The following is a 72,089-nucleotide window of genomic DNA, read 5'->3' on the forward strand; positions in this document are numbered from 1 at the left end:
TTTAGTGCTTCTTTTCAGCTATAGATGTATGCTACAGTGAGAGATGAAACAATCCCTTTTAACACACTCTAGAACCAAAGCTACAGCATGACTCTGCCTGTTCTCAGCAGCTCAAAGAAGAGTTCATTCAGAGATCAAACTAAAACCAAGAGACTTATACTTGCAGTTTGCAATTTCCTCTATAAAGAGGTCAGAAAATGCCTCTAATTGGAGTTCTAAGTTCTGCGTGCTCAAACTGCAGACTAATCCTGTATCTCAAGTCAATTTAATTAAGGGCATTAAATCTCTGAAAGAAAGATATTTATACCAACAGTCTTATCATAGCCCAGCGCTTTGTGCCAGTGCATGTGAAGAAATGAACATTTTATGTGTGTGCTGTAAACAACTGAGGAAGTCAGACCACTCCTATTTTGTCTGTACCACCAAGACAGTCACAGGTAAGTTTTAAGTCAAGTCTTTGTGCCACACAGGGCACAGTCACCACAGACCACAGCTTCTTGCACAGTGCTCATTTCCCCAGTGAGCACTCCAGCAGAAGCCCTGCATCCCACCACAGATAAAATTATGTACAGGGCTTGTAGAAAGCTTCCAGCAGAACTAAAACAAGTGCAGAGCAGAAGTAAAACAATGGGATTTCTGAGAGAGCTTCCTATACTCTGATCTACCTCAGTATATTAAATCTACTCCTCACTGTTTAAATGGAGCCATTTGGGATATCAAAGGAAAAGCACATTTTCAACATGTACAGTAACTGGAACCTTAAAGTTGCAAATATTACATTGGTCATGTCCATTGAAAGATCTCTCCCATGCAGTACAACATCCCAAATGCCCAAGGCAATGGCAATTAGAGTTAACTCCAGGCCAACCTCACAACACCTTGGGACTGGCAACAATTCTTCACAACTTTCTCCAGTTCACAAACATTTGGCTTTGTGTCCTATAAATTTAAATTTACTTCCCCTTGCCCACCTCAACAGTATCAGGTTTTGGATTATTTACTGATATTTTTTAAGCAATGGAGAAGCAAACATGTGCATTATACATATAGACTGCCTCTGGAACAGTACTTTGACCTGAAGAGAAAATCTACTTTTAGAATGAATTGGTTTACACAAAGCATCTCTTTTCCTCCCTTAACTTCCTTTCCCTTCAGGTCATACCTTCCAGTTCTCCTGAAATGAATATATACAAGATAAAGCAGTTGAATTCATTAACATTTAAGTTTGCTCTTCCAGATAGTTATGCCTTATATAGAATAGGCAACAAAGTCAGAGTATTTAAAATACATACTGCTGCAAGGCCAAGAGTCCTTTTTATTTTGAGAACAATGCAATATGCAAATACGGCAGAGCAAAGGACTCCATTTCAATAAAAACTCATCACCATGTGTCAAATCAAAGCTTTTCACCTCCTCATCCTCTCAGTATGAGCATTCCTCCTGTGAACCTGTGATCTAGCTAGAATAGCTTGCATTTTTTACAGTAATGGGTGAAAGTTATATAAATGCACTTGAAGGCTGAATAAAGACTTGTAAGACACAATTAAAGCTGCCAGTGTTTGTAATGACCAAAGTGTACAAAATTCATTGAACCATCAAAATGACCTTCCAGTTTGGTGATGCTATTCTTCACCTTCCCACACTGCATTCCACATTATCATCTGTTAAGTGCTTACTTTCCTGGAGTTTTTTGTAGGACATGAAGGAGTCAAGTCTTGACTAAAATTTCATACTGGGAGGTTATAATAGAATCATTTGTAACCTGAAATAGATACAAAATCCAAACACTACTCTGGAATGAACTCTGACACAGACTTCCCAAGTACATCCAAATAAATCATTTAACCTCTCTGCTCCATTTATGCCACCCACCAGGCATTTAACTTCTGTTTCAATGCTGCAATGTTACTGACATTTAAAGGCGAAAATCTGCATTACTGGAAATGTTGAAAGTTAAAAGTATTCCTCCATATTTCAATTCTCTGAAGAGCTACAGTCAGAACTGAAAAAAGGATTTTCTGGAAGCAGTCAAACAAGACCTCTTCTACAGGTAAGACTTCTACAAATAAATGAGGTTGCTGGGGGAAAATAAAGTCTAAGCAATGGAAGACACAAGACATTGGAAGGAACACATATAGTAAAGGCTGCTGTAAAACCAGCAGCTCACCATGCTGCACCTTTGGAAAATCACCATGGTGCTACCATGCTAAAAAAGGCCACTCTGGGACCACTTTTATCCACAATACACGTCTGTAGTTCATTTACTTGATGAATCTAAATTGCACCGTCTGTCTCCTGTGATTTCTGCCTCCTTCAACTTATCTTGATTAGTCTTCCCTGCACTTCTTATTCAGTGGTTCAGATTGGCAGCCCCTAACTCGAGGGGTTAGTAATTGTGTCGAGTCACTCGGCGCGTACCTGAGAGGAACAATTAGACAGAGTCCTTGGCACAAACCCAGACACTGAGTGAGGCGAATACAGTGACAAAGGTACAGAAAAAAAAAAAAAACAAAGCCTATTGCTTTCATGCCAGTGTAATTGATGGCACAAGCTCAGTCACTAGAACCTAACAGGCAATTTAATCATGGACAGTGAAAAACAGCAGAAAAAGATAATATATATCCAGCTACGCTTACAGCACACGGGTTTATTTGCCAAAGAAATTTAGTGTTCCATAGCAACTGTCTAAAATAAGCTTGCATGACTGAAAATACCAGCTTTTCCACTTGGAATTATGGCATGCCAATACTATTTTTAGTTTGATTTGATGAGGATCCCTGTATTTGTAGAAGGGAGTGCTTTGACCAACAACTCAGATACTTCTCTGCAAGAGGTGAAAGGACTGTTTTAAAATAACCATTTCACACATAAGTAGACAAAATAATTGAAATAAAAACTGATTAGATAAGACTACTAATTAACCAATTTGTCATCAGCCCATCTGTTACCAACTGATTTGGTCAATTCATTAAGAAGAACTGCCTCATTACTTTGAGCACAGATTATGAGAAGTATGAAGCTTTAACACTCTAAGGCAACAGAAAACCTTCCTTCCTACTGGAAAAGTTTCTAGTTGACTAGAAAATCAATTAGCAGCACAGGCAGTTCAGTAGATCATTTACTCCATCTTTTGGCAGAACAAAGGAGTGCAATGCAATTGGGTTCCCTGTTCCTCTCCCACTTCACCAGCGCTGGGAACTCAGAGTGCTGTGGGTATAAAAGACCCGATGGCATTGCTCCTCCCACAAGGGGAAAGCTCATCACTGGATATCTCGCATTCAGAAAGTAAAAGTAGATGCCAAATAGTGATTCCTTGCATAAAAGGCTGTTGCTTAAAAGGACCAAGTCTCAGCTAAGATCTTCATGCAATGGAACTGGTAGAGACCGAAAGGTTCCAAGCTCCAACCCAAGAGGTCTCTGTTCTCACTCAAATTGCCAAAAGTTATTGCTACTTAATTAATTTGAATAAAAAGCTCCATACCAAAAACAAGAAAGAACATCTTTAAAGCACCTTAAAAACGAATGTAAATGAAGAAATGTAAATTAATACTTGGAGAAGTATGGAAATATTATTGTAGCTGAAAAAAGCAGCCTCCTTCATTAGCCACTGATAATATTTCCTTCCTACCAGGTGCTTCATTAGCAGCCATTAAAACCCAAAACAACAGTCAAACCTACAGAATTACTACAATTAAACATATGGTGGTGGTGGGTTTTTTTAGCTGTAGAAAATAGATAGAAAGCTGACACAACAAGTAAACAATTAAGACAGCATTTTGAGTACATGCTTATGAACAGTTTTAAAACATGAAGACAATACTCAGTTCTACTAAAATCACAAAATATCTGCCCTGGAGAACCATGGAAGACAAAAAAGCCAGCTAAGGTAAGAATAACTTCTCTGTCACGAGAAATACTTCCATATAGCTATTAAAATGACATAGCTATTATTTTTGCTTCTGCAATATGGCATTGCTTCAGGTACACGAGCATTATGTGCAGTAATGTAATTCATGATTACAGGAAGCAGATAAATGGGCTCACATGGAGTTATTTCCCAGTACTCCACATTTGAAAAACACCTTCTTTTTTTATTTTTTTTCAGTTACTGTAAGACAAAAACATTAAGAGAGTCTTATTCACAAATCCATTTATAGAAATACGAAAATTGAATGCTCCAGTAAGAAGCTAAATTTTTGGAGTGTTCTCAGAATTCCTGATTCTCTCAAAGGAGCCTTAAATTTTCAACACACAAACCTGGGAGAGAAATACTCCGGAGACAAGTAGAAGCCACATCAATCAACTGAATTCCAATGGCAGCTTCATCTTTGACTGCACCTTACACTCCTGACAGGAGGTGAATTTGGGAAGCCCAAAATTTCACTAGGCTTTGCCTGTAATTTTAGGAAAAAATCAAAATTCTGTAGAGAAAATAATAATTGACTGAAAACTGTTTACACAAGCACACCTTAGGGGGAGAAGAAACACTTTATACTTCACAACTATAGATCACATCACATAAATAGGAAAAAAAAAATGCAGAGCCTCGCATGTATTGCCAGTAAAGAGCAAAGCATACTTGTACAAATGAAGGTCACAAATAATAGTTTCTATAAATCACTCAAATATGATTAAATTTTGAGTAAAACAAAAAATTTATCTTCACACTCAGAAATAAATGGTATAATTACAAGCAATCAAATAAGCTCTTCATTACTTCAAGAAGTCATGCATTAATTAACAAAATTAATTTCACCTTTTTTGTGTTGGAGGGTACAACCAGTAAAATCTTGTACAATAGGAGTAAAAGAGGACCTGGGAGGAAAACATGCAAAGAACAAGGGAATCCAATGGCTCAGTGGTAAGCAAACCAACTACTGATTGGGCAGCACTCAGGGAGAGAGGAAGGGAGAGATGGAGAAAGGAAAAGGGAACACAGGGAAAAAAGAACAGGAAAATACAAACTAACTGCATGGGGATCAGCTTAAAGCCATTAAAACACCTTAACTGTGCTGAAACACAGCAATTGTGACAAATGACCCAGAGATGCACAAAAAGGCAAGGTGATATCCTTAAATTCCCCAGTAAAGAAATGAAATGCCTCCAGGAAGGGAAAGATCAAAGCATGAAAGATAAACTCAATTTCAGTTCATCCACAGACACACTCACCACACACAGGAGTGTTGTTCAGTTTTCACTCTTAGGAGTAATGATTTTTATTAAAAAAGGCTCAGCTGGGTCTTAAGTATCCAGTGCCACTTGTTGATGTCATGTACTTCACAAAGCCTTTTTGCAGAATACTTGGGTTAAAAGGAAACCTAGTGAGAGGAGATTCTGCTTGGAATCAGACAACAGTTGACCTGTTGAGTGTGAGAAGTATTTCTGTCATGCCTTGATTTTGCATTTAGTTTTAAATTAGGAGCCCTGAAGGGTAGGTTTAATCAGAAACTCTGACAGGCAACATCTCCCAAAGCACTGCACCTTTATGACGCCAGTGAATTATCCCCACCCCTTTTAATTTGGGTTTAAGCATTAAAAATATATACTTGGATAATACCTATAACATGTTAAAATCCATAATCAGTAAATGGAAAAGGGAACAGATTTTTTCCATCACAGAATCACAGCTACATAATCTTCAGTATGTTCTGCATCTTTATGTCAGCTAATTTTACTGCCTCTCAAACATGAGGGCTTTGCTGTCACTTCCACAGATATATCTGTTCCAGATAAATTTAAATTAGGAGCAAATTAGGAAGAATTCCTGCCAATGGTTGTTTTTTTTTTTTTTACCATATGCAAACCATACATTGCTGACCTATCACACCTCTTCCTCCTTTTTCCTGCCTTTCAGTTTCCCACAGTCACAATCCCTTCCCATTCTGGCACATATTTAGCAAATATCTGTCTGTACAATCATCTGTCACTGTGTCACCAACTGCAGGGGAAATCTAAGCACCCTGCAGACTAAGCACATCCGACCAAGCACAGCAGGCATTCCAGGGCAGTGTGCAAAATTAGGTTAAGTAGCAAGTGGGTTGCAGGGCACAGGTCTCAGCCCAGCTCAAGCACATCAGATGCCTGAAAACCAGGATGAACCCAGCCCACGGACAGCTGAGCTGGTACCAGGACTGGACCAGCTACACTGGCTTTAGTTTGGCTCTTTTCACAAATCAAACACAGATGTTTAAATGCAAGTTGAAAAATTCCAGCTCTGAAAAGGGTTCAGGTTTTTAAACTTTCAAAACTTTTTTCCCTCCCCGGCCCCTTTCCATGCTTTACCTACTTCTTGATAATGTAATTTTGTCAGCTCTGTAATGCTGAAAGGACCTGATCACAGGTCAAGTTCTAGTTGCTTTATCTGCAAAGTTACCCGCATACTGCAAGTGTTTAATCACGTAGAGTCACACCACCTATTTACTGCCGTGGCTTTGCCCTCCAGGAATGAGTTAATAACAGTTTCTCTGCTCATATTCAGGTGCTTTTAAATAGATCTATCAGAATTTGAGCAGTTCTTGTGAAGAAAATCCAAAGACTTTCACATTTGTCTTCAACTTTTCACCATTAACAAGTTGAATCCAGTCAATTTAGGGCTCACTCAGAGGGAACACTGTTTTCCTGCCTGTTCATGAGCACCACAGCTTTCCAGGTTTGATTCTGCTCTTGCTTTTAAGAATGTAGCAGTAACATGAAGGAAATAAGAATGGGTAGATGAAACACTAAAGGGAACAAGACACAACAGCATTGTTAACACAGGCAAACTCTCTGGGAAAAAGTCATTTTACGTGGATTTATGAGATTTCCTCTAGTCCAACGTTAATCTCCATTGCTCCCTTTGCCAGCTCTCAGGAACCAATGTGAGTTCCAGACTCTCATATCACTTTCTTGCATTACTCATGAAGCCTGCCAGCTCAGAATTTCGTAGATCTGGATTGCCTTTTCATGTTTGAATGTTTTTCCCACTTGATACCCAGCTACAGCTCTATCAAGCTGAGTCTGTTGAACCATTTTCCATCCATTTTCAGGTTCCTGTGCAATAAAACAAGACGAAACAACAGCTACCACCCTCCTCCTCCTAACCCAAGGCAACAGTGTGGTTTTCTTGCAATTTTGCCCCCCACCATCCCTGTTTGCCTTCTCCCCATCTTTCTATAACTTCTGACTGTCAGTGTGGCTTCTCAAATAAAGAAAACAAACTCTCATTTAGCTCACAGATTCTCTGAAAACATTAAAAAGTTTGCAGTTGAATTTGAAGCTAAGGAATTTCTTTGTTTCCTCAATACCCATAGACAAAGAAGCCAAAGTATTAATTTAGTTCAACAGCTCTTTAGTAGTTGTGATACAGCAATAATCCTGGTTTATTAATTAAAAAAAAATAAAGAAAGAAAAAAATAAGAAATCTGTGAGAGATAGGCAGAATTATTAAATATTATGATATCTGCACTCTACTTTTGCTACATAAATCATCCAAGAGTCACACCTTTAGAAAGAATGAAGCCCAGGAAAAAACAGACACTTACAAGGAGAGATACTTTTCATGTTAGCTTCCCAAGTCATCAAATCAAAGTTCAGAAGAAATACTTTGGGTTGACAGTTTGAATTGAATGCTCAGCCACATACTCAAATCTTCTCTACATATATATAAATAGGAAGCACAGGGGAAGTGCAATTGTGCAAAACAAGCTTTTTTAAGCATACAGAAAGTGTCAGGATGATAAACCACATAAGCACAGAAATAAATCAAAGTTAATGGCCACTAGCTGGTATTTAACTTACTTTCATTTCTCTTTTCTTTTCATTTTTCCACCTAGCCTGCTCAGCTAATAAAATTCCCATTATAAGGGAGAAGCAAAGGCACAATTCAATGGTACATCAATTATTATGATTTTATTGTGACACACTGGCATTCAGCGGATCCCAGAAGGCTATAGGGATGCCTTGGTTGCAATTAATTTTTGATTGATCTAACTCAGTCTAATACTGCATGTAAAGTGTTCGTAGACATTTGAATAATTCTATTATATGTAGGAGATTACTGCACAGAGATCATTTGAAATTAATTGCCAAGTTATTTTAGTAAATGTAAAACACCATTCTAGTCCTATTGTGGTAACAGTTAGGAAATTGCTTTACAAAGTAAACTAATGAAATAAATGAAGTCTGACTAATATGTGGCATAACAGGGCTGAAAAAGTGAAATGGCACTGTAGATGCCATAGCTACCTCTCCAGGGCTGGGATTGGGTGAGTCAACCTTTCCATTACAGAACTGAATGAGAGAAGAATGACCTCATAAAAAGGGTTTTGTCTCACTGACTGCAGGTGAACTTAGGGGGGATACTTGTAGGAGCACTGATAGAAGATGATTACTCAATACCTAGAGTGTTTGCAAAACCTTAGCATAAAGAAACCTTCATTATCCCAAGGGGTTGCCACAGTTTGTTTTGTGTGTGTGTGTGTGTGTGTGATGGGTTTTTTACAGGGCTGTGTAACACTATCTGCTACACACAGAGAGTGAATTTCACATTTGGAGCTGCTGGCTATCTCCCAGTTAAATCACAGACACCTCCAGTTCACAGAGAAGCTTTGAAATCCACAAGTGAGACTTTCACACGATCCAGATAATGGAAGGATTGAGGAGTTGGCTTTTGGCAGGAAGGGTAAGGGCCTGAATCTCTGCAAGTCAGGACCTGGAGAAAGCAACTTCAAAGGTAAAGCAAACCAGGCACAAGAGAGGTTTTCCAGGCACGAGAGAAAGGTTCTCATTCTTGGAAGCTGCCTGCAGCTGCAGCATCTGACCGTCCCCTGGAGCACTGCATCCATACTTCTAATCATTCCTCCAAAGCAGAGAAATACAACACTGTGATAACTTCCAGAAGGGTCAATAGCTCAGAGCCACAGGTGCCAGTGCAGCCATTGTAAAACATTAACTCTTAACTCTGAGAATTGTTTCCAAGGATGTCACAACACTTCCTGCCCTCAAAAAATGTTAATTAGAAATTACAACTTGAAATTATCAGTAAAAATAAAGAAATTACAACATGAAGTGGACCAAAACCACTTAATATTTGCGTACCTTAAAATATTTTTGTCACTGACACACAAAGACCATCACCCCAAAGAAGAGATGGGTCAGTTAGAACCAGCCCAAGGAAGCATGGTGTGGGAATCCAAGTCAATTCAGATTAGCAATAGGGTGAGGAGGATTAACCACAGCTAAGTGCAGGGTGAGATACCCTAACATCTCACATGGACCGTGTTAGCTAAAAATGAAACCTTAAGAGCAAATGTAAATCATTCCAGGAGTTTAAGAAACCTCAGTAACATGCCTCCAGCACGCTGTCTGTAAAATCACTGGCAACACTGAAAATGTGGTAAGGAGGAGGAAAAAAGGGAAGATGTGGAGATGAGGTGGAAATTCTATCACAAAGAAACAGCTCCACCTTATGTTTGAGCAGCATGAGCATTTTGTTTAAACTTATCTTCCAAACACACATGTGATGGGAAATCCAGCAAACATGGCCCATAAAACAATGGTCTAAAAGGAAACTTTGCAGCATCTTTGCTCTGGAGTTATTTTTTCCACTCCAGTGTTTGCAGTATTACTGGTGGTAATAACTATGCTCTCCACAAAACAGATATTATGTCATGACCTCTTTACTTTTCCAGGCTGAATTCAATGTGAAGTGAATTTCCTAGTGTTAGGATCAGTTGCAGTATTTTTTCATCTTATTCACAGCTGCAGGGAAAGAAAAATCCAAATAACCCTACACAATCCTTCATAAACTGTTAAAAGTAATCAGGAAAATAGTTTCAGGTACTATATCTCAATTCAAGTGACAGAATCCATTTACTACTGGAAATTATATTTGCTTAACAAATGCTTTTAATAGTGTATTTTTTTCCAGGCTTTATTTTAGCAACAGATGATTTCTAAAACTTAAGAACTCAAATTCATGCTCAAAATAGGGAGGTATTTTTAAAATATTATGTATTAAAAGAATCGAGATGCTCTTTTTATTTGCTGTCACTATTAAAAGAATCGAGATGCTCTTTTTATTTGCTGTCACAAACTGAACATGCTCTTACCTTGAACACAAAAAATTTAAATCCAGAAATAGGTGGTGAAGTCACTCATGATGTCTAAACCTTGTATTAAATGTTACACATGGACTTTGCTCAAATAATACAGGACTGAGCTGAAGAATCAGCTGGAAAAGGCATGAAAACATTTCACATTTTTTTACACACAAAAAACTGTCTTCTTGGGGTCCCATGGCTGCTACAGCAAGGGAACAAGAAGGAAAACATAGATGGCATCAAGAGAGAGCAAAGAGGGGAACAAGGACCCAACTACAGGGGGACAATTCTTTCTGTTGTTCTTTTTACCAAGATGGTGCAGTTGACAATGGCTGACAGGATATCACAGAACCAGAGTGCACTACTCTGGAGTCAGTCAGGTAGGGAGGAGGGAAGGACATGCAATAAATTATTTCCCTTACGCAGATATTAAGAAACCTGAAGCATTTTATAAAAATCAGTCTTGATTTGACAAAAACAATACTGTTCAGCAGATGAACTCCATTCACTTTCTTAAGTGATCTTCTAAAAAAGAAGGGGAAAGTTAAGTCACTCCACATACATATCTAGGAAGCAGCACAATTGGACAGATAACCAGTGTACCTTCTGTGCTTCAGGAGCAGCAGGGCACCATTTCCTTGGCCAAAGGTTATCACAACCCCTTTATCTCATCCTGACTTTGTGTAAGTTGTCACAGTCACCAAGATCCTGTGCACCCTGTCACAACATAAACAATAAGGAAACAAACTCCAAAACATACAGTTTTACAAATTACTTCAAAGGTGGATTTGCAAGCTACCTCTGGAATTCCATAAGAAATGGTCCCCAGGAACTGCTGCTTTAATAAATATTTATGAATACATCAATACAAACTGAATTCCACTGATGTTTAATGCTTGCTGTGTAGTAATAGAAACATTTTCTTTGGTCTGTGATCTTCTAATGCAGGTACAGATTTGTTTGACACACATACACTTTTATTTACCTGGGTGAATGCATTTGGCAGTCAGTGTAGGCTGTCATAACCCAAACATCAGCACTCAGTGATGGCAACAAATGGCACAGAAATCAATCAATGTTTTGATATGTTGATACAAACATTCCTGTTAGTGACCAGGTGATTTATTGTTAAGTGAGATACATCATCAAACCTGTTACTAATTGCAGTGCCAAAGATTAGAGGAACTGCATGTAATAACTTGCTCAAGTTCTGCATGAGCAGCATTCACTTGCATTTACGCTTGTTTTCTATTTTGGACTGTAAGGCTCATTTAAATTTTTTCCTTCACAAAGCCTTTTTTGTAATCAAGGGATGTCTTCAGCTAATATTTCATGGCAGTGGTGTTCATTGTAAATTCATATGTCATCATGGTTGCTTGTCATTTCTAATGACAGAGAAATACTTGGTTATCATTGAAGAAAAATTACAGTATCACTACTTGTATTGTTTTTTAATCTGATGAAGCTATTCACTGAGAAAACCTCCCACCTTTTTCAGGCATTAATTCTATCCAGGCACAAACATCTTGCTCTTTCTTTTGCCAATATTCTAGCCAGTAAAGCTCAAATAATATTATGATCTACTTGTGTCTGTTCTCCATTTGCTCAATACTCACTCGTTCCACTTTTCCCCTTCAAGAAGCAGATAACTTTGTATTGAGTAGAAATATTTTTTACAGTAATGTAACAGACAGGAAAGAACAATAACTACCAAGAATCATCCTGTTTCCTTGACACACACTCATCATAGGATTCTTTACTCTGAACTCATAGCTTTTACAGAAAAAATGCCTTTCATGGTTAAGATATCTGATATTGTGACTACACTACAGATACCTCTACCATTTTTTCCTTTATTCCAATGAGAGGTGTTCCTTTTATAGTCAGTTTTATAAATAGTAATTGTGCTTATCAACTGAAGTCATGGCTAACATCGAAAACGTTACAAATACACACTTTAGGGGAAGGAGGGAGGGAAGGAGGGAGCTTTGATTAGCACACACACACACATACACACGAGCCTCCTCTAACATGCACCTGTACAATTTTCCTTTCATGTTGCCCCCATCTCACTTGGATTGTACTATTTCATTAGTAATTTTTCTTTCATGTACACATTAAATTCCACAATCCTCCAAACTCCTTACTAAAGTCCTGACAGTATTTGATGTTCCTCTGTTTCAAACCTCTTCCCTTCTGTTTTATTCACCTCTTCTGAAAACCCTCTATATCTACACACTTGCTTGAAATCAGCATCATCCTCACTACACTGAGCTACTTCTCCTCAAGTCAATAATGCTTGTAGCATCATACTGCAAAATAAATCACAAGAACTTAACAATAGATATTGACTTACTTTGTTTTTAATTCACTCTTTCAAAGTTTTACCTGAATCAACTAAAGCACTTCTTCCAATACTGGTCTTTGTATTTTAGTCTATTCTTAATCCTATTATTTATTCCTGATCCAAAAGCACCACAAGTTCTTTTTGCACTCACAGCTGGTGGTACCTTTTCACAAAAATGTAGTCCTATTTAATCCTTAGGGACTGAGCTACATGTCCCCAAATGATGTTTGTACTTTACCACTCCCTCAGCACACACCTTTCTTGGAAAACAGTGATTTCCCAGAATTTTCCATTACTTTTTCAATGGCTGAAGTTCCGCCTCCTTAAATAGAAAGGACAATCCCTTTCTTTAAATTGTTTCTTCATTTACCCAAATTACTGGGCATCATATACACCTCACTTTATTGAAAGCAAGCAGATCTGCAAATAACCAATATTTACCACTTACCTTTGTTCATTCAAGATCTAGTCCGTATTTAATACATTAAATTTTCTACTATTTTAGTAGTGAATATTAAGTCCTGCACATTTAGTTGCAATCCAAACATTTTCAGTGCAAAACTCTTCTAATTTTTCTGTTCCCTAATTCATTAAACTTAAAAGTAATTGTGCTCTCTGCAGGCTCCTGTATATCCACTCTGAGTTCCTCCAGGTAGCAAGTGTGGTGTGGGAAAGCACAGGCTGCACAACAGCTTCACTGCCCTATACTCCCTGTGTCCATGTTCCCCACCAGAGATCAGTGTTCCTGCTTGCATGGTGTGACAACTGCTTCTGGCAGTGTCAAATTTTCATCTGTCTGCATCCACCTGCAATTTCTCCCATTTTGCCCACGTGGGTTAGAAGAGAACTGGTCTAAGTCTTGGTACAAAGAAACTTGGGGAGAGATGGGAAATGTCTCTTCCATGTATTTAGATATATCCACACCAAACTGATCTGGATTGTGCCAACAGCCTCCCCTTCAGTCCCATGGGCTGAGGTCTGTGGCCTAAATCCTGCACTGACAAATCCAACCACACTTTGCTCTTCCTGCAGTGCTCTTTTCAAAGACTAGGAGACTCCTTGAGGAAGTTCAATGATCCAATCCACAATTCTGCCTGTAACTACAGCCCTGAAGCTGCTTAAGCTTTTTTCCACTGCCAAGTAACTGCACAGCTGGAGGTTTTATTGTCTAGCATTTTGAGTGCCCTTCATCATATGCACTTCATCACAGATGCTGAATACAGGCTTTTTGCAGCACACACCACTCTGCACTACTTTTCTTTTGTTCTTAAACCTTGTGGTCTTCTCCCAGGCTCTGTTAGGTTCTTCCCTTTCTGAAGCAGAAGTGTATCACAAAGAACAAAACATGATTCTTGTTTACTGCTGAATTAGAACTACTCATCTACCTGATGTATGTTTAAGGACTGCTATCTCAGTTTTCTTCAATTCTAACACAGCTTTAATTATTTAGCCTTATTAAATGGGCCACAGATAAAAAACATCTGTCCTCTTGGTTATGTTCCTTGCCACTTTCTCAGTTCAGTGGGATGGCACAGAACTCTGGAGATAAATTATGCCAAACACATTACCCATGACCCACAAAACCTCACCAGCAAACAACACACCGAGATCTGTCAGAGGCTCACTTACCACTTCTAACCAGCAAATCTGACAAAGGAAAACCCAGAGCTATTTTACCTTTCCCCACAATCACCAAAAGATTCTGCCTTAGCTGCACAGGGGGCACGCACTCATTCATCACATTCCATGAACAGAGCTCATCAGGGATGTGCAGTGACAGGCACCCCACTGAAAAGGGTTCACTCCTCCCACATCCCAGCAAGGCAGTGCATGAAGCACAGCTCAGATCAGAGACTAGAGTGAACACACATCTTTCTGTGGAAGCAATCCAAAGTGAAGCAGAGATAAGCACTTCTATCAGATTTCTTTAGATCCCCAGCTGCTCACGCTTTTGAGCACGCCATGCTGTTTCCAGGGCTCAGCTGTACATCACATGTACACAGCTTCAAACTTCATTTTCAGCTCAAACTGAAAACCAGCTCCGTTTCCACAGCACCCTGAGAATGCAGATGAGATGTGGGAAGTGCAGGCACAGAAAGCTCTCAGGGTCTTGTGCACACAGAGATGGATACAATGTTTGACCTAACACCTCGGAGAAGGCTTGGAGAATTAGAGCATTGAAGTGAAACAGACATAAAACAAGAATATAAATTTATAGTTGAAGTAGAAACATGTTTTAAGCAACCAAAAATATGTATTAAGTAAGCAAAGCAACATGTTAAGTAAGAGACTAAAGTATTTTAAAGTTGAGCAATAGAACCTGTTATAAAGTTAGTCAGAAGTTTAAGATGTATCAATGCAAGTTTGTGAAATGTTATATGACTGGTTGAAAAATGACACACTGTGATAAAGCCACAATTAATGATTGGTGTAAGGAGATGCTGGAGAACTTTGTATTTGATTGGCTAAAAAACTGATATAAAGCACTGTAACTGAAAATTAGATCAGCTTCTGATGCTATGGCATTGAATCTAACACCTTTAATGTCTCACCCTCCCATGAGACTGATAATGTAATAAGGCAATAATCCATCTTTTACAACACCTCTCAGTAGTCCCATCTCTCATAAAAAATAAATCCCAATAATGACTTATGTATTTTGTGCTGAACAAAGCCATTACAGCTCAGAACACCTACTGAAGCACTGATACAGTTCAAGAAGCTCCAGATCTCTTTGGCATTTTATCTTTAAAATTATGCAATTAAACCACAAAAATAAAGTATGATGTTCAGACAGCAATAAATATGAACTCCACAAACAGAATTTCAAATTTTAGATAGGACTGTTCAGGAACCAAGGAATTATAGGAGTGACCTCAAGGGACTCACACAATCCTTCACAGGAAATAAGTCAATCCCTTATGGGTGCTCAGTTGTGGTCAACATTGAAGCTTTTATCTATTACCTTTTGTGCCTGCTAAAGCAGATTAACCATTTAGGCAAAGCTTTAACTCCTCATTTCTTTGCCTAAAAAGGGGCTCCCCCAGCCCTACATTTTTAGAAATAAAATATTTACAGTATTAGGGAAAAATCAAACAGTTTAACAATTGGTTAATTGGTTAGTTCCCAATAGCAGTATCGCCACTCACAAACTAATTCAGCTGAAAAAACTCCATTTAATACCAGATTTATTCCTGGCCACCGAATTAGTTTTTATCACAAGGTATTGTAAAAGCAAATAAAGGAACTTGGCCACTGCAATTCATACAAACAGAAACAAAGAGGAAAAAACTGACTATAATGATGCCTCTTCTCACAAAACTACTACAACAAATTTTATCTGTGTGTGTGTGTGTTAGGAAATGGTGTGTATGTTTAGGTTGATAATTGAATTTATACATAAAATATCCTAGAAAATCCAAATTCAAGCATCAGCTTGAAAATCCAAATTCAAGTATCAGCATGTACCAATGATATAAATAAAACAGCAATAATCATCAAGTGGAGGGTAAAAACAAAATTTAAAGGAAATAAACTTTATTTAGGGTTACCTTGAAAATCATTCATCCAACAAATAAGAAAAATGCACCACAATCAGGAAATCATAACCTTTTCCACAAAAGAAAATGTTTCATTCCCCTCTGGCTGTAACTAAAATATTTCAGAACACTGCAAAACAGCCTCATGACACTTTTAGACAGTTCTGCCTTTGACACATCTTTGACAGAAGAGCAAGGCTAAAACAAAAGGGAAACATGGTCAAGTTCAATCTCAACTTTGTCCCTGAGTTTGAGAGTTTGCTGCTTTAGCAATAAAGCAATTAACAGCTGTGACTTTAATGAGCCCACTGATAAATAAGAAACCAGAAGTTTCATAAGTTTCTACTTCCTGTCTCTCCTTGCAGTTTCCTGCCACATAAAACATTAAAAACAAAACATCCTGCATCACAAACACCAGTCAAACACCACTGAGCTGCTTACAGATGTTTAAATGAGGAATGTGTCCTTAATTTGCTAATGAGCAATCATTAAGTCACCTTAAATGTCTTCCTGATTCATAAAAAACTACATTTGAGACACGAGACTCGCCAATATGAAACATAACAAATCCTATTTCCACCATGAAATAACACAAATTGGTATAAAAATGTAACTTGTCTTTAAATGAATCCACTGCATTTATATGAAATAATATTTACGGTGTCCCAACGATGTGTCAGAGTCAGGCAAGTGACACACACTCTGAAGTTCATGCACAACAGCCAATGTTACTGAGACCTCGTGTCCTTGTATAAATCAGAGGCACATGTCCTCAGTGGTTGGGCTAGTTGCCACCTTCCCAACCAGCCAGAAACAGCCTGAATCCCCAATGGCCTGGGCCTGCTCTCCAATGGGCCTTACTGGTCCAGCTACATAAGTAAGGTAATTATCATCAATCACATTTCAGTCATAAAGCTGGAATTATTTATAACTGTGAGGCCTTCAGGGCAGCTGTAGGCCACCACATATGAGATTACACAGGTCACTGCTTGAAGAAGGAGATCTCACATCACCCTACTTATGAGATTACAAGTAGCAGAATATCAGTGTACAGCTGGGGCTGTAAGAGCAGACAAAGCAGAATGACTTCAAGCCTCCATCTGCTACAAGAAGTTCTTCCATCTCCAAAGAATTTAAGGTGCAGGGCTATACCAAATTTCTCATTCCAAGGAGTTATAAAAATTCACTGTAGAGATTGAGATATTGCCACAGTAGGATCCCAAAGACACACAGAAAAAGACAGACCCTAAAACACAGTCCATAGGTTCCATTGTCTTGATTTTTTTGTACTACAAACAAGTAAAGGAGAAGCAACCGTTGTAGGCATTGACCATTCATAATAAAGAAGTTTCAACCCTCTGCAATATTTGAAGTTGTACTTCATAACTAACTCCACACCTGACAGAAAAGAGAAAAAAAGCTGTACGACCACTCAGAAGAGAAAAAATTAAATTCAATTACTGAATTCAATTAAGAGGACAGAATAATGTCAAGTTTGTTTTATTTTGACAGATTTCAAAATAGCATAAGAAGAATCAGCAAGTCTGTATCTACTCTTTCCAGCCAGGCAATGGAGACAACTGCCCTTGGCTGTGCAAGACCACTCCTTTCCCTTCACTGCCACATTTTGGCTTCTCTGTGATAATTTTTCAATCACCAAATTATCACATAAAGTATCTAAGACAATGTTTTCCAAGTGGGAATTACAAGAGTTTAGAAAATATTTCTACCTACAAGCTGAAGGCCCTGACACTAGAAAGCATTTCACCCTGGTCACTGAGGTCACCAGAATGAACTCCACAATGCCATTGCAGAGAGATTTTTTAAGCAGTCTGAGATCTGCAGAGCTGCTACATCATTAAACTAAAAGCTTTCGACTGCATATGACTGAGCACACATTTTTCATCCCTTGCCATTTTTTGGTCCATCCAAACACAGCAAAGGGAGCACTGGTCATTATAGACCTGCCACTTGTATATTCTGAAACTGCCCTGTTCAGAACTTAGACCAGCAGTACAATGAGTACAATGTGCCATTAGTACACCTAAACCAGCACCTTTACGTGGAATTTTAGAACTTCTGAACATCCAAATTTTCAACAATTAAAAAAAAACCAAAACAAAACATAATCCAAATAAAGAAACAAGATACAAGGAAAACATTGGAACAAAAGGAAGTATTTACTATCCAATAAAGAAATCTTCAATGTGCATAATTCCTTGTATAAAAATCTTATTAAATATATTTAACATTCAATTGCACAGAAAAAAAACTTACTGAGACAAATTTGCTCATGCTGGCATTTAAAATCTCACACAAACCCAAAAAACAGTGGAATGAAAGTAAGAAGTATCATGAGTAACTTCATGAACTGTACCATCAATGATTTTACTCAACCTTCTGCAGCCAACACCCAAAACATCTTCCAGTTAAGGCTTCAGAGTATTTCTGACAAGTTAATCAATGCCCTCAGACATGAAAGATCAGATGAATGAAATAATCTCACAGAGCCAGCAGGGACACACGCTGCGTATTCCATTAATTTACTTGTAAACGTCAGGATTTTCTGTTTCCCACTTCAAACACTGACAGCTCAATCCCTCTGCACCACACTGTGTTCTGTTCCACAACACTCACACTGGTGTTGGTCCTTGCTCTAGGGTTCTCCACAGCTTTGGGGTATTTTTATGGCATTTATTGTTGTGGTTGGTTTTGGGTTTCTTCCCCTATTTTCTCCCCAGTTAAGCAGCACCCATGCCACATAAGGGCCCTCTAAACCACATCAGATCTTCCCACATCTCCCTGTGACAGGAAAGGGAGCTCTCTACATGCAGTCTGTCAACAAGGTTATGCCAGGGGGTGCAGCTTAGATCTTCAGAGGCTGTTTGAAGAAAAGCTCAGAAAAGAATGATACACAGAGAAAATTATTCACCTCTCTTTTGCTGTACTGACCAGTTCAGAAGACAAAATAATATTCATGTGGCCATTGTCAACATTGCACTCCCTTATCGATGCTTCCAAACACTTGTAGAAACCTTTCTTCCATACACATCTCATGGAAAAATCACAGCCCTTTACTGCAAGCACGTACAAGAACTGTTCTTCACAGGAGCAGGTCATGTTCCTTTCTTCAAATAGCGGGAGAGGAACTGGCTCCTGACAAAGTGGATGAGCTTGGTCTCTGTGCAGAACATCGTAACGAGGGTTGCTGCAAGGCACAGGGCACCCATGCTGATGTGGATCAGCCTGGCCATCCAGCCCTTGTCACAGCAGAACAACACCTACAACAAAGAAAACAAGGGATTGCAGGAAAACCAGCCAGCACAAAGTGCATCTGCTGTCCTAACAAGAAATAAGGTCCAACACCTCAGTCCAACAGGCCAACGTCACCACCAAGCTAAGCATGGTTTTGCACATGCACTGACCGTACAATAAATCATCTTTAGGAGTCACAACATTTGCTTTCTTAAGTTCTGTCAGCAAAAAATAACCATTCAGTAGATATCTGGTAAGTTAGGAGGTTGCTGTTACCTGGCGTGCAGAAATGTGTTAATTGAGACGACACAAAACTTGGCTGGTGCTATCAGACAAGTCTGCTACTGTACAGCAACATATCAGGCTATTTTCTAACTGGAAATCTCCCACTTCAAAATAAAAATTTCTCCTTTCTCAGGCATAACGGATTTTCAACCTGACAAATTTCTGTACATTGAAAAGCACCTATCACCTTAATAATCAGTCTGCACAATAAATATCTTGTACTTAATGAATGTGTTAAACATGTTCTTAGCATTTTTTTCCTTCTAGCTTTGGTTATTACTTGGTTTTATTACAGAATTTTAAATGCCAGTTTCTTGGTGCCACCGCAGAATTTCCATTATTAATAACTAAGAACATGGATTAACTACACACAGCAGAGATTTTATTGAATTTCTGTCAAATTTTATAAATTTTGTGATAAATTTTATTTTACTTGTCAGATTCATCTTGTACAGGTGGCAGAAAACATTGACACAAAGAATCCCCCAACAATATATCCTACCTTCCTGTAATGCAACTCTCCCAGCCTACCCTCAAAAGCCTTTTTTTCTTAATGGCATTCCTCTTTCTGTGGACACAAAAGTCACCTGACAGCAGCACGGGCAGTGAGAGCAGAGAGGAAGGAGCTCACCTCTGAGAAAGCAGTGACCACTGCACTGATGATGTAAAGCAGCAGCAGAGCTGGTGAGGGCAGCAGGCCTGTGAGGGGTCTGTGGGTGCTTTCTCTGAAGTAGTGATAGATGTAGTGGGTGCTGTGAGCTATTCTGATGCCCATGTTGAAGCAGTTGGCAAGGATAAAGCCCACACTGCCATACCAGCGGGTGAGGAAATAAGAGATGCACAGAAATATAAAAGACAAGGCCAGCATAACAAAATTGTACCTAGGGGAAAAAAAATAAATAAATAAGAAAAAATAATTTAACAATGCATGCAGTTACAGCATTCATTTACTAATGATCTTTTATTTTCTAACGTAAGTAATAAAATTTGTCTTGCCATCTTCTAGTGAAAATACATGAGAAATTAGATGATAAAAAATCATTTAAAAGAATAGAAAATACATCAACCAAATTAAACCAAGAACTACATTATGTGAACGAAATTCTATTATACTAGTCAGCTATGCAATCACTGCAGAAAATCAAATTTAATAACAACTATTAATAATGTAAATACATGTGCAATTTTTGCTATTTTACATTATGAATATATTAAAGAAAATAAATACTCAAAAACAAATTGACACTTTATTTCATTTCTGTTACAAACAGTGACTTGGAAAATTAGTGCATATTTTAAAGGGGTTGTGAAAGCAGCCCTTGCTAAGTCAAAAAAGCTCCCTCTTTGATTGTGGAAAAGAGACCTTACTGAAATTAATTTGAAATTAATCCACTTCAGGGACAGCCTAAACACAGAATCAGGAAATAATCCAGGCTGGAAGGGCTCTCAGGAGGTCACCTAGTTCAACCTGCTACAAAGCAGTAAACCACTGGATTCACACCCAGAGCTTGGATCATTCCTAAGTGTATGTCCACTACCTGTACATGAAAAATGTTAATAGTTGCAAACTTTCAATGGGTCAGGTCATTGTCTTAAAAAGTGTAACTTCAAGATCATCTGTGCAGAAAACACACATTCAAATTACTTTACCAGTTAGTGACGTGCCAAAAGCTAAATTAGCAATCTTATTTCTTAGTTTCTTACCTTTTTACCCAAACCATTCAACTTTTGCTAAAGCTTCTAAATCTAAATACAGACAGCCCAGCAAGTTGCTTTTCTGTGGGGCAGGATATTATTTGTTCCAATTTCAAAAGCACCAATTCCTTTTTAAAGTCAGCACAAATAAATCTACAGGAACATTCTGGAGACACTGTTTCCTACCTGTCCACTTCTTCTTTGCACATTAAGGCAAATGTAAAACATTCTGTTACCCCATTGACAGCAAGAAACAGGACATACAATGAGTAACACCGGAGGAGATCTGGACCTAAAAAAACACATTAGAAAGACAAATAGTTAACAATTTCTTTCATCAAACCATTTTGTTTTTACAGGCACTGATACTAGGAAAGAGAAGTTGTAATGTTAATGCTAATAATGGAAATTTAAGTTCATTTGCACAAGTTCCCTGTCTAGATATCTCGACAAGAACACAAACAGGGTGAAGGATTCTGATGAGCGAAATCACAGATTTCAATAGTGGTTTCACAGGGAAAAAAAAAAAACACTAAACTGCTGATTTACAAAAAAAAATAATAGTAGCTGTAGGGTTTTTTTTCTAAAGAGTGGTGGTTTATTGCCAGGTCTGTAAATCTTTACCTGTTCCAGAACTGAGCATGGAGCCTCCATAAATATCCAGAGCCAGCTGAGAATAGGCATAGCCAAAAACAGTGATGGTGAGGCCAATCAGGAGCACAAATTTCAGCAGCAATTCCAATACATTTGCAGCCATAGCAACGTCATCCTGAAAAAAAAGTAGTAAATCAAATGAACCAAAATCAATGTAATAATAACCACTTTCGTGCAGAAATGCTACTTCAGAGAAACAAATCAGTTTGCATTGTGTAAAAAGGTGTGAAATTTATCCTTTGTTACTGAATTATCCACACCCGTGCTCTTAATTTGATGTTTTTTACATGTTTTTTACATGTTCATTATTCCATTTTGTCAGTTCTACACAACAGGAGCTTTTACATGAAATGTACACACACAGACACCCCCCTTAGCCCACCAAGGACCTGAAGCACAGGATTTAATTGTGTGCTGATGTGCAATTAGCAGGACTGCTACAGGCTGACCTTCATGAGTGATCAAGAACACCACTCTGTGGAACAAAGCTCTTACTCATTACACCTCCTCATATAACTCAAACACACCTGAAAAATCCAATTCTTTTCTTCCTAAAGCTGCACTCTTCAGAAACATTATTTAACAGCTATTGATACATTTAAGTAAATAAAGTACTCCCAGATAGCATTTATTTAATAGATTTCATGAGTTAAACAATGGCTTGCTTTATCTGGAAGTACACAGTAGAGTAGCTTTCCATCACACTGTTTGGAGCAGCTGATGCTAACTTGGAGCAGCTGATGCTAACTTTATTGATGCAAGGCAGCACTATGCCACTGCATATTTTCATTTCTATTTCATAAGCATTTTACTTATTCTCTTTTCAGTCCAGCCTCACTCAACATTTTTGTTCTCCACTTTTCAATTTTAACAGCCTCAATACTCAAATTTAAACACACATTTCTGTCTGTCACACATCTGTGATGCAACTTATCTGTAACAAAAATCAAGCATTTGATATGTAATTAATCTAAAATAACATACCTGCTTCTGATCCTTTACAGTCTTCCCTCTTTCCAACACTTTAGCAAAAAATATATAAAAGCTCTCCTCAATAGGCAAAAAGATAAACCTGGCCACCAGTGAACCAAGGTTATTCACAATATCATATACACCTTAAAAAAAAAAAAAAAAGCCATCTCAGAGTTTTAGACAACACATTTTAATTCCAAGTCTTTAATAACAACATGAATTCTAATTTAACATCTCCAAGAAGAGAGAAAACAAGTGGTATTTAGAGCAACATTGAAGCAGTACTCTCTACAAGTTCTGACAGTCAAGCAACTACAGTTTAAAATTGCAAGGTTTGCTCATGGCAAAGGTAAGACAATAGCACCAACTACACAGAAGTGAATCCAGAACAGCACTTAAAATTCTTGCTGTAGAGGAATTTAAAGGATCCTGATAAAGTTCACTGAACAAGAAAAGGAATGTAAGGATTTACTGATACAGGAGAAGAGAAAGATACACATCTAGTGAATGTCCCTGCCCATGGCAGGGGGGCTGGAGCTGGATTATCTTGAAGGTCATTTCCAACCCAGGCTATTCTATAATTTTATTATCTTAAATTAAAGTTTATATTTATCATTCCCTCAAATGCATCTCAAAGATTTTGAAACATTCTCAGATTTTCAAACTGTCTTCAAACACTTTAAGTCATTTTCAGAACCACACGAAGAGCAGTGACAAAGAAAACTCTGTCACCATTCCACAATTTCATCACACTTACCCTGATCTCCAAAATTTAGCACATTCAAAAAAGTCATCATATATCGTTCACCTGTAAGTTCAAAATAAAGAACTTCAGAACAAGTCCCTAAATCTTTCCCAATACTTGTTCAGGCACTTCCAATATTAAGTCTTCAGTATATTTGACAAAGTCAAATGGGACAGCATCTAGTTCTGAAAACCCTCAAAAACTCCATTCAGATTGGAAATCATGTGCCTCATCTTCCCCCACCCAAGCTTTCTGAAGCTTTTCAACCTTTTATTTACAACAAACATTTTCTTCATGAATCCTCTTTCCTCACACTTCTATGTCAAGCCTCACCCTCTGTCAAAATCTGTTTCAAGAAGGATTGTTTGAAGAAACTCCAAGTCAAGCGTGCTTCCTTCCAGTTCACAAAGGTCTGCAAAAAAATACTGAAATGTAACGAAAGTGATTGAAATTACAGAGTAGAAATAGAACACAGCAAGGCAGTGCAACACTGTAGGGTAGCTCTAAGTGCAGTAGTCAGGAAACCCACAATGCCACATTTACTAACCACTAATGTAAAGTATTGCTGAATTCAAGCACTAACATCACTGCACTGGCAAAAACTGATTCCCTTGTTGAAAAGCACTGTTACTACAGATAAAATACCCAGAAGAGCATTCTACAGAAAATACTAACAAGGTTACAGTTAGGAAAAATACATTCAGGCTGTTTAATGTGCCATTATAACTTTCACCCTCACTGGAAATAGGAATTGTTTACTGCTCTTTATAATTTCAATCTTTTATATTTTCACCTTTATATTTTCAATCTGTAAATCTTATCCAGAATGTTGTCTTCCTCAATGAGTCTTTTAATTTCTTTCTTTGCCTTATTTTTGTTTGAGAGATATTTGAGTGTCTCTAGGATTCTGTAGAACATCATGATTATTTTGTGCAGAGATTAAAGTACCAAAAATCCACTGTTATATGGTTCTGGTTTCTTTTCTGCCTCAGATCCAGTGATAGCTGGTCATATCCCTGCACAGTGCAGATGTTCTATCTCCAGTTAATGTCTACTAATACTTTGCACAAACCAAGTCAGTAACAACAAACCCATAAAGAGTTCAAATTTCATTAATTTTTTTCTGACAAACTTCAAACTCAATTTCTACGTAATATTTTTACTTAATCTATTATATCCTCTATAGTGCAAAAATAACCCCAAAACCACTCAACTCCCCAGTCTAAAAGCAACATTCAAAGTGCCCTCACATGAGATTTTAAGAAGAAAATCAAGAAATAAATCGCACAACTTACCTCATCTTCCACAAAGCTAGGTAATAGAGCTTTCACTCTAGCAACTGGAAATGACTTCTTTGTTGCTTCAGGAGATCCCAAAAACATCACAAAATAAATTACATAGCATGCTACCAGAACACTGACATATAAAAGCTGGGAAGATCAGGAAGGAGAGAACAATATCAGTGAAACAATATTAACTTAGAAATGCAGACTTATCTACTAGGTAAATATAGAGTGAGAAGAAAATGTAAATAGTCTTTGTGCCTACCAAATATTAAACTAGGTAAGGATTTGAACAGATTCTTAAGAATGCTGTTGATCTTCAAATCTTTTTTTTTTTTTAACCTGTAGGCGATCATAGACCTTTGCTAATTTTCATGTTTTATTCAGCAATTTTAGAACATTGCAGGTCCAATTATAAAGCAATTACTCAATCAAAAATCAAGGTGACAGAGTAGCTACTGCCTACATCTCTTACTTCATAGAACATTTCTAATTTCCATCAGTTATAAGTGATCTACACCAGCCAGGGCAAAAAAATGAAGGAAAGAAATAATCCCTCCTTGTTGTCAAGAAAAAGTTTTAACCTGAATTAATTACACTTGATTAGCACCTTCTGATAAGGTAATGCAGGTTGGTGGTACAGGCTGATAAAGTTCTGTGTGATTAGAATAACAACCTTATTTGCAATATGTGCCTTCACAGACAGAAGGTGTTTCCTTGTACCTCCCTTTAACTCAATGTCAAAGCAATGATGAGTATCAAAAAAATACCAAATAAAATAAAATTAAGCCTCCCAGGAACTTTTTCTCTCAGCTCCCCAAAGTTCTTCAGCAGGCTAAATGTCAAAGGATAATTAAAATTCAGCTGAGAGAGAACAAAGTGAACTTACCTGAGCCAAGGAAAAAATATAAAGGCCCCAGTGAGGATAAAGGATTACTAAAGTAACTGTCAAAATGCATTTTGACACCACTGAAAGGCTTTCAGCAATTACCTTCAAGAAACACAAAACAGAGAAGTGTTATATTCTGGCAACCTAACCATGTACATAAGCTTAAAATATATACATCTAATTCACAGAATTTATGTAGGAATGTAAGATGTTCAAAGTCAGTGACTCTGTCACAGTTTCTTTCTGCTGAGCTGGCCATCTTAGATTGATACTTCTCTGTAAGTTCTCTATTCTAGCATTTCATAGTTCCTCCACTGTATCTTCCCAGTCCTTTGTACAGGACTTTAGGGAGAAAATTTTGCTTGGCACTGTCATGTTCTCAATAGACACATTTCACAGTTTTATGTAGAATTATGGAAGCAGTTTGTCTCTCCCTCCAATCAAAACCTATGTGTCAGGATTTAATGATGTTGAAGGTAATAACATTTAATAAACCAACGTGCTTGCTTTAATGAGTACAAATTCCTGGATATGTTACAAACCAGGTCATACAGTGCTAAGCAGTACACACAGGGGGTTTTATATGCTTGAATATACAAAGATCTAAGTCAGTAATCTGTTCTTTCCAGTAAAGATTCCCCCCACATGCACACACCCCATGGACTTTACTAACCTTAAGTCTCACAAACAAATGAGCTTGTGCTAAAACCCAGAGTGGCTCTCCCAGGAGTTCAATAATGGCAGAAAGACCAAATGCCACTACACCAGCCTGATAGTGAGGAACCACAGAAGGGTCAGGTACTTCAAGCAAATATAGCCAAACTAGGCCCAAGATAAGAGACCAAAAGACACCAAGAGGGACTCTAAAAAGTTAACATAAAAACTAATTAATGGAAGTGTAACTTCAGCAGAAAAAAAAAAAAAGACACAAAGAAAATTAGATTACAGTATCACACATGGCCACAATGACTATACAAAAAAAAGGCCCTGAGGAATTAATTCTCTTTGTTACCATACCAAGAATGAATATTTTCCTTTGTAATGAACACCCTTAAGGCACTCTCTGCAAGACACAGAAAACATTTTTCTGAATTGTTAATCTTCTACTCCAAAGACATAAGGTCAACCATCTGCACTTTTGTGCCTTAGGACCAAATAATTCTGATTCCCCATCAGCGTGAACATCCTGTTCTGCTGACACTGCTTCAGAAACACAGAGCTTCTGGCAGAGTCCATCAGGTTTTACATCACTGAAGCAAGATCTCTTTGACCCTCACACTATCAGACCCCTAAAATATTTGACATCAAGCTCCTAAGAATTATCTCAGATGCTTCACTAAAGTTAACCTTCATTTGAAGTTATGCTTCTCTACAGGAAAAATTTAAAACAAAAAAAGACACACACAGTCAGTCATCTCTGTCACTTAATGCTCACTTGAAAGGCTATCACACAGCAGAAAGTTTAAACTAGAGTACATCTTAGAAAACAGAAACACATTTTAAATATTAGTATTAGACCTCTCCCTGACAGGGACAATCCCTCTGCTTCATACCTGGATGCAGATGACTATACATAACCCCCCATTCCTGGGCCAAATCCAGTTAACAGCTGGACAGCTCCAGGTAAAGTCAAGTGCCCCAGTGGGATAATACTATTTTATTGTGCAGGGGTAGTTTTCCACCATATCAGGCAGGTAAATTTTCTTCCCAGCCCATTCCAGTTGGGGCTACAGAACAGATGGAGCTGACAAAGAAAGAGCAGAGAGAACCAGGAAGCAGAAGGGAGAAACAAGCCATAAAATCCACATTATCCACACTGCTGTTTGTGATGGCTTGTTGCAGCGTCCTGTGGACTTTAAGCTGTTCTGCTATAAATAGCACCACAGCTGAAAGAAGCAACCCTACTTCCTCCCTGTTTTTAATTCCAACTCTTTCTTTCACCTTTTCACACGTCTCCTACCCAAACGTTTATGTTGCAGGTACACAAATGCACATTGGGTAATAAAAGAACAAAACTGACCAGGAAGAGGAAGAAAAAACAAAGGACTACATATTTGTGCAACAGAGTTTTCCTTCAACAGCTACAGCCTAAATGAAATTCCAGTGACAGAAGAAATGGCACTTTTGGCAATGAATTTCCTCATGTGCTCCAACAAGAAATAAAGTCCGTAAATGCTAAATCACCAGAACAGAGCAGCTTCCTACATCAGTCCTATATAAGAAATATGACTGAGGCTTCTAAATGCTGAAATAATTATGTCAGTAAATAAACACTTCCTCTCATTGTGTGAGCTACCAGACAAAAATAAGAAATTCTAAAGAAATAAACTTTTAAAGGTATCTTACGTCAGCCACAAGAGATTAATTGTTTTGGTCCAGTTTCTCTTGGCACTTCCACTCAAGCAAGCTCTGCGAAATGCCTCCCTGGCAAGGAAGCCAACTGTTGAGTACAACAGAGTCAGCCTAAAGGGGGTGAAAAGGAAAACAAAAAGGAGAGAAAACTATTTATTTTCTATAATTGTAGATCCTTCATGTGGTAGCAGCACCATTTTTACACACGACTGCCTGGCAGACAAACTCTTACATGAGTGAAAACGTATTTATATGAGCTAAAATGACCACAATCTCCTAAAAACGGACAGAAAGTAATTTCTTGGGACGATTCAAACGCCAAGGATACATGCTGCCGACCAGATGTGAAGATACAGAGTATATCCTAAAGGAAAAGCACATTGTATCTAGTTTCTCCTTTGCAAACCGATGTTTTAAACACCAAAAAAAAAAAAAAAAAAAAAAAAAAAAAAAAAAAAAAAAAAAAAAAAAAAAAGCCAGCAGTATTTCAGGCCAAAACAGACCTGGGGAGGCAGGAAACGACCAAAGACTGTGACAGGCAACAGGGCAACAGACCGCACAGCATCAATCGGAGCACGGCCAGAGGCAGAGCACAGAGCAGCACGGAGCACAAGCTCTGCCCCACAGCCCCGGGACGCCTCACGGGTGCCCACCTCCCCCTCACCTGACATTGACCACGCCGAGGAGCTCCCGGGACAGGTAGCGCAGGGTGAAGGCGTTCAGCCCGAAGGTGACCACCCGGAACAGCACCTGTGAAAGAAGCCGCACGGGAAGCACCTGCGGCGCCCCGCCGAGCAGCCGCAGCAGGAGGAGGAGGAGGAAGGAGGGAGGGACGGCCCCGCACCTGCAGCAGGGCGCTGGACGAGGCCAGCCGGGCGGTCTGGCCCAGCACGTCCTGCGCCGCCATCGCCCCACTCCCGCCGCCAGGAAGTGGCGCGGCCGCCGTCGCGCAGGATTCCGTCAGCGGGGCGGTACCGCCCCGCACTGAGGGGACACGGCGGTACCGCCCCGCACTGAGGGGACACGGCGGTACCGCCCGGCCCGGCACTGAGGGGACACGGCGGTACCGCCCCGCACTGAGGGGACACGGCGGTACCGCCCCGCACTGAGGGACACGGCGGTACCGCCCGGCCCGGCACTGAGGGGACACGGCGGTACCGCCCGGCCCGGCACTGAGGGGACACGGCGGTACCGCCCCGCACTGAGGGGACACGGCGGTACCGCCCCGCACTGAGGGACACGGCGGTACCGCCCGGCCCGGCACTGAGGGGACACGGCGGTACCGCCCGGCCCGGCACTGAGGGGACACGGCGGTACCGCCCCGCACTGAGGGGACACGGCGGTACCGCCCGGCCCGGCCCGGCCCTGAGGGGACACGGCGGTACCGCCCGCCCCGCACTGAGGGGACACGGCGGTACCGCCCGGCCCGGCACTGAGGGGACACGGCGGTACCGCCCGGCCCGGCACTGAGGGGACACGGCGGTACCGCCCCGCACTGAGGGGACACGGCGGTACCGCCCGGCCCGGCCCGGCACTGAGGGGACACGGCGGTACCGCCCGGCCCGGCACTGAGGGGACACGGCGGTACCGCCCGGCCCGGCACTGAGGGGACACGGCGGTACCGCCCGGCCCGGCCCGGCACTGAGGGGACACGGCGGTACCGCCCGCCCCGCACTGAGGGGACACGGCGGTAGCGCCCGGCCCCGCACTGAGGGGACACGGCGGTAGCGCCCGGCCCCGCACTGAGGGACACGGCGGTACCGCCCGGCCCGGCACTGAGGGGACACGGCGGTACCGCCCGGCCCGGCACTGAGGGGACACGGCGGTACCGCCCCGCACTAAGGGGACAAGGTGCGGAGGGTGGGCCCCGCCACAAAGGGCGAATGGCCAAGAAACTTCAGCCAGCCCCCCAAAAATAGGCGCAGCGCCACAGCCCTGGGTTCCTCCGAAGGCAGCCCAAAACTGCAGCTGCCGCACGGGAGGAGATAGCGCGGTGGATGGGGTAACATTCAACGAGCGCTGCTTTCCAGAGATTGCTGAAGAACTTCCGAGTTCCACCAATCCCTTTCTCAACTGAGGGCAAACCCAGCAGCCTTCCCTGATCTAAAGGAGAAACACAACCGAAACGGGAAAGGATCTTCCTTCATTCTGTGGGGAAAAAAGGATAAACAAAAACCCAACACACACAACCACAAAAACAATCAAAAAAACCCCAACCAACCAAACAACAAAACCAACCCAAAAAAACCCATCACATAAAACCCACCCCAAACGCACCTTGAAATACCACTACACAATTCAATTGCAACAGACTGGATTTGATAATACAGTGCATTGAAGCCTTCCAAACAGACTTTGGACTCAGTGTAAGTCAGGACAGTTCCAGACTATTTTGGATCACTGTTTAAGCAGTGATATATAAAAACATTCTATCTTTCTATGTTGCAGAACATTCTCTTCAGAAACATGGCACTTCCAGTTCAAAGGTCACATTTTTCTTAGCAATGCTAGAGTTGAACTAAGATTTTTTCCTGTCTAACAGCAGCAGCTACAAAGAGCATGGGGGGAGGGAACTATCTGAGCCCTACTTGATTACAGCTTCTACAGACTATGAACAGCAGAAGTTTCAATCAGGGTGTTCAGAGAATCTGGAGAACTAACGAACCAAAATTCTTCAACCTCATGCAAAGCAGCCACCTCTCTATCAATTGTCTTCTGCATGAAACCCTCTCCTCCGAGTCATTTCACCCACCACTTTATTCCTTCCATGCTCAGAGTCAAGTTTTCCAGGCTACTTTTTTCCCCCCCATTTGGTCATTTTTCCTAATAACATTATTTAAGTCATCTGGAAATGATGTATAGATGTAGATATGTGGGGCAGAGGAGTATATCCTATGATTAAAAAACCCCACAAACCTACAAAGAAAGGAAACCAGAAAAAATAACAAAAGGAGTTGTTTTCCCATTGTAAAGATAGGGAGATGAAGAGGAAGAGAATAAACTAATCTGTGTGGAGTAATTGCAGAGAGAGATTTAGTTTTAAGAGTTGTAGAAGAATATTGATTGTAGCTAGAGGGGAGGAAGCATTTTCACTCCTTTAAGCAATTTTCCAGTTATCAAATGGAAAAAGCAACTGAAATATTGTCCTACCTCAGACTCTGGAGTTTCCTTTTGTGGCAGAAAAGGGAGACAGCAGAAATGAAAAAAGACTTCTAGTATGTTATGGCTTGTGCTGATCTCTATATGGGTGGATGAACTGGGGGGGATTAAAACCCATTATAAAATACCAGATAAGCTAAACAGGGAAACAAAGATGCAGTTGGAGCATGAAGCATGCACCACAGAACTGTTCAGATTGGAAAGGACCCTTAAGATCAGAGAGCCCAACTGGTAACCGAGCACTACCAGGTCCACCACTGAACCGTGTCCCTAAGCACCACATCTACTTGGTTTTGAAACCCTCCAGGGATGGTGATTCCACCATTCCCTGAGCAGTCTGTTCTGGTGCTGTTTTGTTGAAGACATTTTTCTTTATATCCAATCTAAACCTCCCCTGGCACAACTTGAGGCTGTTTGCTCTCATCTTATTGCTTGTTACTTGGGAGGAGAGACCAACACCTACGTGGCCGAGAAAGCCTCCTTTCAGACAGCTGAGTGATGAGGTCTCCCTCGAGCCCTCTCCAATCAGTTATCGGCTGCTCCTCAGAAGACTGATGCTCCAGACCCCGCAACCATCTTAACTTCCCTTCTCTGGACACGCTCCAGCATCTATCAACACTCCAGTAAGAAGGACTCTTGTTATTTTCTCTCTGCACACAAACATTTCCGCGACAAAAGGGGGTAACTTCAAGGACTAAAACGCGAGGATTCACTGCGTTACCTGGAGGCCTGGTCTGACCCTTTCAGGCATCTGCCATGGGCAACAGTAAGTGACAATGAGCGACGTTTTGTTGAACAGTTCGGCTTGTCACCTCATAAAGTCGAAACAGAAACAGCTGCAAAGCCTGAGGGGAGTGGAAAAAGAGAAAGAATAACTGTAACACCAACTGGTTTGTAAAGGAACCGTCTTTGGCACGTGGAGCCCCCGGGCACTGACGCGGTTCGGCCGCGCGGTGGCGGCACCGGCCCCGCCACAGCCCGGACGGGACGGGCGCTTCGCACTCCAGCCGCACCTTCCGAACTCTGCGGCGGGCTGGGTCCCGACAACAGCCGAGCGGCCCAACTGGGGACGGAAATGGGACACACCACAAGTCCAGCTCAGCGCAGGAGCAGCACGTCATAGAACAGCCCAGACTGGAAGGAAACTTAAAGCTCATCTTCTTCCAACCCCTTGCTATGGGCAGGGACACCTTCCACTAGACCAGGTTGCTCCAAGGCCCATCCAATCTGGCTTTCAACGCTTCTGAGTTGGGGCAGCCACAGCTTCTACGGGAAACCTGTGCCAGTGCCTCACCACCCCCATAGTAGCTTTTTCCTAATATCTAATCTAAATCCACTCTCTCGGTGAAGCATTCCCCCTTGTCCTATAATTCCATGCTCTTAAGTCTCTATCTTTCCTGTAAGTTCCCATCAGGTATTGGAAGATCACAGTTAGGTCACCCCAAAACATTCTCTTTCCAGGCTGAACAACTCCAGTTCTCTCAGCCTTTCCTTATAAGAAGAGCTGCTCCATCTCTCAATTCATCTTGGCAGCTCCTCTGGACTCTTTCCAGCAGATCCATATCCTTCCCATTCTGTGGTGCCAGAGCTGGATGCAGTGTTCCAGGTGGGTCGCACCAGAACAGAGCTGGGGAAAATCCCCTCCATCCCTGCTGCCCACAGTGTTTTGGATGATGCCCAGGACACAGCTGGTTTTCTGGGCTGCCAGCAGAAATTGCTGGCCCACATCCAGCCTCTCATGCACCACCACCCTCAAGTCCTTTTCAAAACATAAACTGACTTACCAGCTAACTTAATTTTATTCACAACTGTGCCTGAACAGGCTTAACAACTGACTGGACACAAAATGCTCACTTTTAGTAACATAACTTGAGAATATGTACAAGTTAAAGGAGGACCAAGTTACTGAACTGGCACATGGTGTCATGAAATCTTCATGAGAACATGAAGTCAAAAAAATTGCTCTCTGACTCCTACAGCAGGCAATGCCCACTTAAAGCATTCCTGCATCTTCTCAGCACAATATTCTTCACTTTTGGCTGCCCTGAGGCAACAGTTTGTGATGGGATACTCTAAAATAATTCACTTTTCTTAACAGCAAAGGAGGAAAGATTAACTATGACAGAGATTTTTACATACAGAGTTAGTCTGCATTTGGAACTAAACTAAGCTGGATTTTCCTCCAGCACAGACCACACACTCCTTGATTTGGCACAATTGGAACAAACCCCTGTTTTTATTAGAGGTACATGAAACCTCCCTTCAGTCTACACCAAACTTTAGTCAGTCCGAAAAGACCAGACAATGTATAAACAGGCCTTAGAATAAGCTGGGACTGTTCCTTCAGAATTTAAAAAGTGAAGTTTTTTTTTTCTTTCAGTAGCTTGGTATCTGTGTTCCACTTGGGGAACTTGGAGTAATTAATTACCCAATGCCAACTAATAAGGCATTTCAGGATGAAAGGTGGACTTTGATTTCAAAACACAACTTTTATATAGACCGATAGTAGCCCAGAGAACTTAAAACCTGTAAAGAACAATTACAGACCTTCCATAGTATCAGCTCCCTCAGAGAGGAATTACTCTTCTACAAAAAAATATTTCTCAAAGACTAAGTGAGATTGGGAAGCAGGAACCTACTGAACTTATTGAATCATTGCAGAACCAAAATCAAATCCAGGATAAAGGATCATTACAATTTTGTATTTTATTAATCCAAATAAATGCTGCATTTTTGAGTTAGTAATATATTTTAATTTCTTAAATTTAATTTGTGGGTTTCCATTCTCTTTAAGGTCCCTTGAGGACTTAAGCTAGAAAATCAACTGTGCTATGAAATCATAGGCAGCTCAACCTCCTGGAATAGTGCATGATATAACATAAAATGACAGACTGGGCTGTGAGCTAAAGACTAGATTTCTGCAGCTACTGAAAAAGCTTTCAAGTCAGGACTGATTTTGGAAATGAGCAAAGCAAATACTCAAAACCCCTGGTGCTGGCTGAGCAAGCTTCCCCCTCAATGTCACCCTGTCCAGCTGCTTCAGGGCAGAGTCCGAGATACCCCAGCCCAGGGAGCAGCCCAGTGGTGCTACTGCTGCAGCCAGCCCTGCTCTGTGCCCTGGGCAGGAGGGGAGGCCCTGAGGGCAGCATGTCCTGCATTAAAGGGTGGAGGCACTCTGCTCCTCCCATCCCTCTGCCCACATCTCCATTCTGTCCCGCGGATCCCAGTAAAGCAGAGTGGTGCACAACTGGAGTCAGAGGGTACTGCTCTGCAGAGCTCACTCATCCCAGTCCCCACTCTGGTCTTTTCCAGGACCAATGGTCCTTAACACAACTGCTCTGCCTCTGCTGCAAGTCCACATTTTGCCATTTCATTAGTGAGGACAAAATCATTTGTTCCTGGGATGGCAAAAGGTCATTTTTCCTGTTCTGCTCAGAGGTCTTGTGCCAGCAGAGACCAAATCATGTTGTCGGGTTTTAATTTTGTTTCTTTTTCAGAAAGAAAGCACAGAAGACATCAGTGTCTTTGTTCCTGATCATATAAAGCTTGTTCCTTTACAACAATAACTAGGAGGTCAGAGTAAATGTAAGGAGTCACATGGAGACTTACCAGACTAGGCACTAAATCTCATTAAGCTTCCTCCTCTCCTCTGAGCACCTCTCTTGGGTCAGTGCCAAGCCTGGGGATGCAACATCTCCAATGCAGCTCAGAACTGCAGGAAGAAAAAGAGTCACAGGCCATTCACCAGCAAAGGACACATTAGGAGTTACTGCTGTGACAGTTTTTCTTCCCTCCAACCAGTGTCCCCCAGAGGGCTTTTTAGATTAGTTCCCCAGGCCTTGTGCACCGAGTTAATCTCTATGAGCATGTTAAATAGCAGAACAAGAATTTGTAATTTTTTTTCCTGGCTGCATTATTAGTTCAGCAAGGATTTATACAAGTAAATACAAGTATAAATACTTGTATAAATACAAGTCATAGTAAAATATCAAGGATGGGATAGCATTACATTTTTTTATAACTGCTAAATAACTGACCTGCATACTTCACAGTATATTTGGCATATTTTAAGAAATTGCAAGTATTCATTAGAAGAGCAAAAAACGAATGTTCTGTACAATGTTGTCTGCCTGCATAAAGCTTTTTTTTTAAATGCATTTTCAGTTTAGGAATCTGTGACATTCAACAGACATTTTAAAGATCTACCAAAAAAAACACCTTCTGTAAATTACAATATTTTGTCACAGGAACTGGCAAGCTTCTTGCTTAGAATGATTGCAAAATTAAATTTAAAACACATACATAATCAATTCTGCACCATCTTAACTGTCCTTTGTGTTTAAATACTAAGCTTTTCTTGTTATATTTATATATGTTCAGCTGAAGATGATTTCTGTCTTGTCTTCTTCAAGGGTAGAAATTTCAGCCATTTTTGCTAGGATCTGCCTAACGTTGTCTGGCTTACCTGTCATTTGACTGGCTTAAGAAATTTGTATCAGCCCCTCACTCTGAGCACTGGTAGACAATTTATCTAATTTACGTGTGCTTTAGAAGCCTATTAATAGATGAAATAAAAAAACTGTAACGGAACAGCTCTTGATCTTTTTGGAACATTTATCTTGTCAGCAATAATCAGAGATAAGAAGTTCAATTGTGGATTGTTTCTTTTACCTTGCAAAATCTCACTGCCTTCACTTACTGCTCATGTCACTTATGCACAACTTCTGCTGTCACTATGATCTGAATTGTTTCTGGAGGGTAGGACATCCCAAATCTTACTCTGCAAACCTGAATTATAAAGGCGGTGATGATCAGGTGCAAAATGTACATTTTCCCTCTTTCCTGTGCATTCTGTAAGATGAACTCCAGGGTAACACTCGCTGCTGCAGGTTTGGTGCCAGTGCATTGCAGTGAACAGACAGAAGTTTTCTGGGGAGAAGGAACACGTTTTGCAGCTGTGAGCACTTGCACAGCAAAACTCTTCAGTAACTACTATTTAGCATTTTTGCACTACAAAATCATTCCATAAGCTCCAGGCTGCATCCCTTGAGAAAAAAAAAATGTACTTGAAAGAGAGAGAGGTGCAAAAAATCTGCACAAGAGATTTCCGTTTGCTGCACAAACATGTGTATTCACGAACACTGTTTGCTTTAACAGTTATATAGAAATAAGGCTCTGTTCATTAAAACACTTCACAGCTGCCAAGTAATCAAGCTGAATGATCCTCTTATATTTTAGAATTCAACAAGAAGTGTTATTAAACTTGCTTTGACCTCAGCATGATTTGTTTGTCCATGAAATAACCTAAAGACTTCTAAAATCAACAGTGACAATAACTCAGTGAGCACAGTAAAATACACACTGTAGAAGGACACAACTGGCAAGAGCTTCTGAGAGGAAGAACGAGAGGAATTTGGATTCTGAAAATGCATTGAGTGCAAGGTATTCTTGAAAAATATTCCAGTTTCTCATTCCTTTTTTTTTTTTTTTTGAGTCACCTGGAGACTTTTGAAGAAGATGGAGACATGTAGGAGTTGTACTTAACAACCAGGAGGATATGACACAAAAAGTGGTTTTGCTACTCAAAGTAATTCAGCATCTAGGAGAATAATCACTTCATGCAATGCCTTATAAAGTTGGAGAATGCAGAATTTGTGACTCACCATACACTATCTTCAAACTATGTTCATGTGATATTATATAACACTGTGCACACTCACCTGTTGAACAGAGTTAATTATGAGTCAGGCATCTCTTCACATCATTCATTTCCTTCTCACTTGAGAGCTGACTTTCATTCTTTACTGAAATAACACCTCTCACAAGACAGTGATCAGTCCGACAAATGGATAGAATAAAATACATTCAGCCCCTTTATGGGACCTCCTCTAGCATTCATGACAGCTACAGCTGAGTGCAATATAGTTTTTGGATTCCTCTTATTCCCTAGTGGCAAACAAGGAATGTCTTAAATAAGACAATCCCAGCATATGTTTATCTATTCAGTTTCAGAAACTCCCACATTATCCTTCAGCATTTAAAATTCACGTTCAGTACAAAACCCTGAAGTATTAGGGGGGGAAAAAAAACTCACTAGGAATATGGGGAGCAGAACCTACCATTGTGCCCAGCAGAGCTTTCTCAATTAAAAAAAAGGGAAAAGGAAAGCTCCTATTTCACCTTCTAGTGGGAGGTTACCTAAATATACCCCTTCAATATAGGGGAACAATACTGAGCACCAAAATAATCTCTGCCTCTAATCCCTATGTCCATAGAGTTGAATTCCTGAGCTTCACCGCCTCCACGTGGACCGAGAACATGACCTGTTGCACGTCTCTGCTCAGACAAAATTATTCTCCCCAAATCCAAGGAGGCCCAAGGTCATAAGACAACTCACCTTGAAAGTCTTGCTGTCAGGGCATTAGGAACAAGGCTCGATGTGGAAGCCCAGTGAGCCAGCCATAGCTGGGATCAACTGTGGGCCACAGAAAGCAACCACCTAAATTTGGGGACACTGTGGATTTAGGGAGAGTTAAAGTTTGTTCCTGCGGGGTTACAGGAGTTGCTCTGTAAATAAGAGTTACGTTGCCACTTATGATTGGTTAGCATGTTTCTAGAAGGTTCCATCCCAGAGTACAGAAATTGTGCCCACCCCTTGCGGGGCTTTTGGTCTTTGGCTGCATTCCGGAGTGCTCCTGTGTTACACCTAAGAAGGATAAGGGACCCTCGGATCTCCCAGCCAAGACCCGGCCCCTGCTCTTTCCTCCTGTGCCGACCCATCGCAGTTGTCACCTGTCCTCCAAGTGTAGCTGCACTGCCACCCTCGCTGGCTCAGTCTCCAGACTTATATGGAACAAACAAACACAGGATGGCTGAGCTCTGAGGACACCAGCTGTCCTCAAACATCACAGGGTGACAGAAAAACAGATAAATGAGATTAGTCATCACACAAGATACACTTCTGCAAGTCTTCAAACACAAGATCTCCTGTCATGCTAACAACACTGGGGAATTTCCCCACTTTGTCCCTTTAGGAGATTGCAATAAAAAAACTCCCCTCTCCCCTGCTTTACTAAATAACCTGCTTTATTTTCTCTTAAAGACATTTTGTTTCCAGCTTTGTCAATCACTCTGAGTGTGCTAAGTAGTCATGTAGAAAAAAATACTTTTCTTTGTTCAGCCAAGTTATAAGTGTATTACAACTGAACCATGATGTGCCAACAGTTTGTGTGTAACTCAGAAAAAAATACATCCACTCTCACTACTAAGACTGGTTGAGGAGGTGATTGTTTGGCCTTTTTTTAAGGATCAGGTAAATTAGGCTAAATTCACATATGTCACAAACCCCCTAAAGACAGCAGCAGCAAACTGTTCCCTCAGCTGGGCTATGTGCTTTTGCTTCTTCTCTCCCTGTGTGGGTTCATGGTTTAGTTACAGAGAGCAAAAACTTGTCTATTACAACAGAAGATGTTGTCATCCATTAATGTATTCTGGACCACAACTAAATCCTGGTGGAAAGATTCCCTGTAGTACTGTGAAGACACTTGGGTATAAATTATTAGGCAGTTTACAGTTTAATTCAGGAAGTCTAGCTTTAACATGATTGGAAAGGTATTCCAGACACATCCCATGGGCTCTGTTTTAATCCCTGAGAATTGCATGAGGGCTGCATGGGCACCTTGGTGCTCATATGTCTGTATTCACTATACTTGCCATGTTCCTAAGAATTTATGCTGTGGACAGAGCTATATATCCTACCACATATTCCATTTTACCAGAAAGTCTGCATCCCTACACCAAGAGTCCTGGTTTGGCTTCTTGCCCAGTGGAAGAGAGGTGAAAGCAAACACAGTCAACTCCATCGGCCATAAGTGGTTACAAAAGTAGCCCAACTTAAAATAAAAAAGAAAGAATGAAAAAGTAGGCCTTTCCAGGTCCATAGAAGAAAATTCTTGAGAAAAATTTGTTGTCCTTACCAGAGGGGAGAAACTGTGAATGAGCAGTAGGCAGAACTGCTCAAAGCCAGTCAAAGGAGCGGGATAATGCTCTCACAAATACAGATGTCCACACAGAGCAATGGACATGACTGGTAAGGAAAGAAAGCCACACCCTGGCTCTTGTATTCTGCTGTTGCATCTATGACCACCTTTTCCATCAGAAGAGAAACGCCACTAAATGGAAAAAGTTTCACCTTCCTGACTTCATAACCATTATGTTAGAAAGCTAAAGGTGCAGCATACAGCTCCTATTATTTTGGAACTTCAATCTGCCACTATTACCTTTACTCACCATTCTGCAGCCTGCAAGCCGTGGTTCATGCCACTCTTCATTCACCAGCAGATTTCAGAAGCACTGTGTGTTTTACCATGTGTCTTTAGACCTCCATGCCTGTCCTACCTCAACATAAATTTAAAACTACTTCTTTAGAAACCAGCAGTATCAGAGGTTCACAGTAAGAGAAGTCACAGGAGTCGTTTAAGGTTTTCATGTATGGGAGAATACTCCCACTCACATCCTGAAGAATGTGGGGAGGTTCAAACAAAAGGATCTGACCACATGTCTGAGACTAAACCAGCAATGCATACCTTCCTCTACCCACACCCTGCTCCCAAAACTCAATCTGTTACAAAACTAGTTCCTTTCCATCTGCAAAGCTCACTATTTTATGTTATCAGTCTCGCTCAGAGTCCAACCGAAAAAGAAAGAAATGGTTCATGGAAAAGAGTGGCAAACCTTGAAATCATTTCAGACCTTGACACACAGAAAACACTAACTTTTCTATAGAAAAAGTTAGGAATACAAATCCTTTCTGACTATTCCACTGACATTGTATCCTTAGACTTTACTTCCTTCATCCTCTCTCAGATATTAAATTGTACTGGGCTTCATTCTGTAATGCTGTTGGTAATGTTTTCAAATGCTATATACAGGGTTACTGTAGTCTGGGACAGTGCTAGTCAGGAAATTATGTAAGAAATTAGCTTTATTTTGTTACTGCAATTCTGGCAGTCTTTCAGATCTTTATGTCATTGGCTGCATGTGATTATCAAAAAAAAAAAATAAAGGAGAGCTCTTCTTGCCATGACTGTAATTATTTCCAGTATTCAGGTACAGAATACATAATTTGCAACAATATAAGCCCAAAATTTGAGGTAATCCATAAGAATGTCAACAAGATTTCATGTCGCCCTTGATGTTTCACCAGTCTTATTGAAACTGCCTCTTTCCTTACATATTGTTTTTCCAAACATGCTTTTAGTTATTCCTAGGAACATTTACATTAGCAGGATGGAACCTGTTGAGTCCTACTTAAAAATACCAGATGATTTTAAAATAACTTCGTATTTTTTTATCTCCCTCCCTCTACCCAAGAAGAATTGTCTATTTGTTAAAGACCATCATCAGTTGTGACTCTACTTGTACGCTGGTATAATTTCTTCTCTTTATGAATAAGAGAAGCACTGTTTGCTTTCAAGTGCCATTTACCAGTTTCTCCCCTGATATACCACTGTATTTTCTTTTCTTTGTCAAGAGAAGTGGAGTGGTTTGGGGTATAATAGGCCACTAAAACTGAAATCTGCACTGGTAGGATTGCTTCTGAATAGTTCTGTTATAAGTCATTGTGAATTTGACAATGGAAAGCACTGCCAAAGCAGGGAGAGCTGTTCAAACCTCCAGATTTCATTCTAGGCATATTACTAAAATCACAGGCCACTTCCTGCTTTTTAGATAAAAGAAACACAAATATTTGCAGGGAGATGGGGAAATAAAACTCATTCACTTTACTTGTGTTTTCATGATCTAGGTTTACATTTAGCCACTTTTCGCCTCTGAGACAAAATCCTGCATCAGGGAAGAGCAAATTCAAAGCCATTCATGTGAAGTTATTTCCCGTTTGGTAACTCCCAATAACACAGATGTACACGAGGATTTTACAGCTGGGCAGTGCAATGTAAGAGTCAAACACTCAAAATACAGCTAAGAAACCACTGAGCCTGTGCTTTGCTACTACCACCACTGGTTTTGTTCTATCACTGCTACCAAAGAACCAAGCACAGCTGTGTGAAAAACAAGCTCTGTGCTGATAGTGGGGCACAGCCTGCTCATGCCTGGCCACAGGCAAAGGAAGATTCTCTTTGCTATTCTGCTTTCAACTTCAAAAATGGAAAGGAGATATTCCCCAATATGCAATTAAACATAAAGAAAAAGGAATAAAATGTCTTCAAAAGTGCCTATGGGAAATGGACAATACAAGAACTCTCAATGCTTTATGATATTGCAAAAAGAGAAAAAAATATCTTGAAAACAAGTAAGACTCATTGTGCCAATAATTTTTAAAAAAAGTACGATTCTATATTTAGAAAAGAAGTCAGGCACTGGATTTCACAACCATATGTGGAAAACATTAAAGGGAAAACTGAATGGGATTGCCAAGGCAGTATGGGGCCAAGAATTGCTGCTTTTTTTTTTTTTTTAAGCTCACCCCAAAACACTGGTGGGAGGCAGAGAAGTTTAACACAACTTTCCTCTGCAACTACTGCTTACATAAATTTGACTGGCAGAATGCAAAAACTGACAGTGCTGGAATGATGGTGTGACCACCAGGAACAGCTGGGCAATTTTGGGACAGTTTGCAGTGTTACTACTGATTTTTGGCTGGTGTGTGAATAAAAAGGAATTTTCAGTCTTATTATTCCAATGTAATTTATGAGATGAATAGAGAGTAGATGGGAGAGCAAGACCTCCCTTGGAAGTGCATGGAAGGATTTTCAGTCAATAAGCAGCACACATTAGCCAAAATTTTACTGCAACAGTAGAAAATTTGTGAGTATATTGTCAACATAAATAAAAATGAATGCCCTGAACATGCACTGTTATTGTTTTCTTCTGAATGTGTATGCCAAGAATGGCAAAAATGGTCTCATTCACAGCCCTGAAAAAAATTACTTCATTATTAGTTTCTTTTTTTATTTTTTGAGAAATACCTAGTGAAAATTCATTAAACTTAAAGCCAAACAGCAGTTTTGCCAAAAGGCATCTGGTCAGGTTGGACTTTAGTCCAATCCTTTGCACATCCAGAGCAGCATTTCAATATTGATTAATTGTCAGAACGCTCAAATCAGTCAAGTAAATAGAAATATGACAGCCAGGTGCTACAAACAGCCCTCTATTCACACAGATCATGTATTTACCTATCACTGCTTTTCCCCATTATGTTCAGGCTGAATAGTATAACTCTAGCTGCATGTTCTCAACAAGCATTACAATACAGTACATATTTATGGAATTAAGTACAAAGGTAAATGAATCACGGGGTTGGAAGAGGGAGAAGGAGCAGACCATTCTTTTGTAAGATTATAAAACATCTTGGGATGTTTCTACTGATTAAGCATAACAGCTTGGCAGGAGAGAAGAAAAAGCATATTTAACTAAGTGAACCTGAAAGTTGCATTTACAGACAGAAATAGTGCAGAGGCCCTAATAACAAGTGTCCTCTTAAAAAAGACCCAAAATCTGCATTGAGGTATTTGGAGCTACAGCTTTTCCTCTGTCTTCCTTTTCATCAGCCGGGAGCATGTGGCTCCTTAAAAGGATGTTTGTGCAATCCTTCTCCAAGATAAAATACATGGAGAGGGGTCAAATGACTCATTATGGATCAAGACCTCACAGGCCCCACCAGTGCTTCAAACTCAGGAAAAGAATGAGGACATGCAGAACTCCTCACAATAGTCCCATGGGAAGATTCCTACTGAAGGAGTCAAGTGAATCAACTGGGGAACAGAACAAAACCTGGCACCCTGGGAAAGAGACTGCAAAGGCTTAGACTCTGAAAGGACAAGATGTATGGATTTAGTTCACTTGTTTGCCTTCTCAGCAACACGGCGTTCACAGCTTACCCAGAAATGAAAGCAGTTTTGGTCATCAGTCCCACTCCTACTACCTGAAATAAGGGTGCTGGGACTTAGCACGGCAATACAGTCTGGGCTCACACACTGCTGGAGAAATGGGGAACAAACCTGCACGTGTCAGAACTCCAACTGAGAGTTCACTAACACCTTGATATTGTCTTCAAAATCAGCCAGGATAGTTACATTTCAGAAATGACAACTGACTGATTTTTAGACTAACTACCCTTGTGGTGACTCTTTGGCTCTTTGCTAGGCACATTATAAAACTGCAAGCATTAGATTTCTTGTGTATATGTGCCCAGATAAAAGTATCTCCCATTTCTCTGAGACATATCAGTACAGGATGTGCCCCAAAGGAGCTCCTTCATCACCTTCTGAAGTCACTGGCTTTAAGAGATCACACAGAACGCTCCTACACCTGCATAAACATGGTATTTATCTGGGTACTGGGTTTCATTCTAGAGCATTTTAACTGTCAGCTGTTATTCTGAGAGACAGATAATGTAACTAATTTACAGGCAGGACATTCTTCCAGATGCTAATGCTGTAAAATAATTTCTCAGATGTCATCCCAGAATTAGATTTAATACTGATTAAGCACTCAATAATAATGCGTGGCAAAAGACAGACAACGGTAACAGAACACACAGTGCCAAGGAAGTGCTGATTTTTATCTGACTGGCTTTCAGCCTCTTACTGATGGCAGTCGACTAAAAAGCATTTTTTGCACACAGACAGCAGTTTTCTGCCCTTTCTTCCTGCACTTTTCTCACATCTCTGTTAACAGTGATGTGCTTTCATTAGCAGTAGGGCACCAGTAGCCAACACCACAAGCCAAGTCACACTGAGGTGTGCTCTGCTGCCCAGGAACAGATGGTTCCCCTTACAGGGAGGCTGGCTGTTCTACACAAAACCTGTTCACACCTGCTGGGCAGGACAAGGAGACAGTCATCAGGACACTCAGACCTATTCCATGTACACAAGGCACTTTCCTGACTCACCATACGTTTCAGAGGCAGAATCCACCAGGTTTCAGTTTTTACACTCAGTTGTCAGAACAGGTGGACCCTTCCCTGAGGCTTTCTTAGCCCCAGGAACTGCAGCAAAGGCTTCTGTCACTGCTCGTGATGGAACAGAAGTTATTTTAGCCTTTATGAGAGCAAATAATTCAGTGTAGGCTTCTGAGCAGATATTGATACAACAGTGATGTTGCTAGTACAGACACAAACCCAGTCATGTCTCAAAAAACAAATCTTCCACAAGTGTTTCATCAGCCAGGATATGCATCTCATTATCACTCACAGCTTGCCAAGACTCTGGAATTAGTGAACCCAAGTTAATGAAGACTCTCTGTTGAGCAAAGAGATCGGTTCTCAATTAAAACTACACTTCCAAAATGCAAGTTGAACATTAGCATGTCTGTAGGGCTTTTTAAGCTGCGGTACCCAGAAGTTGTAGCATAAATGGACTTGAATAGGTTCCAGTAACTTGTATAATTAACAAAGATACTAAGTTATTTAAAAATTTAAAACTGCAGCCCCACATACTGTCTCCAACTCTGTCCAGTCACCCAAACAATCACATCCACTCCAGTACAGTTATGGACTTCAGCTTTAAAAGCATTAAACTAATTCTCATGTAGTGACATATTACACTGACATTGTTGAGAGCACAGTTGGGCTGCTGCTACTTGAAATCTTCACCAAAAACTCTCCAAGTTTGTTTTAATGTCACTTTTAACACACTGACAAAGCCAAAAATAGCCGGTACTCTGTAAGAGCTAAGTGTTATGGATAGAGTAGATCTTAAGAGGCACTCAGTACTTGGATGCAGTTCCTGGAAAAGCTTCAGGAAGCTTTCATTAACACTGTTAGATCAGTAGGTATCACAACTTGTCTATTATACAGTAATTAAGCTGACTTCCCAGTACCTGCAGAAGCTTTGAATGTCTTTAAAATACTTCTTGTAAAACTGAACTACCAGTTCTGACAAGGTTACTAGATTATATTTTTCTTCTAGAGGAACATGTGCACTCTGCTCTGAGTGCCTGTACTATTGCAGCTAAACCAGCCTGGAGGCTGCTCTGACCTCTGCTGAAGTTCAGCACTGCAGGGATGTGTATAAATGGTCTGTTCTGGGACAAATGTTTAAAGCTGAGGTAACTCCTCTCTGAACTTCACATATTAGATGGGAGCCTAAGCAGCAGTCTGAAACTGTTAGTAGGTACCAGTTAAACTAATTTTATTCTTCAATGATCTCTCACTCCTAGCCCAAATGAAAGTGCAGCCCTAACACCTGAAATACTGTTTCTTTCTTCCAAAACTGCATTTTTATTGTGCTGCTGCTACTATGGAGCTGCTGAAAATTACAACATTCATAATTATTTTCTTTAACAGAAGCCAGTCAATGGTAACAATAAGAATCCATTAAAACTATCAGAAGAGAATAAAAAAAATAGCTTGTTGGAAGATGAGACTCTATGAACTTCAGAGTTTTGACCAGGCTACAGACCAGCAGCACCTTGCCTTCACAGGCTTTCTGTATATCACCACATAATGTAAAAAAACCAAAGCCACAAAACCCAAACAAAACAAAACCAAACCAACCCTACATACAGAAAAATCACTGGGGATAAAAGGTCACATACCTATCCCTCAGTGAAAAGCAGCTATTGCTTACAGACACTGTGAGGAACAAGACTCTCCTTCCAGGAAGCAAAGAGCTGTACCTGGCTGGAAGAAGTAGGCGATACCTGCACATGATACGTCTCATTCTGCAGCCATCAGAACATCATCAGTGATTTTAAAGATGTCCTGATTAATCAAACTGTATAATTAGGTGTTTTAAGTGTCCCTACTCTATCAAGTGCCTTGCTGTGGCTTATAAAGCAGTTCATTTTAAATTGTGTCTGGATAGAGGCTTGACTGTGCTGATAATCCAGTTATGCTTTGGGAATTACTGTGTACCACTTGATTAGATTAAGAGATACAGAATTAGGTACCACTTGCCAGAGCTACATCAGTGTAGGCTTCTGTCACAGGCTTTGCTGCAACAGATGACATAGACAAGTTCTGAAGAGACAGATGATACAAACAAGACTGTTCCTTTGCTGTTTAGGTTGATATGAGAATAAGCAAGGCAGAAATTTATGACAGATTTATTCACTCTTAGATTAACAAAGAGAAAAAAACTGGCCTAGTAAAAACACAAACAAGCCCCATTCCAAAATTTTGTCCTGCTTCTGTCAGCACTGGAACAACCAAAATAAGCCACATAATCAGGAAACTATTTTTTTTCCTACTGTAAGTACACAAAATAAGCTGTGTTTCTGTTGGGGTGAGGGTGTGTGTAACTTTTACCAGCTGTAACTCTACTGTCATTGCTTAAGGGTAAAACAAAAGCAGCCAAAGGATGTGATCCCATAATTAAGGGGCTGGAGCATCTCTCATGAGGAAAGGCTGAGGGAACTGGGGCTGTTCAGCCTGAAGAAGAGATGTCTGAGAGGACCTCATGCCTGTGTGTCAGTGTCTGCAGAGAGGGGCCAGAGCAGAAACCAGGCTCTGCTCTTGGTGCCCAGCAATGGGACAAGAGGCAATGAGCAGGGACTGATGCCCAGGAATTTCCACGTGAAAATGAGGAAGAACTTCAGTGTGCAGGTGACAGCACTGGAACAGGCTCCCCACAGAGACTCTGGAGTCTTCCCCACTGGGAAGAACCACCTGGATGCAATCCTGTGCCATGGGTGAGCAGGGAGGCTGGAGCAGATGATCCCCCGCAGTGCTCCCTTCCAATCAGTGATCCCAGGACATACTCACACCATCACACTGCCAGACACTGCTTTTGCAGATTTTACCATTAAAAAATCCATAGGTAAAATGTCTAGACTAATTCTCTAACCCTACACTTGAATCTCACAATAAAAATCACAACCACTCCACAAAATTTATAGTGGGAAAATTACATGCATAAACTATCTTTTAAAAAGACATACTTTTGGTGGCAGGAAGCTAATTTGCTTCACACTACTGCACATTTTTCAGAGGTCTCTACTGAGTATTTTAAGAGTAATTCAGCAGTAATTCCAAAACAATTCTCATAAATTCTTTACCATGTATGGACATAGAAACTTCTCCCCCCTTTTTTTGGAGCATGCTCTGCAGCTCACCAGATGAGTGCAAGATTTCTGATGCAACTTGAAAAAATGAACTATGTTCTAGGTTTTAAAATTATCTGGTATTTCAGTTCGGGTTTGATAGTTCACTGTTCAAGAAGAAATATTATTTACTGGTCAAGGGCTGCACATCAAGACACCAGGCTCAATTTCCCAGTAGGATCTGAGACCTGACTTCAAGCACTCATGTACATTTTATGTGCCTTATTTTCTGTTGTATACAAAATACTTCAAAAAGATAACACAGTACAGGACAAAATATACAGCATACATACACAAAAATAAACTAGTTAATAAAAACTTCTGAGAAATATTGTGAAATATTAAGAACTGAGTTTTATTTCTATTCTACAAAACATTCATAAACATTCATGAAGTTGAACTGGGAAAGGGAAGAATTGAAAATTAAATGAAAGCTCAGGGCACACAGCTCTTGAACAGTCACTGATGGATGAACAATTTATTTCCAGGAAAAGTATAAAATGCCTGATTACTAAACTATGAATTTGTTAAATTCTTATTTCTTTCATATATTGCTGTTGGATATTTTATTCTACGATAACATACAATCTATTTGTCAGCAAACTCCAATCCTGTTATTTCTACAGGGTATGTAAAAATTGGCTACGTTAAGTTAATTCTATGAAAAAGATATTTTTATAAGGAATGTATTACAAACTTTAAAAAAACCCCTCAAAGTTGTCATTGTCACTGTCAGGAGAGTGATTTTTGAAGAATAAGCCATTGGAAATTGTGCTTAGGTTTGTGAAAGGATCCCCCCTGCCTATTACTATGTGGGTGGTGGTCTTTAACCTAGAGATGTGTACAGGTCAATACCTTGAGCAACAATTCCACATGCGACACATACAGATTTTCGTGGCAGAAACTGATACACAATACCAAAAAAATAAAGCTATTTCTTTAAGTCAGTGACTTCCCCAGATCCAGACACAGGCAGTAAATTAAGAGATGGCCCTAAGGACCTAAGGATCTATAAAAGACATAAACCACAAATACTATTAACTGCTCAGTTTTGGGACTGGGCATTGATTTTTATTGTCAAACTGCATTACTGCTGCAGGCTTAAGATTCAGTGCCGACTTCTGCTCTGTATTGATTTTGTTGAACAGCAATCAAGAGTTCAGTATTTAATGGGATGTAGCTCAAACTGGAGTTCCTACTTACTGCACAGAGGGTTTAATCAATTAAATCTGCCCATTACATATTCTCATTCGCTCTGTGTAACTGCCTTGCATAAAAACATAAAAGAATGATAACGTCATTTTGTTATCATTAATACTCCATGAAATTGCCTTTACTCATTAATTTAGTAACATTTATAGAACTCCAACAGGCAAGGCTTTAGAAGCAGTCAAAGAATTCTGTCACAGATTTTCCGCATGACTGCTCATCCTTGACACTTAAAATCACACAACTGCAATGAAAGACAAATTGAAGTGGTGGAGAGAATAATTCCCTCAAGTTACACAGCACTCTAACAGGCAAGTTGACCTTACCACATGGGGTCTAATTAAGATTCTTTTGCCATCTAGAATTTAAATTGCTTCTATTGATGACAGTTATAGAATCAGAGACAGTAAACGCTCTCCCCAGTACAAATACAATATGCTTTCTCTTTGGCAAAGATGATGAAACCACTGAAATAAATCCACCATGAAGCTGAAAAATTACTAACAATTCCAGACTTTGCTGCATATGAACTCTTCGAACCATGAATGAATCCTCCTGCACATATAATTACGTGAACAGAAATTCCTCCTGTTTTTACCTTTGCAACCACTTCACGATGATGATTTCTGATGGAGACAATTTGTTACTAGCATAAGAGCAAAGTAATGAAAACCTGAACCACTGCTCATACGCTTTCTGAATCCACTGCAAAAGCCAAGTGAGATATTAAGTGTAATTATGTGATGGGTTTGATTTTACAGAGACTTTTAAGTAATTAACAATTACAGTTGATTATACGAAACAGAGGGAACCATTAAAATCCATTTGTGTGAAAAGCAAGTTGGAGAATGGTTAAAATATAAACAAGATATTAAATTATTCCTCACAAATAATATGAAGCAAACTATAATAAGTCATTACATAGTCAAAATATTAAAAGGAAGGAAAGCAAAGAGACTAATTAAGGCTTGGGGACAGTAGATGATGGTTATAAGCATATGAAGTGACAGCACCGTCACAGTCTGAAGGAATTTATATACAGAGCTAAAAATCAGTACTCCAAGAAGAAATATTTTGCTTGATATAGAGTGAAAAGGATGAAAATCAATTAACTAGATCATGGTTTTCTCATACCTTCCCATTTATTTTACACCTTCCCATTAGACAAGCAACTGTGATCACTTCACAAAAAATGCTGCTGATGAACAACTAGTGGGCTTTGGCCCACTAATTTGTTCCCAGATTAGCCAGGTTGAATGCTAGCAGACAGATCTGATAGAGTTCTGATGGTAATTTTTCTTTGGGGGGGGAAAAGGGAACTATGACTTTAAAAAAATTGTAACAAATTATCACAAAAAAACAAAAGAAAGAATAGTCTTGTCCTTTGAATCTGCAACATCTGAGGAATTAGAAATTATTAGGAAAATAAATAGCAAGGAGCTTTCTGGCAAAACCTAGTTATTATGCTGGAAAAAGAAGGAACTAAACTAAAGCAGATGTAGCATTTTCTATTTGAAAATTCAAACTTGTTTTCCAACACTGTTGAAACTGTTTAGCTCTTTCTGTTTTGAGAAGAATGTCCTGTAGACTTTATTTCACAAAGTAGTTTTTGAAATTGTAGGTGGTGATATAAAGCAAAACAGAGTGAGCTTCTGAAAAGAACTGATAATTGGCCACTGTACTGATGCAAACTCCTACCCAATACATGTGTGTTAACTACCAGAACTTACCATTCTCCATAAACACAATTTCAATTTTTAACAAAAGACACATTCAGTTGTTTTGCTGTCCTGTCTATGGAGCTAAAGCAGGAAAAACTCTTACTTAAAAGAAGTGATACCTGCAAAGTGCAAAAGAAAACACATTTCTGGGAAACAAATCAAGAGAAGGAAAAATAAGTTAAAACAACAATGAGAAGGAAAGGCAAAAAGTAGAAAAAGAGCTGTCTGTTGGTTTTCCCACTTTCCCTGAGCTCTGTGCTAACTGATGCCAGGGGTGCGAGTGATGACACCAATCATCTACAGGATGAAGCAGAGGATACTTTTGTCATATAATTTTGCTGATAATAAAGATTGTCTGCTCATATGAAATGGCAAATGGCAACAGCTGAGAGCCAAGGCAGGGGTTATTCATCCCTGTAGTCTTCCTCAGCTTCAGCTGGATGGGCAGCAGGCAGATGGAAATTGGCTGGAGCAGTGCCCAGGCGACCCAAGTGAGTGCAGATCCTTCTGGGTGGGTTCTGCCAATAGCTCCAAGAAGCTTCAATTGGCTGATCATGGGCATTGCCTGAACTATTCCAATCAATAAACATAATTGATAGTGCAGGTGTTTAGGCGTACTCCAGCAGTTCCCTACCAAAGACAGTTCCCTACCCATTCCAGTGCCAACTGCAGGAGTACAGGAATCAGTGCTTCCTGCCAACAATGGCTCCTTGGAAAACCTAGCAGTAACCACCAAGTGGATGGTTTCAGTTAACTGCCCATTCAGTGATAAATAATAATTAACATCTCTCTGCAGCTAGAGTGCTCTGCTTTCTTACTCAAGTCAAGTAATAATGGTCAACTGTAAAACATGAAGAGAAGCTCAACTATGTAAAATGTGCAAAAGTGCGAATTTAAAGAAGAAAACCTATGAAACAGTATGAATACCTCCCATACTGCTGTAAGATTTCTGTGCTTTAATACTGGCATGGTAATACTCTAAACACAAAAACTGATCAAGTGTTCAAATTACTGAACAGATTATATCCTCACACAAAGTGCATACTCCTTCCCCACAGCCCTCACTCAAGAAGTGTTTCAAATTGAATTGTTACAAAGATGAAAATCATCATTTTGCTCATACCTCACGAAGCTGGAATGGTAACTAACACACTTCATTTATAATGTGGCATTATCTGCTGAAGGCAGACTGACATAGTCTGAAGGAGAATGATCTCAAATTAACATTCTTCTCCGTGTTCCTTGCCTGAGCTATCAGTGAAGGGATTCAGAGCCGAGAAATTTTAGGGTTTCACTGAAAAGAGCTTTTTCATGTGAGCCATTGAGATCAGGCACCAGAGCTCATCAGCAAGGCTTGGCTCAGCATGGGCCAAGAGCTGTTAATGGGTGAGAAATATTATCAATGTGAGCAGATCATACACCACACTAACATTCATTAGAATTGTATTTCAGAAGCCCAACACTCTCAGTTTTGTAACTCACATCACCCTGAGCTGGATTTTGTTAATGCCTGGTCCTCACCATGTTTCACATTTTAGATCACTGAAACAAATGTGAAGCACTCTGTATGCCATGGATCCTATTTTAGAACACTAAAACAAACCTGGGACACAGCAGAGCCAAGCACAAGGAGCCAAGCAATGATTTTAATGTGAAAAACACCATCATGGGTCCACCAAGGTTTCCAGCAGTGTTAAATGCTTGTATTTGTAATGAAGCATGAATACAAGGCTGCTGCATCTCCTTTGTGTCACTAAGCAGCACAGAAAGGGAATCTAATCCAAGGTACTGAGGTGATGACCAAAACCAATTTAAAATACCAGGGGAGCCCCAAAGCTGCACACAATTGTTCAAACTTCACCGAGGTTAAATTAAAAGAGGTTAATTAAACAAGCAAATTTCAGTAGATGACCAAGCATGGTACAATCACATAGGATGGGAAAGAGTTGGATGATGGATGCAGTAAGAGAAAAGGAGCACTGCCTTTTAAAAATTTAACTGCTCATGCCATCAGCAAAAAGAAGCTAACAGAATTTGGCCACTCTCTCAAACACATTCCACTTCCTTTCATCTTGAGTGAGCTCTCCTCAGGCTTCCATGGAAAAATAGCTTTTTATTGGACAGGAATAAAAATAAACTGTGAAGCTAATATAAAATTCAGCTCCTCTAAAAATCTCAAAATAAGACCTGCTCCCTTCCTCCACCCACTGAATCTTGCCAGACAAGAGCTAAGCAGTATTGGGTAATACCAAGCTTGAAGAATGAGCCTTTCAGGGGAGAATACCTTTGTTCTTGTCCTGGTTTGAAAGACAGGTGTTTGCTAAGGAAAGCAGAAGCCTCCCTTTGAACTGAAAAATGTGATCCTTCCTTCCTACAGATTATTATGATTTTGAAATTAAGGGAGCTCTCAGGCAAAAATATGGGGGTAGGAATAACAGTTCTTTTCTTAGTATATCTAACAAGACAAACAAGAACAACAACAGCTATGAAATTACCCACAAACAGAACACTAACTCAGTCCCAGTGTTTTTTGGCTGCGGGCACCTTTTCCCTGAGCTGCAGTTCCCGGTGCTGGGGGCGGGCGGGTCCCGCAGAGCTGCAGGAGGGCTGGGGGTGATGGCAGAGCTGTCCCAGGGGGAGAGAGAGATGGAGAGAGAGCCCTCTGCTCACGGTGTGGGTCCTGGTGCTCAGCAGAGTGCTGGATGGTGGCAGGTTAAAGCAGAAGGCAGCAGGGCAGGGTCTGACAGCAGTGAGGATGGCTGCTGGTGCTGGGATGGCAGGGATGGGGCTGAGGCAGCGATCGTCCACATCAGAGATGTGGCAGTGCAGCTCTGAGGAAAAGCCTGTGAGCAGCTAAGGATTAGACACTTTGTGTTGGGGACAGGAAAAAGTGCCAAAGCATGCCTTACAAAGAGAAAAAGAGCCCCATTCCCAGATGTAGCTGTGCCTCCATTTGACAAATGGGCCATAGGGGAGGGTGCTCCATCATCACTGGCATTTATTTCTAATTGTGGGAATGAAATGACTGACACCTGGTGAGGAATGAAGCCCAGAATGTCTCACTGCCCACTTGTGCTCATACTCACACCACGCTAAAAATCCTGAAGGACATGACAGCCTTGTCCACATTCCTGTTATAATCCCCCAAATCCTGCAGTCAACAAGAACAAGCTTGCTGAGAAATGAATTCAGTCAAGTCAAATGCCTGTCCAAGCACAGATACTGCCATATGGTTTTCCCTGTGATACATCTATAGCTCAGATTTTCACCTGATGTACTTGAAGACACAAAGGAATAAACACAAGCGTTTTCTCATTGATGTGCCTGCTGGATTCTGTCATTATTAATGATATTATTGTCCCCAAACAATAACTGTTACTTTTGCAAATTAATTTCTGAACTAACAGTAAAATCTGACTTGGAGATCAGGCTCCCTGTGAGCCATTTCCTGTAAGGGACACTCACAGAAGCATCACTGATCAGACTGCTCCGTGCATGGCACAGCAAGATTCTGGACCTGGCCACTCCTTGCTGAGGATCTTTTCCGCCACCTCAGGGCTCTGCAGTCTGTGCAGGTCACCCTTTGTTTAAACCAGAGTAAAAGCTTAGACCTCATTTAACACAGTTCTATGACTGTTTTATTTTTGATATGATAAGACAAAGTAAGCCTTTACATCCCTCTAAGTGACAATCAGATAGATACCTATTGCCTAAAAATTCTAGAATGAGGTGTTGAAACAGAAGAAGGGAGAATGCTGAAAACCATTGAGAAGGAATGTCAACAGTGGGGGTCTTCTTGGCTTCCAGGAAGCAAGGAGGATATTGGGAAGGAATGAAAACACAAGTTGGGTAGAAAAACAATGCTGAGGGCACTCAGTGGTGAAGAGGAGGGACTGGTATTACATAATAACAATTATATGTTACTTGGGGTCATGGTGGGAGACAGAGACACGACCCTTTAGAGATCTGTGTGACAAAAGCCTCTTTCTTTCTCTTGGACCCTTCCTAAATAGAGGGTTTGAATCTCCCAGATACAACATGGGAGTGGTTGGGGCCTTACCACACCCATTTCCCTGGCCAATGATACACCTGCACTTAGGGTTCAATGAATTGGCTGGGGTCCTTTGTATGTGTTCAACCCATCCTGTCATCACATACCCAGGGACCTGTTTACTTCTAGGCTGGTTGAGTGCAGGGGGCTGCCCCAGACCCAGTACATTACAACAGATACACACTGTACTTTATATTGAAAGAGTATTTAAAGCTGTGTTTGCTCTGTAAAGAACATGAAAACTACCTAAGAGATTCATCTCTCATTTAAACAAACATCATTAAGATAGATTGCTGAAATAAACTGCAGAATATGTAAAGGTGGTACTAATGTATATAAAAAAAACCCACATTCCAATAATCATTAAGACTCATAGCAGGTGATTTCATGAAGGCTGAAGCAAGAGTACTTCACACTGTCTAATCTCAGCTGCAGCCCTCAAAAAATCTTACCCTACAGTCATGGTTTGGTGTGGGAGGATGTGGGGGCTGTAATTGTCCCACTGAGGGTTTTTGATGGATGATTGTATTTCAGATATCTGGACCTGTGATTTTGTAAGCCTCATTTTGACTTATCATTACATTAAAAATAAAACAAAGTGTTCAGAACACTCTGGGAGAAAAAATATGAAAATGGCTGGTCCTAAAAAGATGCACTGCAAGAAGAAAGCATAGTTTTAATTTTCTTCATGTAATCCTTAAATAAAATTAAAGACGCCAAGTAAATACAGTGAATTTTACAGAAGTCCTGGATGCAGAGGCACTTACTATGAAAATTAAGTGGAGAAAATCAGTAGATCCTCTATTACAGGAGAGATCCAGCAAGTTTGTTCCCTACATCAACTTTCTAACATGGATTTTCCTTAAGTGATTGCAGAGAAAGACCTGTCCCAAGATATTCACACCTTTGCCAGAGGTTACAATCAAAGTAGCAAACCCAAACTCACACCTGCTGTGCAAAGCCTGGTACAAAAACAGAAATGAGTTCGTTGTCACCTAGAGTTTTCAATGGGTTGGTCAGTACATGGTGAGGAGCAGAGCTCAGTTACCAAGGGTTACGTAATTCCATCTACGAGAGCTCTTCTCTCTGAGCCCATGGTCCAACCTGAGCACTTGGATAATGAGCAGCAGGTCCACAATAACCTAATTTTAATCTCGCTGTCATAATCTCTGTAATCTGTTGTTCTTAAATTGCATTTAACCACCGTAAATGGAAAAAAAAATAAAATGACAGGAGCAGAAACTGGTTTACACAGTTAACTCCACAGACATCAATAAAGTTACTCCTCATTTTCACGTAAAACCAGCCCCAAGCTATTTCAAGTTGACACGATGTGCACAGCTAAGCACTTTGTGAAATAAACTACCCTGAAAATTATATTCAGGGGCAGAATTCTTACTTGCAGAGCTGTCCTGTTGTCTCTTCCTTCAGTTCCTCAGAGCACACTGACTACTTTTTGTTTATATAAAACTTTCTACAGTAAATGCTGAACTCTCAAATCCACCTACTTACCATATGCTATTTGTAGTATGCAAATGCCAAGCAACTTAAGGTGCTGCTGTTTTTTCAGCAAGTGACATTGTCAAGGCATCCCCACAACAGCACAAAGATCACTTCATCAGAACCTGGGGGTTACCATTTACCAGATGAGAAAGCAGCAATGGTTTGCACTCAGAGACTGCTCCATCCATGCTTTTTGGGAATGGGATGTGTGGCACAGGAAAACTTGCTGATTTGAAAGAATATTTAAAATACACACAGCTGTATTTTAAGGTTTCAAATGTTGATCTTACATACTAGACATAACAGTGATAAGAATATGCTTAAAATCTGGGCCTCCATTCTTTTACTCCTCTTAACAGATGATACCCTCACAAAACTGAAGCCAACAAGCTCTGGATACAAATTCATACCAGTCAGTACCTGGCCCATACATACACTGAGTTACTGGCTTGGTTTATTTTGTTCCAACTGCTCTGATAAGCATCAGGTAGGTATTTGATGATGTTACATATGTCATACATATGTGTTCCAAATTAGATCTGTACAAATAAAAGCCAATATTTTTTTTTAGATTGAAGAGGAAATGAAGTTGCATTCTTGGCCTTCTTCAATATAAACCTTGTCATTTTTTGAAATATTCATCAAGCAGTCAGTTAGCCCCAGATAATGCCATATGTTCAAAGTGAAAAAGCACTTTTTGCTGCATTAACTCAGTGTGAGTGTGTCACATTCCTGTCTCCACCATCAGTGACATCACACCAGAGCAGCTCTTTATTTTTGTTGACTTGTTCACAGCTTCCCAACTTTTCAACTCACACTATGATAAAATTTTAGCCTTCCCATCTTTCTTTGGCTACACATTTTCTCCCAGCAGAAGTGCCTTATATATGATATTCATAGTTTTGCTGCACACTTGTAACATTCATTTTGTAGCATTAGCTTGATTATCAGCACCCAGGAGCACTTACATTCAACAAATGAGCCAAGTTTCTTATTTATAATTCATTAAGTCTTGGAGATATTTCCATTTATATTTGCCATGAATTTAGGGATCCCAGACAGAAACCTTTGAACATATGTAATCTTTCAACCCAAGCTTGTGATCCATAAAGCTCCTTTTTAATTCTGATCTGTTAGTTCCAGCCACTGCAAACATTTGAGGGGCATGGAATTGACTGTACAGCACTCAGTCAATTAAGGGTATGACTTCTTTTATCCTAAGGATAGAATACAAATCCTAAGTAGAAGTTCTGGTGTTGTAAAAAGCCCTCAACACTGATGGCTGATTTGCCTTGTCAACTTGGACTATCAATATGGCACCTGAGAGCTTAGTTCATAATCAAAGCACAGAAAACACAAAATTACCTCCAGGCACACAGGAGGCTCCCTTACTCTAAAGTTTCTCAAATGGCAAGGCGCCAGTAAATGGTAACATTTGTGGAGCACTCTTTATTCAAGTGTTTTCCTGGTGTCATACCACACCCATCAAGCCCGGAATTCATCTTAATCCTGTTTAGGAGCAAAAATATAATGTCTTTTCAGTCTTCACTGGCAGGCTATGCACAGGACACTGGACTGGACAGCATTGGGCTGCATCTGATCCACACAGAGAAAACCTAATGCTCAGCACAGCTGATTGTATCACACTGCTCTAGAGTTACTCATCCTTCCCCATAAAGCTTCTGTTTCCAGTTAAAATCACATTTGTTATTAATTTTTCCAAAACAACTCCTGGTAGAAAACAATCCTTTCTTTCTTATTAGGTTTTTCCATAAAAGACTTTAAAAATCCAAGACAGGAGATACACATCTGATAGTTTTGAGATGTAAGTGAAATTGACACCTTCTAATTTAGGTCAAGGTAGAAAAATCCCCTAAATCCTATGAAATAGCCTCAGTACTACATATTTTTATATGACTTTAGATATCCCTTATTCGATGGCATCCCATAAAACCCATTAAATTAGTACATCAGAAATAAAAAGATGGCAAGAACTGTGGATAAGAATCTATTCCAAACAAAATCCTTGGTGTTTAGATACTCTTGACAGGGTCGCAAGGATTAAAACCCTGTTACATATCCACAAACCATTACAATCGATGAAGATAAAGAAATCATACACAAACCACAACTCTGCTTGCCTGACCCCAAGGATGCTGCTGCCATCTGGGTTTGACCTGAGGTTTGAGCCATGAAAAATCCCTTCAGCACCTTGCCTGCCTTCCTCAGATCCTCTTAGAGGTCTTTTGGTATCCATGAAAATGCACTGAAATCTTACATTTACTGTGTCAAGGAGTTCTAGGAGATCCTGAAAACATCTTTCCCTTTCTCTCCCTCATTACTGTTGATGATCTCTGCAGATAAAGTCACACTGGAGATCTGGCAAAAAACAAACAACAAAAAAAAACTTCTTTGAGGCTTAGCAAGGCTCCTCACCTGCATCACTGCTTTGAAATGCTGCTTACAGTTCTGCCTCTGCTTCACAGACAATATTCTTTTCTTTCCTTCCCTGGGGAGAATGTCAAAGGGCTTTGTGATAAACAAGCGTGGGTGGGAGCCTGAGGCTCTCCTCCTCGCTCCCAAGATGCAACACAAATTCATAGCTAGCTCCCATGCAAAACTAAAAACATATTATTAAAATATTTTTGCAGGCTGCATCTGTTTTCAACACCCACAAACCTGCTCCTCTCCCCTGATACTGCTGCCTACTGATGTGTTTCAGCTTTAGGTAGAAATCATTTTAGGGAAGAAGGGCAGCAAGGTTAATGACAGCTTTGATTACTCAGGTTGAGTATGGATGGAGTTAAGGAACTTTCTTTGTGTGATGGTGATGTCTCTTTGCGTGTACTTTCAGATCCAGCTTTAATAAATAAATAAGCTCAGCCTGTGGTAGTATACACGTTCATTACTGCAAAGAGAACTGTCATGTGAGCTTTAGTGCCTCTTCCAAGACCATGCAGCATCTTCAGCAACAATTATTGGGTTTCTTGTTCTTACTGATGCTGTTTGATGTCTTTGGGAGGGCTGGAGTGCTTCTGTCCTGGAGTAGCTCTGACATTAAACAGGCCTGGACTTTTAAATCTGTCCATGATCCAATTAAAACTTTGAAATGACAAATGTTGTTTCTGCAGTTCTACTTCTTAGACATGTTCCACTGAGTCCAAACATGTCAGTCAATTTTTCCAGTTGCACAGGCAGTGGTACAATTGTTAAAAAGTCAATTTCAGAACCTCTAGACTGAAATTATTTTAAAGAATTACTGACCTATGCAAACGTACATTGTCATCTTGGACTCCTTAAGGGTATTGAATATGTAGTATGCATCTTCTAAACCATGTTGACTGAATTCCATAGTCAGCCTGGAACTGGAAAAATGCCAAGAGATGTTGTTAAAGTGTACAGGACATCAGTTCACTTCTGCTATTCATGTAATTATATGTGAGCCTTTTTCTTTTGGTGCTGTTTTTTTTATTATTTACATAATAATTGAATTGATGCTTCTTTGAGTGCAGTTTGAGAACATTGTAAAAATAAAAGTCCAGTCCAATAGTCCCTCTCATTAACAGTTCCTATCACTGATGAAATGAAAAACTTACAGCCATCTGGCCAGTTGCAATTAAAAATCTGCTTTGTTGCTCTTTGTCAAGAAAAGTGACAGAGTTTAAACAGGAGACGAAATGCAACAAGAGAAAGACAGGATAAAGCTGATGTCAGTGTTCTAACAAAACATGCAAGTATATGTTTGTAGGTGTAGAAGGGATTACAGGCAACCTTGCCCCTGGTAAGTCAGAGTTGTACTAACTACCAAAGAAGAGGAATAGCCTTGCCCTTAATGGGTCGCAGCTGACTAATAAAGATAAGTGTGATAAACGGGGTGGGTTGGCTGGTCAGGGGGATCCTGGAGGAAGAGGACTTGGAGGAGGTAGAGGAGCCCTGAGGAAGAAGGAACGATCCAGAGAGACACAAGAACAAAACAAGGAAGAGAGTTACTGCTGTGAAAGATGTGCTGTGAGGTCAGCCTGGGTCTGATGCAGTCAGAGCCTGCTGTTGGAGCCTGCAGTCACAGCTGAGCTAGGTGAAAGCCTGGCTCAGAGTCTGCAAACCAATACTTATAGTGACAGCAGGAAATAGCCAGCAGCCAGGGTCTGCTGTTGGACCCTACAGTAGGAGCTTGCTGTAGTCGGAGTCAAGATGGCTAAGCTGCAAAGAATAAACTGGGTCCCTTTTCATGTTGTTGAATCAGAGTCTTGAGTCCTAGCTTATTTCTACCCCTAACGAGAGGTCTGCTGCAACATATGTATGCTTCCCACACAAACTCAGGAACGGGACATGAATTTTTTCCCACATCCTAGATACTTGAGGCTGACTATTTCAGCTGGGAGGCTGGACTTGATCCCCTACCAACCTAATTATTCCTATTCTAATCCCCTTCTCAGTGCACTCCAAAATGGCTGGAAACTGCAGGATAAAAAAGGATTCCCATGACTAAAGCACCTTTCCTACAGTAAGGAGTTTTTTTTCTCCGTGACTCTGCAATTTAATTTGGCTTGTTCACACCCAGATTCTACTGTAGAAATGGGGTGAGAGCAGAAGCCACAGTGGCACATTGTGCCATAGCAATTACAGTGGGCAGTCAACTAGGATCCTGCTTCCAGGGATCATAAAATAGGAAATGTCAGCCTACAAACCAGTCACAAGCTGGAAGTACCATGACTTAAACTGCTGCTTAAATTCCTAGACCAACCTTCAGAATGAAGATACACTTGCTGAGAAAAAGCCTCCTCTACTCAGGATCAGGCTGTCAAAGAAATGGATGTGAGCAGGGGACTGCCACAGATAATGTGCTTCAGTGGATTTACCCATTCTGTTCATTAAGGGTGTTTTCCCACAGTGTTGAAGAACTTCAGCCATGTCAAGCCCCTTTTATAGTCTTTCCTTGAATTCTAAGGTCTTGATATTCACAAGGAACTCCATCACAAATTCAGAAGGATAACTACAGCTAAAGATACAGCAAAGCCAGCAAGTAAGAGCAGTTTCACTGTTGCCTAAATTAACAAAAGAAACACCTCACAGAAATACATTTTTTGTCTTTTCTTCCTCCTCACAGCAAGAGAAGAGACAGCTCAGTTTATTCTCTTACTCTGGATTTGCACAAGGGTAAGTAACTCCAGTAACATCAGTTGAGTTATTCTGGCATGAACCCAGCATAAGCAAAAGCAAAATTTAGTCCCTTGTTTGTTCTTTGTAAGGCGCCTGACCCTTAGAAGCATCAGTCTGTTTGGAAATTATCCCGTGGCCTTCAAGAGAGGAAGGCAAAAAGATCTAACTTACATAAAAACTACAAGTATGCCAAGTAAAGCTGGTATTGCTTTACATTTTACTGACTTAAAAAGATGCTGAAACAAAAGAAAAAAACCCCAAACCTGTATATGGCCTAGAAAGAAAATTCTCTTGGTGGCTGCATTCTACTGCTGACAATGTTGCTTCATTACTTTGGGGCAAACAGCTTTTTTCTTTTTTCTTAAATGGAAACCACAGTTCTTGCCTAACTGCTTTGTGAAGGATTAAGAGTTTTGATATCTATTTTATATTGCTGGATTTTCTGATAGGTAAGAAAACATCTCTCTCTGAAGTTTCTTGCAGCATGGCTGTTGCAAAAATAGCTATGCAGTGATCCTGAGTGTCATGGTAAACCCAGCGCAGGCTACATTACATATTTTGTAGTCTAAAAGTAGCACAAAGCTTGTTGGTTTTGAAGTAAGGACTCAAAGAGGGAGAGAGGGACAGGGGACATCCTTCCGTAAAGATTTCCCACCATGGCGCCAATCATTGCCTCAAACTCCTTTTCCAGCTTACTTTCTTGAGTGGATTTCTTTCTAAAACAAATAGGGAGAGACAGCAATGGCACCAGTGAGGGATGAAGCATAAATGATACACAAAGGCTTCCTATTTATCCCTGGGGATTGAGCTCATTGAAAAAGTTTGAATTTGCATTTGGAGTCATATTCCATTTGTGGGGCTTGAGAACATCTAAGTTCAGTCATGCAGGGTAACACCAGATCTTTTTTCTTCCCCTTTTCTCAAAGGAAACAGGACTGATTTGGCCACTCTCATGGTTCTGACTGCAATCACTCATCTAACTGCTTATTTGAGCCTGTTGAGTCATTTGGACCCAAAACTTCCCAAGTTTGACGGTGTATGTAAACTGTCTCTGGAATCCAGACACTGTCTCACATGTGGGTCTCCTGCTGAACTGAAACTGCAGAGATCAGTGACCTCAATTTAAAGAACAGTACCAGTTTCCTTCATAATCTCAACTGTTTTGTGCATTTCTGAGTAGAGATATATTTTACTGATATTTTGGCTAAGAAAAAATGTCATACAGAAACAGTAGAAACTTATTATTGGCAAAATCCAGTCTTTAAAAAAATTAATTTAGAAAAATTTATCTTTCATAAAGGTGCAAGAAATATTTATATTGAGAAAAACAGCACGTTTGAACGTCACAGAGACACAGGAGAAAATATAGCTCTCTAATTTCATTTAGCTCACCACTGTAAGTTCTCCTCCTCAGACACTGACAAAGCTTTCTGGCTCCTGCTGCTCCACAGTTCAGAGATGCAAAGAGCAGCCCTCGTACAGCACAGCATCGTTGCCACATTGCTGCAGCACTGGAAAATGCACCAACTTCAGGGGTCAGACAGCACCAACAAGCTTTATGCAGAGATTTCCCCATGTTGTGACAGTGACACCTCTATTTGTGGACATCAGTAGAGCACTACTCAGTAAATACCAAAGTGCAGTTCAGCACTAATGAACCGGTTCTTGTCTTGCTAAAGGGCTCTGAGTTACAATCACAAAAAATTTCAAGCAAATTTCTTCATGGGTGGCTCATTAACGCTGTTCCATTTCACTGACTCGAAGTTGCCAGCACTCTGCAGGACAATGGCACTGCATTACACTACATCTGCTATAATTTAATCAGAAAATGCAAAAGAAACAAGAAGGTAATGGTCCATTTTAGCAGCTGTTCAAATGTCTTGTTAAACACTGGCATTTTTAACAAGCTCCTCAGCACAGCTCTTGACTGCATTTACTGGGACCGTCTCAGTTTCCAGCTGACAGTATCTTCTAGCCTGACAGCCACTCACAAAGCTCACACCCCTGCCTGATAAGGCATTGTTCCTTTATCCCATATCATCAATATTATTCAAGCCTCTGAAGCTGCCACATATTAGTGGTCTATTACATGGTGATAAATTGAAGGCAATGAAACCCACAAGTCATTGTGTTTCTTCCTTTACAGTTATTTATGTGAAGTACTTGTAGACCCTTCCAACAGTAAGCTCTACACAAACATATTTTTTAATTATTGGAAGAATAGTATTTTTGAGACAGAGATCTTAATTGCTTTCTTAGTCACACTTTTCAAAATCTCAGCCTATCACAAGACATCCTCCCTCAAGGAGGCAAAGCTGGAAGTGAGCAGATGAAACAACTGATGTAAGATCATAACTGTGCTAGAAGAAGACCAGATACTTTATGAGATCAGCTGTTTCCTTTATGATACTTTATGAGATCAGAATTTCACTTCTCCATGGTGCAGTTAAGGTCAGACTAGATCACTTTTCCATCCTGAAAAGTCATATGGGCACGCATGCTATTATGAAGGTAGAGACAGAAACACAGCTATATTATAACATTAAACATCTATAAACATCCAAAGAAGCTGGAAAGAAGTGACCAAACTTAGCTAGGGGCTAAAACAGATTATTTTCTGTGGTAACAGTTGGTAAAATCTTGCTAAAATGTTCCAGTGTTCCAAAGTATAACTGGAATGGACTAAGAACTATTGACAACATATCTAAAACTTGATGATGTCAGTCAAGCCACCACTCCTCACAGCATTGAAGACCACGTAAGTCTCACACAACTTTGCTCTAGTAAAACTATAAATCATTGCATCTCTCAACCTTCTCTCTGCTTGGCTACATTTCTGTAGGGTTTTTTTGTTCTATATCCTCCCCCTGCTCCCCAGTCAACCAAATGAAATATTTACTATTGGAGCCATCAGAATAATGAATTAATATATTTGTGCAATTTCCAGAAACTGGAACACTCACACAGTGCTGCAGCAGAATCCATGTCAGAATTAGGTGTGACTGTAACCAAGCTGAAAGCTCAAAGCATGTTGCAGATCACCTCACAAGTCTCCCCAGGCTGATGCTGGCTCTGTACAAAAAGGATCATTAAAATGAGGTTTTTAGAAAGTTGATACATAAGCAAGCAAGAAAAAATGGCATAGAGCAGAATTAAATGTGCTTCTAAACAACACCAACAGCTTTCTCCACACAGTCCCCACACCCCCTGCCAGAAGGAGAGAGAGACAAAAGACAACGAAAGCTTCAGGAAAGATTCTGATCCAAGTCATTCCTGTATGCACAGCTTATAAGTTAATAGATCTATTTTTATACCTTTGAGAAGAGAAAAAAACAGATGGAAGACTTAAACATTTTTACAAAATGCTAGCAGTAAATGGCTTTATTTTTCTTGTGTTTACATTATCTATATTTTTTTATTGTTCTACAATCCTCAGAGATTTTAGATATAGAGTTGAGTTAGTAGCATCTACTTACAATTGTTTCGGATAATGTGATAATGCTTCATACACTAATACTTCACAGCATAAGAGTTTCTGACTTCCAAGGCTCTACTTAAGAAATGGGCAAAATGCCATTGTTTTGTGTGCTCAAGTCCATTACAGTACAGGAAGATTAGAATATGCAACTGAAAAGACAAGCTGGGTCTCTTATACATATCTAAATAAAACTAGAAGTTACCCCATACTCAATGCCCACTTTCCAAATAGTGCTCTGTGCTCATCTCTTCTTGAAATTCAAGTCTTATTCACCAACTGGAGGAGAGATTTTGTTTTTCTCCACACAGAACATAAGCCCATGTAAGAAAGTTATAATGCTTTAAACTTTTGCGCTGTGGTAATCCTAAAAATAAATAGTACATTTTGTAACAGCTTGTAGTCTTATGACAGAAGATGGAACTCACCAGGAGATTCAAAGCAGAGTCATTCTAAATACTTCTCTTTTGTTCTAAACCAACGCTTTTTCTTTTCAAGCAATTCTTTGGGTTGCGTTGCTTCAGGTTTCGAAATGAGTGTCATCCCTGCCAATAGCTTGGGTTAGAATCTTCCAATACTCAAGGGGGGGATTAAACTGGTGCTGGTGACTTTACCTCACCTTTACACAAACTGGTTTTCACAAGGCCTTGAATTAAACTCAGGCATTCCCTTTTTCCCCTTGGGTGACAGAGGAAAACATCTCATTCCAAATAACCTTAGGGCAAGAGAGTGAAATTTGTCCTTCTTACACTATATGTGGTGTTAATGATTATCTAGAGATGTACAATTGTTATTACACCATATATTGAGAGACTGACAACTAACAGAAGCTGAGAAAGCAGTTTCCTTTAAGGCTGCTATTGTATCTAGTTCTTCAAGTCAGATTTGGTTTTTTTAATGTTGCACCATTGCCAAACAGACCTCAACACTTTCCCCCATGGATCTGTGATCCTCTCCTTCCCAGCTCTGCAGTAACTACTAACAGACCCTAACTTAAGTGATGTTCTGACATCTGCACTGGATCAGGAAGCAGAGATACAGATTTTCTGGCACCTTCTGGACATGGATGACTACTCTGACTCAATTTCACTTCCATTAATTACAGCCTACTTCCCCATATTCATCTGTAGCTGAAATTGGAGAAGGAGCTTTCTACAATCTTTAGACAGCTGTATAACAATTTAATACCAATGGTTTGTTCTCAGGCAGTGTATTTCACCAGTAACTTCACCAATACCTACTGCATGAACCTTACACTGACACAGAACCTCTCTGGGCCTTGGGCATTCCCTTTGTGTCCATCTGCCTTTTGTGAAATGATGAGCAGAGAGTGAGGCTGACACAAACAACCAATTGCCTCAAGACACCAGCAGCCTTGGCTGGCCTGTAATTTGTATTTCTGCACTGCTACTGCAGGATGATTGCATAGCTATTTGCCATGCCATAAAAAGGTACAAGAGACCAAGCCCTGCCCTTCTTGGTCAGAGCTGAGCCTGTAATTTGTGGTAGAAACAATCCTGGGCTAGCAGGAGGGGTGTGATGGGCCACGTTTAGGTGTTCTGCGTGTGCCAATAACACGGAGCGGATGGAAACGTCACTGAGCAGGGGAAGAGAAGGAAGACTGCTGGCACAGCTTGGCCCTGGCAAATCTTCCAGCTCATTAATCCTGCACTCTTAGCTCTGCTCTAAAGGCTTGATTGCTCCCGTTATTCTGCAGTTAAACACGGCCTTGCCATACCCCGCACCACAGCACCAGGGACTGTTCAATGTCACAGAGCCCAAGCTGCTTCAAGGGAAGGGAACTTCTAAGGCATTTAATTCAGCCCAACCATCAGCATAGCTCCTTGAAATACTTAGAGAGAGCTGACAGCTAAGTACAAAGACTTTTCTTAAAGAACAGGTTTCAGAACTAAGTCAAGATGCTTTCTAAAGTAAAAGAAAAAAGCAATAGAAATAAGTAATGAGGAGCAATTTAAACATACCTAGAGATGAGTCCTGTTTCAAATAAATGAATGACCTTCTAATCACACATCCTTTAATTCATCCATGATTTCAGTGGTTTTTTTCTTTCTTTCTTTGCTATTCTATTTCTTCAAACCTTGAAAAATTAGTTGAAGGTGTTGGCAGCTGAAAGTAAATATAATTGCATGAAATTGCACATCAAGCCAACAAATATACATGATAAACAGATATAAGTTAATGGAGTTAAACCAAATGTAAAAGCTGTTCAGAATTCTTTTATTTTTAGTATTTTCATCTTTCTTCATTGTGTGCTTCCCTAAACAAATAAAAAATAGCATAGTAAGGTGTGTGGCTCTACAAAGAAAATACAATAACACAATATACACAGCTATCCTAACTGAGGAAATGAAATGAGCAAAAGGGCAATTTATGAAGGAAGTTAAAAAGCAATAAAAAATGTCTTCTGGAAAAAACAGACTTGAAGATGCAGAAAAGAGTTCCATGAACTTAATTCTGTCTGCACAGAAATCACTGAAGTAGATTTTAGTAGATTTTCAGAAAATTAGGTTACAAGCTATTTCCCAGCTCTCTTATTAAGCACAACTATAACATGACCAAAAAATACACAGAACTGAGAGAGTATTTAGTTTCTAATAAACTCATGCTTCCTATCATGTTATCATCATGGCATTGTCAGTAGTAACACTGGGCAGAATCAGAAAACAGAATTGGATTTTCCATTCCCATAACCCTCAGGAAAAATGGCTGATAGTCCCTGAGAGTCACAAGCCCTGTATTTTTGTTATGCTATTGCTTATTACCATCATTGAGTATGTAAAGTCTGTTAAGGGGAAAAAAAAATTGCTGTAGAAGAGGGTGTCAGCACCATAAAGGACAAGTAAGCAATTTGAGGGCAGGAAAGGGAAGGAGAGAGAATGGATGAGAAGGGCAAAGCTTACTCCATTGAAAATGTAAACACAGAACAAAATGAAGGGCAGTAAATTCTGGTCCATAGTGATCCTTTAAGAGGTTAAACTATGGTTTGTAAAGTACCAGTATCAATTCAAAGCATATGCTTATAGCATCAATCAGAAGCTAAACTCTCCTGAAGTACTGGAGACAGAAGACAATAACCCAAGAGGGGCTGATAAAGTTTCAAATGTTTGAGACTAGCTCTTCTGCTAGCAGGTGTTCAACTGTACTGAAGTCTGCTGCCTTTTTTACAAAGAAGCACTTTGAATGCACCACTGGCAATGGTCTCTCTGATCCTTTTCAAAGTTTACTTTGAAAGTAAACTTTGTTTCCCCAGGCAGTTGAAATTTCAGGCTTTGTAGCCCTTAAATGAGTTTTAAGCAGATATTCTCTCTGTGATGCTTTATGTGGTGAAACAACACACATCATTACATATTTTCACTATGCATAAAGAAATGCTGTGCTAATATAACCCACTGATTAGTGTCTCCACAAACAGCAAGAGGCTGTTCTCTAATGATGAGGGAAAAGACAGGAAAAGAACAACTGTATGAGTACACAACAGAGATCTTGCAGAAAGACATTAAGCCTCTTCACAGTGCTCTTGAAATAGAAAATTCAGTCACAAAGACGACAAGATATGGATTTTAGATACTCTAAAAACAAAAGGTATCTTTTGCTTGTGCACCTAGAGCTCTTTGCTGTTCTACCTCCCTATCAGCTTCTCATCAAAGACTGCCTACACAAATGCTTTGATAATAATAGGATCACAGTGGTAGTATTCATCATTCCAGCTCAACAGGAAACCAAAGTATGATATTAAGCAGAAACTGCAGCGCAAGTTCTGCACTCAGAGTGTCTGGCTCAACACTGCAACAGCTTCAGCCCAGGTACTCCTATTTCACACAATCCATGTTCTCAACCAGGAACTTTTGCTAACAATTTGTATTTTATGGATCTGCACTGTCAGGCCAGCAAGGACAGGTCAGCTGGGAGGCACAGACAGTAGAAAATGTGTATGAAAAACACTGCAGTGAAATAAATTGTGGCATACAAGAATTGAGTTAATCTGAAATCCCAAAACAAACTCATTTCCTATAGAAGGATCTTGGAAAGACTAGTCTGCAGAGAATAAGGAGATAAGCCTTTATCAGAATTTCCAAAATGGCCTTGGCAAGGGTTCTCCAGAGAAGGGGATAATCTGGCCTCTCAATTAGCTCTTACTCTATCATAATAAAGAACCTTCCACAACAAAAACTGCCCCTGCCTGACTATATAATACAGCTACAACTTACCCAGAAATGCAATAAATGAAATGGCATTCATTACAAGCAGCTGAGCTTTTCTCAGAATCCACTCTGCTGGGTGACTTAATTCCCTTAAATATTTATCCAATAATGAAAGAGCAACACTTTGATTCTCTAGCAGCTCTGGAGAAAGTTTTCCAGTGACTGCATGAAAATATAGTGAAAGTCTTCTGTGAAAGTTGGAAACTGAAACAATACCATGAACCCTCAGTATAGTTTCATGAGCCATTAGCAGCAAAGTCAGTTTGAGCTGGGTGACCTGTTGTGGCCATGTATGGCAATGAACTAATACCAGAACAACTCAATGTCTCAGTTTGAAAAGATGGTTGTCTGCTAAGGAAGGCAGGAGCTTCTCTTGAAATGAAAAGTGTAAACCCTCTCCCTCCAAATTATTATAATTTTGAAATTAAGGGGCTTTCAGGAAAAGATATGGGAATAGAAATAACAGTTCTTTACTAGGAAAATTAAAATACAGTAATAACAAAAACAAAACAAAAAAAAAACAACAACAACAAAAAAAAAACCTGACAGAATCAGAATACAACCTGACACCCTGTTGTTGGGTGTTGATAGTAGTCTGATTAAATGGTGGCTGCAGTCCTCCTGGAGTGACAGATGTGGTTCTGTTGAAGCAATGATCCTGTAGAAGGGTGCAATTTTCCTCTGAAGGTCCAGTGGTGGTGTACATGGGCCTGGTCTTCCTCAGGGAATCCAGTGGAAAAAGACAGCCTTGGTGTTCCAAACCTCAGATTTTTATCTAGGTAGGAAATGCTCGGCTCCTCCCCCTGGCTGGAGCATCTCCCAGTGGGATGCTGTGATTTTACCAGTCATGCAGTGGGACTCAATGGCCATTAACAGAAGATATCTTCCTGGACAGGGGATGGGTTGGAAGAGATAAAGAAAACTGCCCTGCCTGCTTTTAACAGCTGGCCCATTAACAGAGGATATCCCCCCTCCAGAATTATGAGGGATGGGTCATGGAAGAGATGAAGAACACTGCCCCACCAGGTTTTAATAGATGGCGATAGTTGATGGTGATACTGCTGGCTACATCTTGCATTGCAATTTAAGACACTCAAGCTGTGCTGTAAAGCAGATCAGTAAAAAGATCAAGTGTTTGTTTTGCTTTTTGGTTTTGTTTGGGCTTTTTTTAAAGAAACACACACAGTTTTGTGGTGGTTTCAACAGTCTGGAATAGACCAACACTACACAAAGAACAACACATGAATGGCTGCGGAACTGAGAGAAGGGCAAGCAAGTGAACTGTCAGGGCAACTCTGCCAACCAAGCTCATGAACCTATTCTCAGCAACTCTGCTATTATTACATGAAAGGCATAAACTAGATAATATTATTGTTCAAAAGTATGTACATTTAATGTTGTCTCACTCAACATCTCCTTGGCTATAATAGGGAGTATAAGTATTTCCTTTTATTTCATAGGGAAGACTTTGGGAACTGGAATTGATTCTGGAGGCATGATGTCCTAGGTCATATAAAAGAGAGAAAGTAAAGGGTTTTTTACTGTTTTGAACAAGTACAACCACTTTCTAGATGAGACCTTCTGATCTCACCTGCACATCATTTGCCATGTGTAGAAATCTGATTTAAGGGGGTAAGAAGAACAAGCACAACACGAAAAATACCTTATTTTATAACACATCTCGTGACCTCTGCTGCCCAAATCCATAGCCTCATCTGATGAGAAAGTAAAGATCTTGCTATATCACATTTGATTTTGTTAAAGTCAATATTCTCAGCAGACTGTGGGATAAAAAGCACCACAGTCTCAGTAGACCAATGAAAATGATGGGCTCCATCTTACTCACCAACATACCAGCCCCTGTGCATTTGCTGTTATGGAAGGTTACCAACACTCCAATAATTTCTAGCTTTAAAATGCCCCAACTAACCATTCCACTAATTGTGTGGTCTGAGGGCCAAAAGACATAATGCTTCCCCTTAGTTTTGCTTTTATCTCCATGTCTCCAGCTAATAGTGTTGCTGAATGTGGTTACTGACAATGGCACTTTATCTCAGAAAACTATAATTTAAAAGCACATTGTGTTTTTCATGTTCTTTCCTCCTCTAGGGATGGATTTCCATGGAGAACAGAACTGAAAACTGCTTTCATTTTGTTACTCAGAAATATTAGGGCCAAAGGAGAGCTTATGACACTCGAGTACAGACGTTAATTTCTCTGAAAGTTGGGTTTGGTTCTATGTTTGTGTGTGTGTCTCCTAGGTGGTGCTAATTTCTATCCCTTCTTACTGTAAAATAGGAGTTTTCAGTCTTGCCCTGCCATATTTTGATTGCAAGCAGCTGCATTATCACATAAGCATTTCTCCAAAGAGGTACACGGTAGAGAAGAGGCCACCATGAATCCAAAAGATAATGACAGCACAGAAATATCTCTTCCAGGAATCCTGAAGTACAAGCCTTCAGCAGAGATGACAGGGAGTCCTCCTCTCACCTATTAAGAACACAAAAACTTTCACATGCTTTGTTGCAGCTACTTTGGAGCAAAAGGAAAGCAAGAGCGAGAGAAATTCTCTTATACAGACTTAAGGTGTCAGAATGGAAATGAAGAGAAGAAATAAAAGAAAAAATACTCTGTGATAACATCATATGACTCAAAAGCTTAAACAAACTCCCTTCAGAAATACTGTTAGACAGAGTAAAAGATCCCTTGTTCTTCCTCTTTTCCATTTACACATCCCAAGATTTGCTGTGAAAGGAAACACCGATATTTTCCTCCAAATCTTTAGGAAAAAACAGCTTCATGTTTTTGCAGCTGCACTTGCCAGAATGCTGTTCCCACCAGTCCCTTGGCTCTTTCCTCAAATGTCCCATAGTTCAGATTCCTTCAAGGGTAACTGTCAAATTCTCATATTAGTCCCCAGGACACAGAGACATAATCCCCATCTTTAAAGACCTCAAATGATTTTTCCCATTTTGCAGTTAGTACAGCTTCTTCTATACAACACTGCCAAAACAACCCAACACAGCACAATGGCCAATCCAAAAACATGAAATTTTTTCTGTGATTTGTTAGTTTGTATTTTAGTTGTTTTTTGTTTTCTTTTCTTCTCCTATTTCAGGACCCAGAAACTGTCAAAGGTATACACAATCTATTCAAAGCAGCAGTTGAGGACACATGCCTTGAATTTAGAAGCTGCCCACCTGGATCTGTGTTGGGGGCTTTCAGAAGTTACTTCACAAAGCCCAGAGCATCAGAACAAGGCTGAACACCTGAAAACACTTTGCTTTGCTCTCCTTGGCAATGTTAGCACATTTATCAGTGCTTACAGAATAGCCTGGCAGTGTTCACCCCAGAAGACTGAACCTCATTAAAGAGAGACGAAGCAGCTCCCTAGGCCAGGTATCTCCCCCACGTCTTTTGCTTCACTCTGC

The 72,089-nt window shown here is 40.1% G+C and overlaps 1 protein-coding gene across 1 annotated transcript; it reads right to left on the minus strand.

Moving 5' to 3' along the window:
* Nucleotides 1-15,947: 15,947 nt before the first annotated feature.
* RFT1 (RFT1 homolog) lies at nt 15,948-29,002 on the minus strand. The gene is made up of 13 exons (XM_062500841.1): nt 28,940-29,002; nt 28,760-28,845; nt 28,090-28,206; nt 26,417-26,606; nt 25,744-25,845; nt 24,867-25,001; nt 23,905-23,983; nt 23,584-23,634; nt 22,839-22,969; nt 21,825-21,969; nt 21,387-21,492; nt 20,137-20,386; nt 15,948-19,246 (listed from the first exon to the last, which is right to left on the minus strand). The coding sequence occupies exons 1-13, from the start codon at nt 29,000-29,002 to the stop codon at nt 19,082-19,084; spliced, it is 1,620 nt and encodes a 539-aa protein (XP_062356825.1). The 3' UTR covers nt 15,948-19,081.
* Between the last annotated feature and the right edge of the window lie 43,087 nt (nt 29,003-72,089).

This window comes from Cinclus cinclus, chromosome 12, assembly GCF_963662255.1.
Source record: "Cinclus cinclus chromosome 12, bCinCin1.1, whole genome shotgun sequence".
Classification (NCBI taxonomy): Eukaryota; Metazoa; Chordata; class Aves; order Passeriformes; family Cinclidae; genus Cinclus; species Cinclus cinclus.

Bases quoted from the DNA above. Each gene is read 5' to 3' on its own strand.
- RFT1 (XM_062500841.1), bottom strand. From the start codon at position 29,002: ATGGCGGCGCAGGACGTGCTGGGCCAGACCGCCCGGCTGGCCTCGTCC. The intron at 25,002-25,743 runs GTAAGTTCACTT...TGATCTTCCCAG, and splicing joins ATATTTTTTCCTTGGCTCAG to CTTTTATATGTCAGTGTTCT. The intron at 20,387-21,386 runs GTAGGAAACAGT...TTTTTCCCCTAG, and splicing joins TGCAAAGAAGAAGTGGACAG to GTACAATTTTGTTATGCTGG.